The sequence below is a fragment of the Amphiprion ocellaris genome, chromosome 5 (assembly GCF_022539595.1).
Source record: "Amphiprion ocellaris isolate individual 3 ecotype Okinawa chromosome 5, ASM2253959v1, whole genome shotgun sequence".
NCBI lineage: Eukaryota > Metazoa > Chordata > Actinopteri > Pomacentridae > Amphiprion > Amphiprion ocellaris.
Window position 1 is genome coordinate 3,936,001 of NC_072770.1, and position 60,948 is coordinate 3,996,948.

At 40.0% G+C, this 60,948-nt stretch overlaps 2 protein-coding genes and 1 long non-coding RNA gene across 8 annotated transcripts; all 3 read left to right on the forward strand.

The window, feature by feature from the left end:
• Positions 1-2,279: 2,279 nt before the first annotated feature.
• Positions 2,280-3,755, forward strand: LOC111582697 (uncharacterized protein C14orf93 homolog). Its single transcript, XM_023291522.3, has 4 exons — positions 2,280-2,420; positions 2,820-2,916; positions 3,053-3,171; positions 3,310-3,755. Exons 3-4 carry the CDS (start codon positions 3,112-3,114, stop codon positions 3,496-3,498), a joined length of 249 nt encoding a protein of 82 aa, XP_023147290.1. The 5' UTR covers positions 2,280-2,420; positions 2,820-2,916; positions 3,053-3,111; the 3' UTR covers positions 3,499-3,755.
• An 18,130-nt stretch (positions 3,756-21,885) lies between these two features.
• LOC118471726 (uncharacterized) lies at positions 21,886-39,539 on the forward strand. Of its 6 annotated transcripts, XR_008601846.1 has the most exons (9): positions 21,886-22,176; positions 22,704-22,772; positions 22,869-23,084; positions 23,173-23,309; positions 23,955-23,986; positions 24,089-24,201; positions 24,287-24,398; positions 24,482-32,503; positions 34,015-39,539. It is a non-coding gene; the product is annotated as an uncharacterized LOC118471726 (long non-coding RNA). The 6 variants fall into 6 exon arrangements; XR_008601845.1 differs by having other exon boundaries at positions 23,955-24,201; XR_008601842.1 differs by having other exon boundaries at positions 23,173-23,986; positions 34,015-39,534.
• A 13,723-nt stretch (positions 39,540-53,262) lies between these two features.
• On the forward strand, positions 53,263-60,645 carry LOC111582701 (cytochrome c1, heme protein, mitochondrial). Its single transcript, XM_023291525.2, has 7 exons — positions 53,263-53,421; positions 55,537-55,727; positions 56,636-56,762; positions 56,966-57,123; positions 57,950-58,110; positions 59,597-59,697; positions 59,995-60,645. Exons 1-7 carry the CDS (start codon positions 53,341-53,343, stop codon positions 60,097-60,099), a joined length of 924 nt encoding a protein of 307 aa, XP_023147293.1. The 5' UTR covers positions 53,263-53,340; the 3' UTR covers positions 60,100-60,645.
• Positions 60,646-60,948: the final 303 nt, after the last annotated feature.

Consider the following 60,948-nt stretch of genomic DNA (forward strand, 5'->3'; position numbering starts at 1 on the left):
AAGACTGATATGTAAAAGTATTGACAGAAACTAATCTCACCACTCATTTTATTACTGCCACCTTCTGCATGTAAGAATTATCTTGATCCTAATTTAAATGTTTTGGGATCAAACAACACATTAATATTTGGGACAGACAAGGAGAGACACAATTATATGGATTTTATTAGAAAAAATACTTAACAAAACATGAATTTTAATGAAACTGAAAATTAAAAAATAATGTGAAGTGCACAACGCACATGAATCATCCTTTGAGTGTACATGCTGTTACTAAGGTGTCCTTTAAGTCAGCAAAGCTCTTCTAAGGTGGGTGCTTATAACATATTTTATAAGTAGTGAATCAATGCAACTTTTATATTTTTTGTTCTGTTACTGTTCTTGGTCAATCAAGGCAGGGTTCAGATGGTAATACAACTTCAATAAGGTCTCCGTTTATTGTCAACTCAACCTCTAATAAACTTCTTTTTGTTTTTGTTTTGTAGATGCTCCAGAAATGGAAGTCAAGAAACAAGGTAAGAGACCCTGAAATGACCAGGAGAGGACTGCAGTCAAACAACACCTTGGCAAGTTCATCGCACTGAAGAAAGTTCCAGCAAAGCAGGACTGCCTGATGTGTATTGACAAAGAGTCTTCCGTCCTAAGAGCACAGCGATGGACAGACGTGAAATATTTTGTCTACAGTGAAATTGTCAAAATCAAGAGAAAATCTGCATTCTGAATTAATAGACTACAAGAGAGGGAGGAAACTGAGACAAGGGGTTGGGAGATGAGAGAAGAGGGAGAGGAAGCAGGTGATTATTCCTGTGTTTTAAAGGGTTTGTTAATGTCTGTTCGTTTGTTCATTTGTTAGGAGCGCCTTTAGCCATGTCCTACAGCACAGCAAATCTTTTAAATAGTAGTTTGCATTGAGCAGGAACTGACACCTGCAGTTTGTTACCTTTCAGGAAGATGTCTCAGGATACACCTGGATGTTCTGTATTGTTCTTATAAACTGCTGCATTTTAAATAAGTGCAATATGTCAATATCTACTGCACTTTGCACAACTGAAGAATCTTGTAACTGGAGTATTTGGTTGCCAACACTGGGTATTAAACAATCCAGCGTTCACCATTTGGAGCTATTATCGTTCACTATGGATTGAGTCTGCCATGTTTGTGTTTAATACTGCCGAACAGGAATAACTTTCTGAAAAAGAAGAAGTTGACACTCAATTTATTACAAAAGTTGTGCTCAACCATAAAAGGTCTTAATCATATTACATCTTAATCAAACTGCATGACCAACCAATTTCCAGTTTCATTAATTGGCAACTCAACAACTGGTTTGGACCACTATTCTAATTCTGCTTTACATAGAAAAAAGTCACACAGAATTGATATGACTGAAAAAGAAATTGTGATATTTTCCTTCCGGAATGATGGCAAGCTCCGAATTCATTTGCTTCACTTGGTTTTTCACAGTAGCGGTGATATGGGTGCGCATGGAGTCGCAGAAACTCTGTTTTGTCTTCTTAACTTGGCGCAATTCATTCTCCTGCTTCCTCCACTTCCGAACCATAGATTGATTGATTTTGAATTCTCTCGTGGCTGCTCTGTTCCCATTTACAACCGCGTAACTGATAGCCTGTAGTTTGAATTGGGCCTCGTAAGCATGTCTCTTTGCTGATGCCATTTTCGGGGGTCCTTAGCCAAACAAGTGTTGTTTTGCAGCATACCGGTAGTACAGTATACCTACCTACCGGAGGCGTGGCGGAGATAAGCATAGGTACTGTACGTACCTTTGTGTAAGGTTCTGTAATTGGTTTATCACTGCCAGCGTATGTAGTGTACGTATTACGTCCCTATGTCGGTGGGAAATGGTCCGACAGTCAATCAAGCGGAGCGGGTTAGGTGGAACTCAGTGCACACATAAGGCGCACCGGGTTAAAAGACGCACCGTCGGTTTTTGAGGAAATTAAAGGCTGGAGCAGAAGCTGGAGCAGAAGCTGGAGCAGAAGCTGTAGGAGAAGCTGGAGGAGAAGCTGGAGCAGAAGCTGGAGGAGAAGCCGGAGCAGAAGCCGGAGCAGAAGCCGGAGGAGAAGCCGGAGGAGAAGCCGGAGCAGAAGCTGGAGGAGAAGCTGGAGCAGAAGCTGTAGGAGAAGCTGGAGGAGAAGCTGGAGCAGAAGCTGGAGGAGAAGCCGGAGCAGAAGCCGGAGCAGAAGCCGGAGGAGAAGCCGGAGGAGAAGCTGGAGCAGAAGCTGGAGGAGAAGCTGGAGGAGAAGCTGGACGAGAAGCTGGAGCAGAAGCTGGAGGAGAAGCTGGAGAAGCTGGAGCAGAAGCTGGAGGAGAGGATAGCCGCCATGGAAGCCAAATTAAACACTTTCTCCAGCGGCGAGGAAATTCAGCAGAAAAGAGGAGAGCACAGTCCTAAAATTGCGGTAAGAATATATTCCATTTGTAGGATATTTTTAGTGAGTTTTAGCACAATGCTCTGAATTGGTAACGTTAAGCAGTGATAGCATGTTGTCCTCCATCTTTCTTAACAAACGTGACTTTATTTTTGCCTTGTAGTAGTTTTAGGAACAAGGGTGAGACTGTTTATTCTTTTTTCTTTTTCGTTTCTTTTTTGTGAGAAAAAATGTTTACTGTAAGCATGTATAATAATTCTTTGTCAGCTGAATGCACACAATTAAATTGTTGTACTGTAGATTGTAAACCATTCATGCATCCATTCAAATTGTGTCTGCTAATTTAAAACTGTTTTAAATGACTTTACAGTTAACTCTGCAGTTATTCTGCTGTGAGTAGTAAATGAATGTTCTGATTTATTTTCACAGACTGGACTCGCCTCACAATGAGACAGTCAGGACATATTTAGTTAAAACTTTGGCTGAAGTCCAGATGTGGAGGATGTGGAGACAGACGTCCTTCTATGTAAGTATCCTGTTTAAAATTGTTCTAAATTTTTCGATTTCATCAACAGAAACAAAAGCTAACAATAGCTGAAAATAGCAGGAAATAATAATAATAATAATAAAGCTAATAACGGCTTCATTTAACTGTTTTCCAGCTGATTGTAAAAAGCATTTTGAAACTCTACGGAGGAACTACCGCTACAGTCAACCCAACATGGCGGATCAGGCGGAGGCCATGAAGTCTTCTGCCCCGAGTCACCAGAGAAGAAAGAGGGTAAGAGATATTAGTTTGATTCATTACATTGTGTGTTTTATACAAAATGTGGTTAGAATAGTATTGCTGGTCACTATGACATTATTTTTCTGTTAAATTATTAAATGTATTGATTTCCTGTACTGATTGTGTTCACAGCTGCTGGATGCCAGGAAGACAGTCCTTGCTCCAGATGAAGAGGACTTCTGGAAGAGCATCACAGCTGACATGATGTCAGATGAGGAGGACGGCAGCGTTGACGGGGTGCGTGGATGGATAGTACGGCCTCCATCCTTCCACAGCCAGGAGCTTGCCAACCTGTGTGCAGCCCTACAGGCTGGAGGCTGATGTAAAGTACACAGCTCTACATCACAGGTGTTTTCACAATGGACAGCCGTCTGATAGACTGAAGCCACTGAAGTACAACACGGCAGCAGCCAGAAAAACATTTTAAGCCAGAGCTGATGCTTGAGACCAGCCTGGAGTGAGAGATGAACTTGGTCAAAATTTTTTGTAAATTTTTTGTTTTTAAAGACAGTTTATTTTAATTTTGATTTCGGATTTCTGGAACTCTGTTCAATAAAGCTCTTGTTTTTCAACATGTCTCAACATGTCATATTTTTTCCCTTCCAATAAATTAATGTCATTGATTGTAGGATAGCCCATTGGATAACAATAACAAGTATGCAGGTAATTATACACTATATGGGTTAGGGTTAGGGTTTGACCAGTAGCAACAGATCTTTCAACCAATCATGACACAGTTTTTTCTGTTTTCATGTCTTGTTTCATCCAATCGGTGTCCTGACTCATGCGAGACAGGCAGGCTAGATGCTAATTATTTTTCACACCTCTGCCATGCCCCAGGTGTGAAGTCTCACTCCCCCCTTGCCCCACACACCCACCCCCCAACTCCACAAACATGATTCATTCAAGGTATTTCTCCTCACCCGCCAACTAGTAGTTCATAGCCTGAGAACAACCAATAACTGTGGGGAACTTGTAGGTTTTCAGTGATTCACAGGGTCGATAATCTGGCTTTTCGTGCAGCGAGTGATCATTCAATTCCTGTATGGTGGCAGTGTGATCAGGAATGAAAGTGCAACAATTGCCTCCAGTGATGCCGCATGTTCCTGCTAGAGATGCCAATACGAAATCTGCAGCAGCCCAATTTTGTAATGTCATCACCCTTACAGCAGTCATTTCTTATGACAGCACGGCCATACCAGATGCAGTGGAACCTGCAAGATCTTAGTTGAGTCAAGGGACTGTAGTAAATGGCATGTGTCACAAGGGGTTGTAGGTAGAAGTTCTTCTTTTGTGCTGTGGGAAATGAAGCCACAGATAGAGCAGTTTGTTGTTAAGGAGCTTTTTTGTTTGCAGCTCCCAAGTTGGCTAGCTGGAGGTACATGTTACTTGATGGTTGTGGTGTATTTCTCTCATTATGCACTGCAGTGTTGCGTTTGTGGTGTCTGTGACTCTCTCAGTTTTGAATGTATAATCCACTTTGCACTTTAGTTTTGTGTGGAATTTCTGCAGTTTCTGGAACTCCAGTATGCACATTGCCCCTGTGCTCTGTGTGTCCTGCATCTCCTTCTGGAACTCCGGTGCTTCTGTTGCTTCTCTGTTGATGAAGCACTATTGAAGGGTGGACTCAGTATTGTAGGTCTCCACAGGTGGTAAGGATGAGGACCCCTCTGATGATGAGCCCCCCTGCTGATCTCTGGTGGAGGTGGGAAAACTGTATTCTTGAAGTCCTTTGTGGTCAAGTGTGTCCTTTCACACCCGAGGCCGTGTTGATGGTGAGGATGATAATGTGTGGTTCGGACCAGCAGGAGTTCGGGGTGTCTTCTGGTGGAGCTCTCTGATGAGGTCCCAGTCTCTTAAGCTTGTTTTATGCTTGCCGCATCCGCGAGGTCCGTGCCGCTTCGTGCGGAAAAATTACAACATTTTCTCACCCACGCCCCCTCCAGCGGCCTTTCCGTGCAGAAAACTTCTGCTCCACGCACCTCCACATTTTTCTAACCAACGCAGACGGAGCCGTGCGGAAAAACATGGCAGAGGACCAGGACCTACTCATAGCTGAAGTCTAGAAATACATGCACTTATACGATTCATCACACAGAGATCACCATGACAACCGGGTTATGAACAATTCATGGTGTGAAATTAAAACTAACTGCTGAAATACTTTTATTCGGTAAAATGCCGTGCTGTAAGTGGTGTAAATGATGGCAAACTTCTTCTACTCTAGTTTAGTACCAGAGTAGACCAGGTAGACGTGTGTTTGCGATACACTGCCCCCTGCAGTTTGGGAGCAGAAGCCACACGGAGTATAAATGCACACACGTTCTCTTGCCCGGATTTCCATGCGGCGGATTTCCGCGCGGTTGGTTCGTACGGAAAGTATAACCCAGCCTTTAGCTGGTTATTGTGGTGCAGTCTGTCACTGGGAAAAGACTGGACGGCTTTTGCCTAATTGGAGTAGACCTTAGTGATACTGTCAGTGAGGCTGGCCGCAACAGAGTTTTATAACCAGTTTGTATGATATTGTCTTTTGACTTGTCTTATCCTTTCCAAAAAAGACAAATAAAAAACAAATCCATGACATACAAAATTCTTACAAAAAATAAGTCAAATGAAGAAGCTACATTGTCTAATATGTGGGGTCCACAATGCAGTCAACATTGCAGACCCACCAACTATGCACGTATATACATGGAGGGTGCCGAACCTATTCTCTTCTACATTAGTGTTCTCTTGTGTGAGGGCAACCTCAGTAGAAAAAACAAGGTCAGTCAATGCCTGATGTCTAAGGTTTGTCTAGATGGCAACAGTTTTACCTTCTGCTAGGCGGCAGGTTCTCATCAGCGCATGTAACCCAGTTACTTGGGTGGAGCTGGAGGGTGGCAGGGTGGCACTTTGGTGGCACACATTGCATACCCCGTCTATGACACTCCATTTTGTCTATAAGCTACATCAGAGTAGAAAATGAAATGTGGGTTAATATAGTCAGAATGAGCTTTAGATGCACATGAATGATATATCAAAGGGTTAGAAAGGATGTGAAGACTTTCTTCATCAGATCAAAGATCCCAGGGATTCCATTTGTACTGCACAACACAAAAGTGAGGGTGCAATTAAGATGCTCAACATTTATTAATATGCTCATTTCATATTCATAACATAATCTCTCTTCTCCTTCTCAAGTGACGCAACAGAAGTAGTACGCCATTGTCGAGTTGCTGTTTCAAAACAACAATAAAAAGCAATGCGAAAAGCGTGCTTATTAGTTATTCCTCCATGTTGTTGGGGAAAAGAAATGTCGCGGCAAATGGAGTTTGTTTTCTTCCGGTAAACAGGGATACATCACGTCCACTCCCTGTCCAATCAGAATCCTTTCCAATGCCCAAGCGTTAAAGCGGAATTAAGGAAGGGGATAAACGTGCGGTCCATGTAAACCTTAATTCGGAATTAATATTTCCATGTAAACACGAAGCACAAAACTCTAATTCCAAATGAGGTAATTCCAAATTAATAATTCTGAATAAAAAAAACTTCATGTAAACGTGGCCAATGTAGGTTGTGTCATCCATCACAGATCTGCATCATTTTGAAACAGAAGGCACAAGTAGGCAGGACCATTGAGCATGAAACAACCATTAACACTGGTCCTGATGAAAACTGGTCAATGCAGTGAGGAAGGGCTGTATTGATCTGACAACTCAGAAAGGAAGAATTTAAAATAGGAGCAGGGAAATGACAGAGGATTTGGCAAAATCTGAATGGTCTAACAGAGGGAGGAACGTCTCCAGTCGGCTGATGTGATGACATGGGATAGAATAAGTCTGAGGTAGCCTCCTTGATTAAACTTTTGCTTAGTTTAATTCACTCAGTCAGATTTAAACACAAATACATTCAAAACTAGAATGAAAACAGCTCCCTCCTACCTGAACTCTCTCATTCAGGTCTACTCTACCTCCAGCTCACTACACTTGGCCAACAAAAGGTGCCTGATGCAACCACCCCAACAGGGCCGGTCGATAGCTAGATCCTCCACTGTGGTTCCCCGGTGGTGGAACAAATTACCAAACTGCAAGTGATGCAGAAAATGGTTAACTATGTTTTCATACTTATACTTTATACCGATTAGCTGCAATCTCTTTTTTCTTTTGTCTAGAGCATAGATAGAAAATTGATTATTCCTGTGGTAGTTATCACAGAGAATAAATAACATCTTCAATGGCATTCATTTCACTGTGATGTGTGAGGTTTAGGTTGCTTTTGGACCGAGATGCAGAACACAGAGTATATTGTAAAAAATGATTTTGTTAACCAAATCAGTCTTTGAAGGGGAGGAGTAACAGCTGAGGAGTGGCTGGTTGAAGATGTTTAGCAGGTAGCAGCATGAAGAGGTCAACATGAAAGTGACAGTTTGTACATGTGAAATACTGAAACACAGGTGAGATGAATCAACAGTTGGCAACATGCACAGGAGGATCTGCACATGGTAGCAGAATGGATCAAAAGCACGAGAGCATTACCCTCTCCAGCATTCTCAGGTGAGGGCCCAAGAGTCAGACCAAAGTCACAGATGATACAGCACTGAAGAGCAGGTTTATAAAGCGCTTGATGAGGTCAGATAGGTTGCAGGTGTGTCTCATCAGCCAGCTGCATGGAGCTGAGCCGCCCTCAGCACCGAAAGGGAATGAGGTAGAACCAAAGAGGAAGGAAGGGAGTGGAGCAGAGGAAAAATAAAAACCAATTAACAGCCTAAACGACAACCAAACCATGATATAATTTGGCCAGAAACTACAGAGATACTGTTCATTATGGGACTATACCAGATCTAAATGCACTTCTTTGATTTTGAGTTTAAATGTATGACATTTCAAGTTTAACAGCTCTAATGTGCAGCTATCATGTTAGGAATATGCAGCTGCATTGATGTTTAACATTTTAATTCACACAATAAAGAGTCTTGCACTAGCATTCATATCTTGCATCGTTTGCAGCTGCAGCACTTTTGACTGCAATACATTTTTAGATTCTTTGTAGTTCTTTATTATAACAACTTGTTACTTGTGACTGAATGCGACCCTCGACTGGCCCATTTTGTGTGTCAAAAGAGTCACATGATGTTTTACGTGCCCCCTTTTGTGTGACTGAGCAGAGTGTGAAGAAGAAAGCCTGAGTTAACAAAGAAAGGTGACAGCCACCATTGTGATAGCCCTTTTCACTGACTTTGAATTTTAGGTTCTGTAGCTTGCTAATACAGACATAAACCTGGCTGTGGTAAATTCACTGACAACAGAAAAACAGGCTACCTGTTGCCAAACCTAAACAAACAAAAAAGAATACGTCAACAGAAGACAAACCGCACTCTTACTCTCACAGTCCTATTGCTGAAGTATGCCTTTTGCCACCTCCTCTAAATATGTGTTTTTTTTACTGTAGCATAACTGCTAATGTAGTTAAGTTTCACTCGTTAATTTAGGTGCACCATCCTCAGCTTGCCTGAGGAAATTATCAATTTAAACTAAGTCTCAAAGAGACTTTGATTAAAATGAAGTTGATCATTCTGATATCTGAAAGTCTAGAATTCTGATTAAATTGACCTCAGTTCCCAAACAAAGAAAACACGAGACCATGAATTGGTCTAAATGAAAACATTTATTAACTATTCTACTAAGACGATAGAGGTGAGCTTTTGACAGTGAAAAAAAAATTGTCCAGAGTTGCTGCACGTAATTTCTCAAAACAGAAAATATTGTGAAGCAATTCTCTCTTCTTCTTTTACTTTGAGCCACTTTTATCATGGCAAAGCTAATTAATTATTAAACTGATCTGACTGTGCACAGACAGTCTACATGCACCAGGTGCTTTGACAACTTCAAGGTGTAGCGTTGAGAGGCAATCCTCCCCTAGACAGCTTGTAAGAACTGACAGCACTGTTCTTTGTTGGTGCCATTATTTCCCAACCGGCCACAATTCTCTGGCAATTAGTGAGGAATAAAAGATTTTAAAAATCGCATAGAATGTCAAGTGGCCTTACAGAGATATTTGAAGTCAGAATTTATGCAAATCAAAGTGTAATTACTGTTACTGATTGAATATTCTCTGTAATAAATACCAATAGGATAATCAGTTTTCTAAACTCTGTCGTACCAGCTGCAGTACCAGCAGTGTAAACAGACTTGCCGCAAATCAGGACCAAACAGAAATGCATATTTATGTGATTTCTGCATCAACGACTAACTACATGTCAGGTTCCCATGGCAACATGATGCATACAGTGTGTGATGTATGTTTTTAGTAATGTACAGCTCAACAGGTTTACAGATAAAACATATTCACTTAACTGAGAATCTGTGTCACTTATAAAGAATTATCAGGAAACAATTTGGTTAAAGGGAGACACTTTTTCGAGCCGATTTAAATCTGAAACTCTGAACATAACCTTCTCTAGACCAAGTTGGCTCCACAGCATCGGTTATCCAGGAGATCTAGCCGGTTAAAAGTGAGCCACCTTCATTACAATGAAAACTTTAAGCTTAGCATACCTCACTAACCCACTAATCTTGCTTTGTAGCACAGCCCTCAGGCCAGTTCTAAACAGGACTGGAAGCCAGTGGACAGCGTAAAGGACAGGGGTGAAATTTGTTAAAAGATGGGCTGTGGCATTCTCCACGAGTTGCAGGTGGCTGATGGAAGACTGGGAGATGCCAATATGAAGTGCGTTGCAGTAGTCTAGTCTTGAACTGATAAAAGCATGAATAGCTTTGTCAAGGTCGGTACGATTAAGAAAAGGTTTGACTTTGGCTAAAAGACGTCGTTGAAAGAAACTTGCTTTATTGTGTCAATTTGTTAGTCAAATTTCAAGTCTCTGTAAAACATCACCCCAGGCTTTTTGAAATTCAAACTAGAAGTCATTGTACTGAGCAATAATATATCAGTTTCCCCAAACACAGTGCATTCATTCATAAAAGTTGGATGACAGCCACTGTTCAGTGTCCCGAATACAACTAGTTACACTTTTTAGTGCCTTGCTTTCTGTTGGTTGCACTGGTAGGTAAATCTGAATGCCATCCGCACAACAGTAGAAAGACAGATTATGCTCCGCTGTAATTGACCCAAGCAGCAGCATATAAAGGGAGAATAGAGTAGGGCCAAGAACGGAACCTTGCAGCACCCCGCAAGAGAGAGACAGGCGAGAGAAAGACAGGTCACCAAACATTTCTGAAAACTCTGATCAGTAAGATAGAAAAACATTGGTGTCCTCTAAGAAAGACTGTAACTATGTAAAAAAAAACTTTTTCTAAAACCTTGGACAAAACAAGCCAATTTGAAACTAAAAATAAATTTTGATAAAATTGAAGGAATCAAGCAGGTTTTTAAAATAGAGGCCAATTCACAGCATGTTTTAATGCAGTTGGAACAAGTCCAGAACTGAGAAGAGAGTTAATAAAAACCAGCAGACTAGGATCAACAATGTTAAAGTGTAATCTGCCCCTGGAGCCAGATAGTGGCAGGTTATTTCCCCTCTTTCCCTTCTCCCTCTATCCCTCTCTCAGGTGGCATGTGATTCAGGATGACAGGCAGGTACTGTCACTCCAATCAGGGTTTGATTGGTATGCAGCTGGGAACAAACAGCGATTGGCCATCTCCTCCTGCATTTAAGCAGACGCCCTGCTCTCAGTCAAAGTTGGACCGTTGAACTAGCCATGTCGGTAGTTGGCAACCTGTTCATGGTTTGGCTCTCTTACCTGGCTCAGTATTCATTCCCTTCTCTTGTGTTACAGTCTGGCCTCCCAGCTGCCAGCTCCAACCTGTATCTGCCTCCTTGAAACTGAGTGGAATTCTGGCCTCCCTCCGCTCCTTGGCTATACAACATGGTGGGACACCTTCTTCCATCGGAGCCTTCTACCGCAGCACCTGCTCATTCACCTGTCCAACCAAAGAAACCCCCTTGGCCTCGCCACTGGAGTCCCCAGTCCTCCTGCCGGACCTTCGAGTTTCCCCAGTGGGTCCCCAGCCTTCCCCTGAAGCCCCCATCCGACCTTCGGACCACCTGCCTCGCGCCATCTGTCCTGCTGCCACTACCCCCTGGCCAGTATATCCCTAGGGCCTTCCTCACAGATAAGTCCCACTTGAATGTTGAGCCAGTTCGTGTTCAGTTACTTTTAGTTTTGTTAATTCTAGCCAAGCCGAATTGCTTGGTTTATAGTTTAATACTACCTGTTATTCAGTATTTGTTTGCTTCCTGCCTGGGTGTTACCCTGCATGGGTTGCTTGTTTATTTTGTTAGTTTTTTGTACTAACCTTGGTAGTTCTAGTCCGCCACCCCACTAGTGGGAGCTCTAGTCAGTTAGATCCTGTTCTGATCAGTACTTCTGGTTGTAGTTAAGTCTCCCATGTTTGTAGTTCTGTTTTTGGAACAACTTGTAAATAAATATTGTTTTACTTTCCTTCGCTTGTGATCATGTCTCTTTACCCTAGTGATGGTGAAATCGAAGCTTCATGAAGCAGTGAACCACTTTGATACAATTGTATCAAGAATGACTCATTGCTTCGAAGCATTTGACACAGCCAGAAGAGTGACATCTGCTGGTCCTGTGTAAGAACTGCATCGAAGTGGAAAAAACTGAAAAAGCCTCAGGACTGGTTGTCTCATACTGCTTTGTACTTGCAATAAATATTTGGTGTGTGTGTGTGTGTGTGTGTGTGTGTGTGTGTGTGTGTGTGTGTGTGTGTGTGTGTGTGTGTGTGTGTGTGTGTGTGTGTGTGTGTGTGTGTGTGTGTGTGTGTGTGTGTGTGTGTGTGTGTGTGTGTGTGTGTGTGTGTGTGTGTGTGTGTGTGTCTTTTGCTACTGATTGTGTAATAAGAGGTAGAATCCACCAGCTTTTCAGTAGCCTTTGCAAGGTGTGGGACCTCAACTTGATATTCCATGACTTTACTATCAAAGTGTAGTGTTTGAAATCGTTGGTATCCCAAACAATAAAGCAGAGCATCAACAAGATACATGTTTCTGACTAATCCAAATTCTGGCATATTACCATTCACTGTTTGCAAGGAGGGCTGCACAGTGGCGTAGTGGTTAGCACTTTCGCCTTGCAGCGAGAAGATCCCTGGTTCACGTCCCGGCTTTCCCGGGATCTTTCTGCATGGAGTTTGCATGTTCTCCCTGTGCATGCGTGGGTTTTCTCCGGGTACTCCGGCTTCCTCCCACAGTCCAAAAATATGCTGAGGTTAATTGATCATTCTAAATTGCCCGTAGGTGTGAATGTGAGAGTGATTGTTTGTCTCTGTATGTAGCCCTGTGACAGACTGGCGACCTGTCTAGGGTGTCCCCTGCCTTCACCTGAGTCAGCTGGGATAGACTCCAGCCCCCCCCATGACCCTAGTGAGGATTAAGCGGTGTATAGATAATGGATGGATGGATGGATGTTTGCAAGGATCATTGACTTCTGAATTACATATTTATTGCCATTTATCACAAGCCATTTGACTGATAGAGCATGGTTTACTTTATCATGTCCTAGGAAGTCTCTCAGTTTTCCTTGTAAATACTGTAGATCTTTAACCTCAGACACGGGTCCCATCTCCCTTTCATTTAAAAAGATTGGATGTATTGAAGGGTCAACATTTTGGCAGCTTTCATATATTTGGTTCTGACTGACCAAAGACTTGCAAATATTTTTAAAATTGAGCTTTGAAGCCCATTGCTTAAAGAGGCAATGTTTAGATTCAAACCACATACACATATGTCTAACCATTGGGCCCAGTGATCTAATTCTGAGATGGCAAATGTATCAGCTAATGCTGTTTAGGTGTAATATTGTGTTCTGGGAAAAGTTCCCTCCAATGCTTCACATGATTTTCAATTAATGACTTCAATCTAGAAACAGTTGCAATGGTCAGATCAGGTGCAAACACTATGTGCACAGTCTCTATAAGCTCATGTATCAGAGGCTCATATGCAATGGTAATATCCTTAGAAGGACAAGAATTTGCCCAGATGATTGTTTTAATTTGCCATCACTTGACATCAATGTACTGAGTGAAATTGTGGATGGCCAACCTCTAACATCCAGAGAGGAATAAGGGAAACCCATAGCAGAATTCACAGAGTCCAGATCTATCAGTCCTGACTGAACAAGATGATGTAACACACCCTTGATTTCCAAAGGAGCTGTACCCTCCAGAATTACATGCATAATGTCTTGTGGAGTTTGCTGTATAATGTCAAAAGCAGGGAATTCAACTAATTTGCTCCTTCGTTTGATCCCATATGTTGTTCTCAGGCTGTTGTGAAGCATGTCTGTATCTGCCTTTTCTATTTCATTAGTAGTCTGATATGCCTCTTTAAAGTCCTTTTAGTAAATGCATCTTCATTGAAGTGTGACTGCATGTCCTCAAAAGAACACTCAGTGTCTGCATTTACTGTAGGCAAAACCAATACCCTCCTTGAACCCTGCCAGTTCATGCTGTGCCAGAGTGTCTCCACAGACAGACGATGGCACCATAAATAGTTTTCTGTCCATTACTAATTTGCATTTTAACACTATTGTACAATGCATCCATATCTTCTTTGGTTCTGTTCAACATTACATCAACACCACGTTGAGGTCTACAGATCTAGCCATGACAAGTAACCTAATAGCAGAAAGTTTAGACCTGTATTTTGGATTTATGTTCGCTAGGGTGTAATACACCATCAACAGCTTATTTTTTGATGCAAATGATCCTAGTGGATTACAGACCTCTACTTCATCTGTGGACAGAACAATCTGCAATGCATTTGGTATCTCTGAAAATAAGGGATGTCAGGCATATGGGCTCTGTAAGGCGTCTTGAGACAATTTGACTGTAACTGGTGCTATATAAATAAAACTGAATTGAATTGAATTTTAAAAAGGAGCCATCAACAATGTCCTGAAAAAAACCCTCCCTGCACCTCTGTGGACCCTTTTCAATCATACAGAATATTTTAGAATATTTTCGGGTGTGATAAAAATTGCTCTAGACTTTTGACCAATGGAATGTAATGAAATACTTTGTCTTTAATTAAAAAGTCTTTTGATGCTCCATATTTCCTCTTGCATATAGTTGGAGAAATTAGAGTTTCCTCTGCATCCAAAATGCTTAACTGCGTCTTCATAACACTGTTCTGTCGAAATGTTGTTGCAACACTCGTGAATGGGTCAACAAAACTGTTGAAGACATCCATTACTTCATTTTCAAGGAGTCCTGATGTGCCTCCCGAATGCTTCTTTAACACCTGCTCTATCTGGCTCCTGAGGTTGCTCACCAGTGAAGATTGGTACTGCTGCACACCAGCAACAATATCATTCGTGCCTTTCTGAAAATGACAAAAATAACACAACATGATATTTGTAACAAACAGTTTTGTGTACGATCTAAACATTAGCATTGGAGAGTGACTGGAGTGAACTGGATAACAAGACATTAACCATAACTGGACCATTACAAAACACCCTGCATAACTGTAAACAAGCAAATAAAAACTGTGGTCTGTTTTGAAAAAAACAACAAAAAAACTAATAAAACCCTCAAACATCTTCCCTGTGACAGGCGATGTTTGGCCCGTGCATTTATCACAAAGGCAGTGGCCTGTGTTGTCAGATCCTAAAGCAGGGGAAATTATATTAAGTATCCTGACATATTGTGATCTGACATTCATAGTTACATGTCAGGTACAATGTTGATCACAGAAAAAAATGTCCTTATAAATAGTCCTTTGCATGTTAAATCATCTTTGCTCACTATATCTAGTATGTTTTAGCTCTAATATAACATTTAGTCTCATCATTCATGAAGTGAGGTGTCAAATCACACATTACTGTACTGTAGTTGGTATTTAACAGCTATAATATACTAGTACCAATACATCAATTTCAGTAGATTGTAACCAGCAGTTACTTACTGGTTGTACTGTGGCAGCTCTGTCTTGTGTCTGTTTATTTGCTCTTCATCTGAGTCAGCTATACAGAGCTGTTGACTGGTGATGCTGGAATCCTGAGGATGTTGATCAGGTTGAACTTAGTTTCAGTTTTTATTGAAATGCATTTTTAGTGAAAGTTGTTAGCTTTAAACTTTGGCAAGCTACAAAGTCAGCAATGCTGTATTTCTCTCAACGTCAGAAAATAGATACAGGAAATACAGTGATGAGCCACAATGTTAAAGCCACCTGCGTTTGCAGTGTAGGTCCCTCCTGTGCCGCCAAACCAGTTCTGGCCTGTGGAGGCCTGGACTCCACAAGACCACCGGCGGTGGTACAACTTGCTCAAAGAGCATCAGGGAATACAGTTGCCATTAAGGAGTGTAAGTGATCTGCACCAATTCTTAGATAGGTGTTTTGTGTCAAAGTAGCATCCATGATTGCAGGATCCAGAGTTTCCCAACAGAACACTGCCCAGATGCTGTTTCCACTGGTTTGCCTTCTTCTCATACTGCATCCTGTTGCCAGGTAAATGATGACATGATGTAAAACAAATGTGTTTCAATTCTAACACTCACCTGTGAATTCTAGGTGCTTTAGGCAGTCTTCAGCTACAGCTCCCTACACAGTAGTCTTAAAGTCTTCAGCAGTTGCTGTTACAGTAGTTTCTCTGTGGTTTTGGACCACATGGACCAGTCTTCATCACATGCATCAGTGAGCCATGCCACCGGCTCAGAACTTGTCCATCTTTGCACCACTTTTGGTAGTAACTGATCATTGTCTAATGGGAATACCCAGCAAGCCCTGCTATTTTAGAGATTCTCTGACCTAGCCATCTACACATCACAGTTGATCACAACTCATTACAGCTTCTCAAAGTCAATCTGATCCTCACGCTGCCCATTTTTTCTGCTTCCAACATCTACTTCAAAAACTGGTAGTTCATTTGCTTCCTTGTATATGCCAGCCCTTGACAGGTCCTGTTGTAACAAAATAATCAGTGATATTCACCTCACCTGTCAGTGGCTTTGATGTTGTTGCTGATGTTGTATATAAATAGCTAAATGCCAAATGGACCATCTCCTATATGCACTTACACAATTTAGGTATCACTGTTTACCTCAACATAAAAAATGCAGAGATAGATGTCAATATTATTTTGATGATTGATTTGAACAAAAGCATTTTTGAAGTGAAAAGAGGACACTGAAGAAGTATCAATAAACTGCACTTAAAAATGAACTTTAGAGTTTAAAAAATGCTGATTGGATGTCCAGCAAGCTATCAGCTTTCTCTTTGTTTCCAGCATGGCTGTTCTGTCATGAAACTCCATAAATTCACAAGCTGTGATTGCTGGAAGATTTATGATACATAGAGCTACAAAGCCTCTAGGGGCTGCTGTTATCTTGTTATATGCATCCAGTGGATCCAGTCCAGTGTGTTGTGAAACCAATGTATTTTACATGGGTGTGAAAATTGGCTGAAGCAAAGCAGTCGTTTAGGCTCAGGTCACTGGGGAAATCCTGAAAATGTAGCTATACTCTACATTTATATCTCCTCTGTGGTGATGAGACTGGACACACACTGCTTACACATACACAAGCACACACAGGAACACAAAAACAGTGTCGTTTTGTGCTCCTTCTTTAGTGAGTCTTATTCTTATGCTTCTCTGAAATTACACTGATATCTTTACAATTGAGTTTACTACTTCTGTACAATGTTCACGTGTTTTTTGACTTGTAAAAATGCGATCAAAAATACCACAGTCACTAATAATTTGATTTCACATTTCCTCTTTGAACCTGCCTTACAAGGCAAAGCAAATTATTTGTATATCACGCCTCCACAAGGCAATTTTTAGTACTTCACAAGAAACACAAAAGGCCATAAAGGGAAAATAGGTGAAAATATAGAAGCACAAAATAAAACACAAATTTAAACAGCATAAATACATACATACATCACTTGGTGTATTGACCAGTCGTGCACGAATAACAAATATCACGTGATATCACAGCATGCTCTGGCACTGTAGTTGATCAGTGTGAATGCAGCCGTGAGAAACATTAATGGAAAAGTGAGCTATGTGTGAAAGGGACTTAATGAAAGAACGTCTTACTGAAACAGACTGATGAACTCAGCAATGTTCCATGTCCCATGTCTAAAAGGGGCTAAAGCAAGATGAGATGAGAGGTGTGCCTGCAGACTTCTTCCTGAAAGGAGGTGGAGTTCCAGCTGCAGACACTAAAACAGCCCGACTGGAGCAGGGCTAAAGCAAAGGGCTTCATTAACTGAACAATCTGTGTAGTGTCTGAGCTGAAGCTTGAAATACCCATTCTGGAGAAGTATGAGATGGGACCTTTAAAAAAAAACTCATCTATGTGCTAGCTGGTGACCTTAAATCTGTGCTATTTGTTTACTGATTCTTTTACACAGCTGTTGTGTCACAATGTGTGAGAGTGAGTCTTTGTTTTTGTGTGTGGACAGCATTTTACGTGCAGAATAGTGTGGTTTCTCTTAATTTATACAACAGCAGCTGTACTTTGTGGGATTGTTGTGTCTCAGAGTAGAAATACATGTTTCTTACGGTAAAAAAAACAAAAAAAAAACAACAACAATTCAGGTCTAATTATTGTTGCATTATGCTTCTTTAAGATAGTGTTCAAAGAATGACACACTTGGATTGTGTCAAAAAAATGATGGCACTGGTTGTATTTGATGTATTGATGTAGTCTTTACAAAGTGTGTGAAAATTGTTCATGTGGCACAGATTTTTTTGTGTTTTTCCAGCAGCAGCAGTAGTATGGTGTCAAAATCTACTATGACTACAACTAATGCTTTGTCTGTGTTCACAGTAATACAGGAACATTTCACTTTGTGTAACAGTGGAGCTCCGTGATGTATTTCTGGACAACAGTGGACTGACAGAGAAAAATAAATGCATCTATCTTATTAGTTTCATAGTTGTGTGTACTTTTGAATTCACAATTATTTAATAATTCTTCAAATAACATAACAAAAATGCATGCAAATTGATTGTTTTTGCATCTTTTCTACTTTGTTTTGTGTAAAACTGAAATTATGAGCTGTAATTATACATGTAGCTCTTTAAATAAAAAAATCTGTAAAGTAACAGCACTGCTCTGCAGAGCATATAATCAAAATGTTTGTCTTTTTTTGGTAATTTTTTTGTACTTTCTTAAATCACATACACATTTACATAAAATTACCATTATTATCTGTGATTACATAGGCAGGTTTTATAAAAGCTTATGTCAAAGGTTTATATGTTAACATTGTTTCTTGGAAAATCATATTAGTTTTATGTTTTCATGTACATTTGCATTCAAACTATGTAATTCTACATAATTTTCTAATAACCTGTATTACCTGTAAAATAATTACACAATGGTTTAAAAAAAAGTGCCTCATTATTTCAAAGTCATGCTTCACTGGTAAAGACTTGTTAAACCCTTTAAGTAGCCAATAGATGCCTTTAGTTGTTTTTGTTTTTTGTTTTCAGCTTGTGTTGAACAGTCTTTAAAGAAAACACGCTGGCAGTGTTGCTGTGTCAAGATGAACTGTTCACTTTTTATTTTTAACAGAATTTCCCCTCACCCCATTAGACTGTTCTGGGGATTAGCTTCCCCTGCAGGCTTAGCAGTCCTATATTTACTGTGGATGACATTTTGATCAACCAAAAAACAAAGGAAATAAAGCCAATCCTGAACAGAGACACCCTGTGCTGTCTCACTGACTGTAATTACACAATGTCTTGTGCAGTCATTACACTCCCAAGTAAAGTGTTTGAGTCCCAGAGCACCAAATGACAATAATCTTAATTAACCTTAAGATTGTGGAGGTTGTGTAGCAAGTAGCAAGGACAACTTAAATGAACAACACTGTTGACCACCTTCTCCATGTCCTCATCCATCAGATCATCACAGCCACACATCCCACTCCTTCTAGCTTCCTCCTACAAAGGCTACACATGGATCGTTTTCCTTCTGCTAAATGAGTCAGCTTACAAATTACAATAGTTTTTTCCATTTCCAGAGTGATTCTAAATCCACCACCTTTCTACCAACTGTTTCCAGTGACAACCACAGTTAATTAGTCTGTTTATCTGCATTTATTAATTCATTTATTCACTGTCTGTTGTTACATCATTGTTGTTTGTTGTGGTTTGTAGTATTAATAAATAAATGTTTGTGTATAATTATTGTTGAGTCTACCATGTATTTCTTTGTTTGGGGAACTGGAGGTCAATGAAATCAGAGTTTACAATTTTTGATTATGAGACTGATTAATAAAAGTAGATTTGATTAATTAATGATTAATGAAACTGAAATACTCTTGATAAAGATCTCTTAGGTAGCCTAGATTAAAGATTTTTGCTGCATATAATTATTTCTACATATGTGGCTGTTTCCACTACATACTAATATTACTACAAAACGGAATCTGAAAAAAAAACACATATATTGGTTATACTAATGAATCTATGAATCTGATGCTGTTTTTTTAAAGAACAATTGATAAATGACTTCTGCGTAAGAACCAACACAGCTCAGAAAGCCTTGATAAAATACCTTTTAACGAATTCCAAGAGATAAGTGAGTCTCTCTGCATGTAATAATACACATGATGTTGATCCTATTCTCTGAAGGCCAAATGCCTCCAGTCGAATGAAATCAAGCCTAAGTTTATCGGCTTGTTTTCAGTTTGGCTGTTTGAACACACCTTTGCTGCAAATAATGTAAAAACAGAACATATTCATGTGATGTATTTCCCTGAGCACGATACAGACTCCTCTAAAAAATAATTCAGGGGATCTGTTACCACCCCTTAAGCCAAAACATAAAAACTTAAACTTACTGATTTAGAGAAGTATTTTAAGTTGGAGATGTAATATCATGAGTTGTGAGCTAATAATGTTGTTAATTATGTCAACTTAATATTTTAAATAATTTCAACTCATATTTCTACATTAACTGATTTGAAACAAAATTCACATTGAAGTAACAATTAAATTGGTTTGATGACTTAATTTTTTTCACCTTGAGTTCAAAATTTCTCCTTCCAACTTAAAATGCCTGGACAAGTTTGGACGGTTAAAACTGGGCGTTGGCTGAAGGAATTCCACACAAAGGACATTTTGAGGTGAGTGTCATTTCTTTTACAATTTTATTCCACTAAAACAGTGTATTTTTGCAAATATCAGTTCTGATATGACCAACAGTGGAGCTGTATATGGATTTTAAGCTACATCTGCTTGTGCAGCTTATGAACTATGTGTTACAACTATGTGTAATGAATGCTATTCACAATTAGCAGTGAAAGTTGTCTATCCCACCCTTAAATTTAGAAGAGAAGTGGCTAAAAACAGTTAAGTTGCATTTGACAAATCTTCTCAGCGAGAAAGGGCTTTCCATTCAGGAAGTCCATGATTTAGTTTTTGTTTTGTGCAGCTGTTTGCTACACTGTTCAGTGTAATAACATTCAGTGACATAATTTTTAAAATCTTTTGTCATTCACATATATAGCCTTGAAGTTCTGTAGGCAAATTGCTGTTGGCAGCCTTTGGACTGTGGATAGTTCTGTGGGATAGATTAAACCAGTAAAGCAGAGTATTCCTTTTTTCTCTTTTTCACTCATGTCATCCAGTATCGCTTTTTTACTTTCTAAAACCTGTAGAATGAGATAGTAGGTATGCTTGTATAGTAAATGATTTTCAGTTCTGGGAATGAAGCTAGTTACTAAAGTTCAAGTTTTCCTGGTCATTAAAGGCTGCATCACAGTTTTTTTTAAGATGTCAAAATATGTAAAATGTTGTTAATGTGTTTCTGTTGATATCATCCAGACCTACGTTTATATACTTGTTGCTAAGATTGATGCAAAGATACAATGTGATTGTTGAGAGATTAGTAAAAAATGGGCTGGGGATGCAAAATTTGTAAATTTGAAACATCTTCAAGAACAGGGTTACTAAAACATTACAGGTTACACTATGGTCATGGTGTGCAATCTCTGCCATGTCAAGATTGTTTTTGTTCTTTCAAAAAGTTTTTGGTAACCTTAGGTCACATCTATCAAGAAATCACTCTAAAGACACTCAGGAAAATGTTAGATCTTCAGAAAGTCTCTCTTTCACATGCCACTGTTGCACTGCAAATGCAATCTCTACAGAAAGAGAGTTTTTTTGAACACCTTGGTCGACATTTGAAAAAGCATGAGACTGTTATCTGCGTTTTTAAGAAGTGCAATTTCAGCACTAATATTTATGGAACATCTGCCTCCCACAGAAGCCGAAAGCATACTCCTCACTCACTGCAAGACTTTAAAGAAGACCTACTAAAGAGGTATGGAAGTTCTTCAAATGTGGATGTTCAGGATGATGAACAAGGTATTACTGCAGATGCTCAAGATGAAAATGATATGAGACATCTGCCAAACCTCATTGAAAAACATTTGGCTTTGTTGTTTCTAAAACTGGAGAGCACGTTCAGTGTGTCTAACAGGTGTATTGATGGGGTTGTTGAAGAGTAACATTTTGTCTCTCATTCAGCTTCAGGTCCCATTGTCAAAGATGTTTGAGTCCTGTCTGAGGAAGAGCAATTGTGAGATTGATAAATCTGTAGTGTTAGGCATGGTTAAACAGCTTTGTGAAGTCAACCCCTTTACCTCTGCCCTTAGTAGTGGCGGTCCACTTTCCTCTGCTTACAAGAGAAGAGTTAGAATTGACACAAACAGCGACAGAATACATTCACTAGACAGCTGCAGTTACAAGGTGCAATGACAACCGCCCGTCGCAGCGCCCCTGAAGGGGCCCCCTCTGCCGTGAGTCAAACTCGCCCCTCCCTCACCTCCTTCTCTCTGTCAGACAGAGGGAGAGGGGGAGAGAGAGGTGCCGACAGCGTGTGCAGCTGCTCTTCAGTAAATAAAAACATGGAGGCGTAACTGCGGAGAGGACGATAGATAATGAAGAGAAGTTATCCTTCTGGAAGTGAAAAAAGAAAGGAAAAAAAAGGAGGAGGAAGAGAAAAGAAAACAAGAAAGCGGTGAGTTCAATATGTCTCTCAAATCTCAACCGAGTGCTTGCCTTGCCCTCGACTCGAAGCTAGCTTGCTAGCCAACTTACTTAGCCTATGATAAACATTGTGGCAGGAATGCATTTGTTTTGAATAGTACTTTTCTTAATGGAATAAAATGAGTGTTGATGACCAAACACTCCTACTCTAATCACTACCTAGTGTTACTTAATTGCAAGATAAGCTTTCAGTGTATGTTGGCTTCTGTAAAGAGTAGTGTGCATAGTTTGTATAGACTATTTGAAAGTTTTGCATTAATATTGGCAATAATAATAATTATGATTACAAGAAAGGCCCACCCATAATATTAATAATATAATAACAATAACACAACTTATTATTATTATTATTATTATTATTATTATTATTATTATTATTATTAATAATAATAATAATAATAATAATAATAATAATAATAATAAATCTAATTATTAATACAAGTTGTAGTTATAAATGATTTCAATAAATATAACCAACCAACAACCTTTACCCCTCAGGATCCCTAAGGAGATTTCTCACTTCAAAAGGTGTTGCGACACCTTCTTCAGATACGGATCATGCAAGTTGTAAGTAAATCGTTTTCACTAATCTGTTTTACCTGACAACAGTTATTGATTGCTAACTATTTCTTTATGCCTTTTTCTGTATATTTTTGTCTCAAGCTCAGCCTGCATCTATGCACAGTACCTGTACTGCTGCCTCCAGTACTTCTGGTACCACTGAACAAATCACTGCTACCTCCACCAGGACAACAGAACCAGACAAGAATGAATACTTCAGTGAGCTCTCAGCTTCAACTATATGTGCAATAAGCAATGTTCCATCAACTGATGTTATTGATCAAGAGGAGAGAACTGCACCCCAAGGGCACACTGCAGGTGTAATGTCTTTGGTAATTAATTTGTTTTTATTTTCCTACTGCCACTTGGGCTTTTTGTAACAATTATTATTTTCTCTTTCCTTTAGCTCGAGCAGAAATGCTAACATCAGACGATCCAGCTCAATGGCCTGGGGTCCGTTTCACGAAGCAGGTTTAGTGAAAACTCTGAGTTTGTTAACCCTGAAATGAGGGAAACTCAGAGTTTTCCGTTTCACAAAGCGAGGTAACTCAAACCAGAGACAGAGGGGTAACTCTAGCCTGTTTCACAAAGAGAGGTAACTTAAACTCTCGGTCAGTTACCATAGTAACAGACTCTATGACTCTAACCTGGTCAGGACCAGGTTTTTCTCAGTAAACCTCGAGTTTCTCTCTGTCTCCGCCCTCTTTCAGCCACACGCATTTCATTTCCTCATTCATTCAGTCAGCTGGCGAGTTTTGGTGAAGTCTAGTTCTGCCGTGTGTCAAAATGACGTCCTTTTATTAACGATCCAGTGGATGAAGGAGCAGCATTACTGTGCAGAGAATTAAATATTCGTCGGGAGATTGTTTTCAGACCGCGCATAGATGTTTTGCCATTTCCGGACAGTTATCTTTTAGAGCGGTACCGTTTCACATCACAGTCCATAATCTACATCCAACCTAATCTGTCCTTACATTTACAACATTACCAACCACAGTCATGCTTTCACATCCCAGCAGATGTTGTGTGTTGCGCTGCGGTTCTTTGCAAATGGGAGTTTTTAATACAACGTCGGAGATGCAGAGCACCTCAGTAAGACAACTGTATGCAGGACAGTCAGAAAAGTGTGTCTGGCCCTGAAATGACTTTTACCATCTTTGTGGTTTTCCCTGGACATAAACCTGTCAGAGCCATCAAGGAGGAGTTCCACAGGATTGCAGGTGAATGATGTAGAGATCTGTTAAATTCATTTTAAATCATATCCAGTTAATGACATTGTGCTGCAACCTCAGACTGGGATTAGTAATTTTAATTTCTTTTAGGATTTCCCAGTGTGATTGGCTGCATTGATGGCACACACATCCCCATCACAGCTCCCTCACATAATGAAGCTGATTATGTGAACAGGAAGTCCATTCACAGCATAAATGTGCAGGTAGGCTACAGGTAGATTGACTACAGTTTCAAAATGTTAAAGACTGCATCATAGTTCAACATCAGTCATTCTCTGCACTGTCGAGATCATATGTGATGCTGCATACATCATTTCTAATGTGTAGGCCAAGTGGCCTGGATCTGTTCATGACTGGAGGATTTATCATGAGTCTAACCTGAGCAACAGACTGCAGCGTGGTAGGCATCCTAAAGATTTTAACAATATAATTCACTTGTCTCCCTCCTTTAATATACTCTAATGTATCCACTATACATTACAGGAGAGTTTGATGGCCTTCTGCTGGGTGACAGGGGTTACCATGCCAACCCAGGCTGATGACCTCATACCCTGACCCTGAACCAGGCCCCCAACAGAACTTCAACCAGGTTCACTGCAGGATGAGAACCCAGGTGGAGATGACCATAGACCTGCTGAAAGCCTGTTTCCAGTGTCTACATCACCTCAGGGTGACTCCTGAGAGGCCTGTGATATTATTGTGGCATGTGTTGTTCTTCATAATATTACCACTATTAGAGGAGAGCAACACTCTGCCCTACAAACTGAAGACCCAGATGATGACCTCATCCACCTGCAGCTATCCAGGACAGCAGAGCAGTCAGAGACACCATATGCAATAATCACTTAAGAGTTTAAGTCACCATCATCACCACCACACCAAATAAAGACATGATACACATTTCATTTGGTCTTCTTTATTTCCTACAAATAAAAGAGCTAGTTTAGTTCATGTTCCAGTAGTTAACATAATTCACCTGTGACCTGCATCCACCTCTAACTTGTGCTCCAGTATTTCAATTTCCAGATCTGCCTTCTTAATCTGGTGGTCCAAGTACTGCATTTCTTTATCTGTTTTTTGTATTTTTCTCAGCAAGTGGATTTTGTATATTTGTTTTACTGGTAACTGGGAATACATAAAGGACATTAAATTATACAGTTGCACATGAATTCCATGGACTGAACCTCTGGTGTTTACTGAACATCCATCTCACTGTGTCAATCTGTGCAGTGGAAGTTGAGGAAGCATCCTGCTGCTGTCCAGCCATGTTCTGTTAAAAAGGATGAGAATGTGCAATACTTCAGTGTAGGCTAAATGTCACACTCTATATTCCACCAGAATGTTCAGAAATGTGAATGGGAAGAGAACTATCAGTAACATACCTCTGTATGCCTTTCTGGATCCCCCTCTGTAAAGGCAGCAGACACAGTTTCATCCTCTTCATCCTAGATGAGTGATATGTTTCAGTGGACTTAAACTACCATTTGGCTAAATCTCTGGAGTATTGCCTACTTACAGTTACAAGGTCTGTTGTGGTGTGAAGGGGCTCCACCAGGCAGATAGTACCATCAGAATCTGTTGGGCCAAAAGAAAAAAAGACCCAAAAGAGAAATGAATATTTGTATGAATATGCTTGAAAACATTCCATATATACATATACATGGGCTACACACACACACACACACATTACATTTTATAAAAGCACTTGTGTCTTGGGATGTGGTCTCAGAGGATGAGCTCCCTCCAGGGATTCCCTCAGCCACTGGCCTTCCCAAATTCTGGCTTAGGACCAGCTCCTCTGCCTCCGTTAGAGGTGGTGCTGCTGGGCCACCACCTGTTTTACGGGCATCTCCTTTCTTTCTGTTGGCTGAGTAGAAGTCTGTGTTAGTTTAAATAGGCTTAATTGTTTAACAGAACATGATATGGATGCAGACATTTAGGCTATGTGCGGGGTAAAACCACTGCACAGTCAAACAGCCACCTAATATTTAGGCTACTTTACAATGTAAAACATGATCAAAATGAGGTAGCTCCATGAGATTATGCCGACTTCTTACCCGTTTGAACAATGTTTTTATATTTCATCTTCAGCTGCTGCCACGTGCGCTTCACCCCCGCGGGATTGCACCTAAATGAATGAACTTAATAGTTTTCCCCTGTAATATTATTGTGATTTAAACTTACACATTGACCCAGGCAGCAATGTTCTCCCACACCGTCTCCCTCTCTTTTGCAGCTGCAGCGGTGCTGCACTTCTTTCTAAAAACGTGTTCAAACTCGCTATATAAGCGTATTAAGATTTCCAATTCAAACGGTGTAGTCCTCCGCTTCCCCGTTGCCATGGTGACTCGTCGAATCGGCGCTCCATTGATACTGGCTTTTCAGAGTTGTGGTGCACGCGCTTAACTCCGGGTGAAACTATTCTGAGTTGATTTAACCAACTCAAATCAGCCGTTGTGAAACCGAAAACTCTGAGTTTTCTATCTCAGAGTAGATCAACTCAGAGTTCAGGGTTGAACTCAGAGTTTGTTGAACCTGCTTCGTGAAACGGACCCCTGGTGTTCTCAGCAATGTTTACACTCAATGTTTACATTTTTTGAGTACATGCTAAAATAAAAACTACATGCATATAACAACTTCTTTGACCTGTGGCAATTCCTTATAATGGCAAAGTATAATTTATTACACCCCATATTTCCATCAGTACTTCAGAGGGCCCCCTGTTACTTTTTGCTTGGGGCCCCAGGGAACCCTTGCTACGGCACTGATCCTGCTCCAGCCTCTGCCCTTCTTCCTCCTTTTCTCTTTTTCCTTCTTTCTCCCATTGTTCTTCATCTGTTTGTTTTGACCTGTCTCTCTCTGGCTCCCTCTGTCTGTCACCTCTCCCTCATGTGTCTCTCTCTCTCCCTGTCTCTCTCCCTCCTGCTTCACCTGCTTCACCTGCCTGCACTCTGTCTTGCTGATTGCTACAATGAGTTTCAGCTGCAGCAATCAGTTCACACCATTCACCTGTTCTCCACCTCACCTCCACTATTTAAACCCTGCTCATTCATTCACTCCCTGCCGGATCATCGACCCACATACCCTCAAAGATTCACATCCTACTTCTATTCTGTTTCCCCCCACCAAGCCTGCCACCTCCGGACTGCTTTAGCCCCATGGACTCTGTTGCTTTCCCCCCTCTTGGTTTTCCCCTTCTTGGACTCTATTTTGCTCCCACCTGTTCATGGATTTTCCCCAGCCTGTCTTCCCCCTCGGTTCTCAGTTTCCCCATGTCGTGAGTACCCCTACCCAGCTTAGTTTTTGTAATTCAGTTCAGTTTTGTAAACTTCCATTTTTTGTATTTATAGAGTTAGAGTTTTAGTAGTTGGTTAAGTTCTGTTCCCCCCAGTTACGTTCCCCACTAATGTATTGGTTCAGTTGTTGTTTAAATAAATTTTTCAGTTATTCACCTGTCAGCCAGTTCTGTGTGTCTGTGCTTGGGTTCTCCTGCTTCCCCCACCCGTAACAGTCACTGGTGAATCAGTACTCCTGGATATAACTACACCATGAAAACAAAGAATATCTCAAACAAATCTGTGAAAAGATTGTGGAAAATCACAAATCAGGGGATGTATACAAGAAAATTTCCAAGTCACTCAATATTCCTTTGAGTATAGGAGTAACTGACTATGATTCAACATTCAAAAGCAATAACAGCAGGCAACTCCCAAGAAGGTTTTTTATAGGCACTGTATGTTTTTTATCTAAACTATTTCCATTATGTAGGATTCATGAATGTAAAAAGCATGTTATATAGAAGTCTGGCTCAAGGTTTGCCTGAGAGCGGAAATCAGTGAAAATCTATTGGTTTCGCTGCATGCAAAGTCAAGGAATTAATAAGAGATCCCAAAAGGACCAGGATCCTTGACTCTAAATGTATTTGAAATCAGCATGATACACAGCTGCCACTATACATGATGCATCCAAATGTATGGGAGAACATAACACCCATATGTGATGATCCATTGACCTATCAAACCTCCAGAAGGTACTTAACTGCATTGGACCATTTGTAGTGGGGCTGTTTCAAGTTTTAAAAAAGGTTTTAGGATGTCTTGCTGTTTTTCTCTCCACTTAGGGAAGAAAAGTTTGCTTTTTATGCAAGTTGCTGTAAAAAGTTGATTTAAAGTAGCCAGCTCTGCCTCTCCTTTTCTTAATAATTTGAGTATCGTGTTACAGACTGTAATAGAACAAGTGAGACAATTTTCTTGTAAAGGCAGGTAAGCCATAGTATAAAGATGGCAACTTGCAACATATGTGCAAAGACCTGCAATAATGCATTTGCATATGATGGGCACATGCAAACTCATAGTTGTATGCCTAATTTATCTTTCAAGTGTTGTTTTCCTGCATGGACTCGAGTTTATTCTAAGTCTTCAGCATTAAAATTTCACATTTATCACCACAAATATAGAAAGAATCGGACTAAAGTGGCGAGTGCGGGGGCTTTAACATGTCATATTGATTTATGTAGCACAAGGTGTGAGGATATCCGGGGTCTTCTCCTGCACCTGAAAAAACATATTATTGAAGGCAAGATGGTCAGATGTCCTTTCAGACATTGTAGCAAAACATTTACTGTTAAGTCCAGATTCACATCGCATGTGTCAAGAAAGCATAAAGACTGCTCTGAAGAAAGTTTGACTGACTCATTTTCAAATCCTAGCAGCACTAGTGATTGTTACAATGACTGTTGTGATATGCCACTTGAGAATCTCAGTCAGATCAGTTATGAAGAAACAGAGGTCTATCCAGAAAATGCAGACAAAGAACAATTTGTCAGAAATTTAGCCTTGTTTTGTCTTAAACTGCAAGCTAAATTGCCCCTTCCATCCTCTACTATTCAAACAATTATTGAACACTATCAGGAAATTCATGATATGAATCAGTCTCACCTAATTTGTTATTTATTTTTTAAAATGGGACAGTTCGTATTATTGTACATTTCCATGTAAATACGAGAGATTGTAGCCATATGGCTAATTGCCATCTCAAGTCCTATTGGCAGATCAAAGATAAAGAAATTACAATTAACATAAAACCATAACTGAACAAAGACCTGCAAAAAAGAAAAACAAGTGATAACATGTAGTGCACATAACAGACAAAAGCTGGGAGACCAAGGCAGCTACCAAGCAGTATTTGCAAACTTCAAGAAAAGTTGACATCGCTTGGACTTCCTGAAGCTGACATAAGTACTGTGATAGAGACCCTGAAAAGTGAGGATCTCTGCAGGACTTGCAATACTCACACACTCAAAATTGACCACAAGAGAATTAAAAAATAATAATAACTTCAATTATGTGGAGCCAGTGTCTATTTTGTCTTGGTCAAAATGAATCAGGCAAAGAATGTTTTGCACAATATGTCCCACTTAAAAATACCATTGAGTCTCTTTTGTCATCAGAGTCGGTGAGGGAGCAACTACAGCAAGTAAAAACTAGAGTCCAGCCTGACAATGTTGTTCAAGATTTGTGGGATGGGACAAATATTGCAAAGAATTTGCTGCTCAAGTGCACAGTGTCTTCATTAGGTATAATCCTTTATCAGGATTCTTTTGAAGTAGTAAACCCCCTACGGTCTGAGGGGAAAAAGCACAAGATTTTGGCAGCATATCTGACCATTGCAAATATTTTGCCCCACAACAGATCAAGCACTGATCAGATACAACTTCTGCTGCTTTGTCGAGAACAAGACTATAAGTACTTTGGACAGGATCTAGTATTTGACTTCCCAGTGAAAGACTTAAAGGATCTTGAGCTGAATGGAGTAACTTTGCCAGATGGTCAGACCTGCAAAGGAACCCTGTGTGCCATAGCAGGTGACAATTAAGTTCGCACAACATTGGTGGTTTCACAGAAAACTTTAGCAGGAGCTCACATTTTTGCAGATATTGTGAGACTGATCGGGAATCATTTCTGGCAGATCCCCTGGCCACACACCACATTTATATCAGAAACATGCTGAGACTCAGAGTCATAATGTGGAAGCAAGACTGTGTTGGCACTAAATTTAACTCCATCTTCAATGAGCTCTCATATTTTCATGTATGTCAGCCTGGACTACCTCCTTGTCTTGGTCATGACCTTTTCGAGGGCATTGTTTCAACTGATTTGGCCTTATATCTCAACCAACTTGTTTCAAAGAAGAAAGAGTTCACGTATGTTGAACTAAATCGATGCATAGACAAGTTTAAATATCTGGGTAATGATGTCAGAAACAAGCCTCGTGGGGCAGGAAAACTCTCTGGACATGCAGTGCAGAATTGGTGTTTTTTGAGAATGTTGCCAGTACTGATTGGTGATAAAATAAAAAGCCCTGGAGACAGTGAGGTATTGTCGTGGTTTCTCTTAGACATCGAGGATGTGCAGATGTTGAAGAAAACATCCGTTGACACTGAATTACTTAATATAATTTTATTATAAAGAAATCAGCATCTCATCTGGCGCCATGGTCTGCCTGATGGAGAATTCAAGAAGCCAATACGAATCTCACAGAACAATGGATCTGTAGTCACTCTTTTAGGTTTAGTGACGTATGAGGTCACAACATCTGGTTTCTATTAGAAGACCAAGGTACAAACAAGACCCCCCTTCGATCAGCCATAGGCTCTGTGGGTCCCATTCATCATTATCTGGACAGTGGACCCCTAAGTCAACATAGCATAGAGTTTCTTGAACAGAAAAACACATTCCATTGTAATGAGCTACAAATGTCTCACTGAGGTTCCAAATATGATAAGCAACTCATATCAGGTCAGATACTAGAGTATGGCAACTGATTTTACAGCTCAGAGAAATTGTGGAGCTTATTTGTAATTCCACCATTTCCAAAGGCCAAATAGTATATTTAAGAGTTCTGATAGATGAGTATTTGCATATCAGGATGAAGGCTTTTGGAGATCATCCGCTTAAGCCTAACTACCTAAATCATTATCCAGAAGTTACTGCTAACTTTGGGTCACTCATCTGTCTGTGGACATTAAGATTTGAAAGTGAGCATGCTTACTTCAAGCAGTGTCCAAGAAAGCTTCATAACTTTAAAAACCTCTGTGGAACCCTTGCCGAAAAACATCAACTTTTGCAGTCCTTTCTAAATGCTGGGAACCTGTTCCCAAATCTGTTGTGGTAGACAAAAGAACTGAATTTATTGTGAGTGACTACAATAATAAGATAAGACAGTCAGTTCCTCATCTTAACATTGATCCTCGAAATACCCTCATTTGTCATGATGTGACAGTAAAAGGAACCACATACAAGAGAAACATGTTTGTTGTGGTAGGCCATGATGATGATGGCCTCATTGTTGGAAAAATCAAAAAGGATTTATTCATGAGAACTCAGCTGTGTACTTTATCACTGAGGTGTATCAGGCTGTTCGTCAGCCTTCCATTAATGCCTGTCACATTAAACGAATGCAGGAAGCCTACTACTGTGTCAGTCAAGCAGAGCTGCTTGATTACTACCCATTGCCTGAATATTCAGTTTGTGGCATGTCTTTCCTCATGCTTCACCATTCTGTCCCCACATTATAGATTCATGTCATCCACTTGTGACAAAATAAAGGTAATTATACTGACGACATTGCCCAGCCTGTCTGAGGATACTCAACTACAGATTGTCAGTGTGCTTGAAAGCTCAGGTGTGGAATCTGTAGAATACCTCAAGTACGTGGAGCAGGATGACATCAGAGACCTGTTGCATGTTGTACAGCAAAGACAACTTCTGGAGGCAGTCAAAATGGGTAATTATCAATCTTGAGTTCATTTTCTGTCTAATTACAGCAACAGCAATTTGTCATAAACAAGACTTTTTACACTTAACTTGTTGATGAACTAAGCACAGAATTAAGTTGTGATTTGGACTGACCATAAATTGTAAGTCCTCCTAAAAGACCAAAGGCATTTCTGTTGATATAGGTTTAAATATCCAAACTAAAATAAATTGATTTGCTGTGCAAATTTGCAATACCTTGTGGTTATGATGCTGATGAGACACAGGAGCAGAAGCGGCAACATTTGGAGAACATCGACAGGCAGGAAGGTATTCGTGCTGGCGAAAGGGCAGAAGTGATAAACCTGATGAAAAGAACATTCTGTCTTCAGTGTCACCAAATCAATCATGCTCCAGAACATTTTACTGAAGATGTAAGAATCCAGTGGCCTTACCTTTGGTAGATACCCCTTGGGGTTACTTAGAGGTCTCAGTATCTTAAATGTCCGGATAGGGCCTAGATGCCCATGTCTGATACTGTTTCGAGACATTAACTCTGTATGTTGTCTGCATCAGTTGCAGGTGATGAAGTGGCAACTGGACATTGGAAGATCAGCACTGCAAGCCATGTCATCTGTGAAGACATCCAACCAAGCTTCATTAGTGGGCTTGCTGCAGTTTTTTCCACCTACTATGGGTTCAACTTGCAATACCAAGAAGAGGCTGCAAGGACACTGGAGTTTTTTCAAAGGTAAATCATCTGTTAGTCTTGAATGTTGTTTGTTTACTCTTGGGTGTGCCTCAGATCAGTTGCTGTTTATTTGCTCCTGTACCGACTTTATGATTGCTATTGCTGTGTCTTTTTAATAGGGAATTAAGACAGGTGCTAGCATGTCTGAGAGAAATAAAGAGACACAGGGATTAAGGGGTTAAGACTGACTCCTGACAGTGCTGGAAAAGTATACACATTACATGATAGATAGATAGATAGATAGATAGATAGATAGATAGATAGATAGAACTTTTATTAATTCCGCAGCAGGGACATTTTCAATATTATAGCAGGGAATACAAGAAATAGTGCAAGAAAAAGAAAAAGCAGATAAAGAAGAAGATATACAGAGCTTTATTATTTTGCTCTCGCATTTATCATTCTCTCAATGAAGTTAATTTAAATAGGAATTTAATATCAAAATAAAATGGGATACAGAGACAGAAAGACATGTAGAAATAGAATGAAAGACATAGAGGAGGGCTTCACTCTGTGCATGTGCTCTGAACCTCCGATAATGCATTATATCTGTACCTGTTTTTTCCTCTTCTTTGGGGTCTTTCTACTGACTTGAAGTATTGGCCTAAATTACTCAGAATATTTCTTAAATGATTAAATGACGATTAAATGCAGGAAGGAATTGTTCAACATTTGACCAAAGTTTCACGTTTTTTATCTCTTGATATAAAGACAGACAGATTTTGAAATCTATGAGGGTAGTTTAGTTGAAAACCTCCTTTAAGCCATATTAAGCACACTGGCGAGTTCACAACTGCAATAGATTTCCCTTTGGAAATTTCTACTTCTTTCTTTGTTCTCTTTGTTCAGCGCATTTGTATTGAACAATAGATATCATGGTCTTACTTCAAAAATATCAACATTGGCCTCTAACTACATTAATAACAGGGCATTTTGCCTAAAGAGAAGGCCATTGCAATGCTTTGATTTTCTTTAATTTCCATTTTGGTGTGGGCAATTAGGATATATTGGTATCTTTGAGTAATTATCATTATCAAAGTCTTTGAGTATTATCATTATCATTAGGTGTCATGATATAAGTTGTAGCATAATTCATTTTACTTTCAATATACTATCTGAAAATCATTGAAGGATAGCATTGTAATAAACATTCTTATTTTGAGGTTTGCACATCCGGATTCCAAAAATCTATCTGCTTAATGCTGATGAAATAGTAATCTAATGCTGTCCACATTATTCAAGGATGCAAATGCCTCTGAATGCCTCCAACCAAAGTAGAACTCAGATACTGTTATAATGGCAACAGTAGTCTGGCGTTTCCATGTTCCATTTCTGCTAATGATAATCTACTTTGTCAAAAGTATGTCATACACATTATTATCAATATTATGATCATTATTATGAAGGCACATCTGAGAATCTTCTTTGATGAATGTGATGAGGTTCCATAATAAGTTTAAATGATCTTTTCTTACGACAGCTAATATATTCTTTCTCCATTACTACATTAGGCGTTTCATTGGTATCAACCCTGAGAGGGGAACAAAGGCCAGGGAAGGTGATATCCAAGAGGACAGGGAAGTTGGTCGAGAAAAAAAAGCAGCTACTGTGAATCCCCATGTGGCCACCCTAGTAAAAGGACTCATGGACTTTGAATGGGAAAAGCCCACTGCAGCCGGACGTTCATGTTGACATTTCATGGTAACAAATGTCAGCATTCTGTTCAGTCAAATATCCTTCAGTCCAAGTGTGTCAGTTCTGAAGTTCCCGGTTTGTTCCTTAACTTGGTGTTTATTCCACACAATCACAAGTTGTGCCTGATTTTGAAGGTGATGTGCAATTCTTATACAGATTGTTGACAACCTGTTTAACATCTTCAGTTGTTCTTATGTTCTCATTCCAAGGCGTGGTTCCAATGTTCTGGTTTTCCATCCAGGCTTTAACTGACCTTGCCAGGTGGTAAGGGGCATTGTCTTGTTGGGAAATCCAGTCATTCGAGGAAGGAAGGAGTTTTCCAGTTGATGGAAGAAGACTGTTTTCAAGAGTAGCCATGTATATGATCTGGTTCATTCACCCTTCACACAAATGCCCTGTTCCATCCACACTGAAACAACTGCAGATCGTCACTGATCTGCCCCCATGTTTTACTGTAGGGGCAGACAGTCTGGTTTGTAGCTTTTCCAGGCTTCCTCCTAACCAGTAATTTGGCTGGAGTGGACATCAACTGAAAACTGGATTCATCCCTGAAGAGAACCTCAGCCCAATCATCAACAGTCCAATCCTTGTGATCCCAGCAAAGAGTAACCCGCTTTCCTCTGCCTTTCCTTGATGAAGGGCTTCTTCCGTGTCCTGTGTGACTTCAGACCAACTTCAAGAAGTCGCTTTCTAACTGTCCTTGCCGAACAAGTCCCATTTCTCAACAGTGTCCACTCATTTTTAAGGTCCCTGGAGGTCTGACCATGATTCCTGGCACAGGAACGGATGAGTGCAGTCATCTCATGGGGTAGAAAGACGTTTCCTGCCATGACCACCTCGCAATTTGGTAGAACCATGTTGGGCTTGTTTTTTCTAGGTGTAATGCACAGCTATCTTGGAGATCTTGAGTTTTTTCTCTACCCGTCTCTCACTCATGCCAATTTCCTGCAGTGCCAAGATAGCTGCATTTGTGGCTCCACATAATTCTTTTGTTTTAGAGTATGTGAGAGCTTACAACTTCTGAGTTGTGCTACGGCTTGAATGTAAGCAGGAAACCACTCTAGGCCTTTAAGTAAGTAAGTAAAGTTTACTTATATAACACCTTTCACAGATGAAATATCACAAAGTGCTTTCTAGTAAAAGAAAAAATAAATAAGACATAAAAATACAGTAAATAAGCCCCCACGATAGAGCCACATTGCTCATAAAATCACACACATAAAAACACAAATGTAAAATCACACACGTAAAAGCCCTCGCTTAACTAAAAGCCTGCTTGTACAAAAAAGTTTTCAGCTGCTTTTTAAAGGAATCAGCTGAGTCTAGGCATCTTAAGGAGACAGGCAGCACATTCCACAGTCTGGGTGCTACTGCCTGAAAGGATCGGTCACCTCTGGTCCTAAAATGCATGCGGGGAACAGACAATAATCTCTGACCTGATTACCTCAGTGCATGAGCCGGTGCGTGAGGAGGAAAAAGGTCAGAGATGTATGAAGGAGCTTGATTATGGAGAGCTCTAAAAGTAAGGACCAAAATTTTAAAATGAATTCTAAAATGAATGGGTAACCAGTGGAGGGATGCCAAGACTGGGGTGATGTGCGTTCTGTTGTGAGTGTGAGTTAAAAGCCGAGCAGCAGCATTCTGTACAGATTGAAGACGCCCAAGCTCCTTTTTATTTAAACAGGTAAAAAGGCTGTTGCAAAAATCCAACCTAGAACTTTAACTTGTCGGCCGGCTCTACAGCCCCTTCTCCTCGGCCTCTTTTTGGGATTACCGGGGCCCGGGTGGTGAACAGGAGCCGGTACTCAGGTGGGGAGGGAGGGCACTCGAGGAAAAGTTTGTCTTTGATAACTTTCCCAGCTATCTAAAAGACTTTCCATAGATGCTTTAATGTTCTAAAGTACGGCGATCATAAATCCAAACAGCAGAAACACGGTAGTTAAGCGACAGGGCTGATATGATGACAAATAACACAAACACAAACCATGAAAACTGACAAAAATGCTGAGCAGCAGCGGCCGAACCAAGCACAGGCGCCATCTTGTATATGAAAAGACTGAGCTAATGTGTGACTCTCCCAGCCATGTGCAGTGCTGCTTATGACATGAAATGGCCTCTTAAGTACCCTGGGAATACAATTAAGCTTAAGCATGTCAAAAAGGACATAAAGTATTATGCAATCAGCTGCATTTTTGTCATGTTCATTGTATCCTTCAGGTAATATACCTTTAGCGGTACCAGGCATTAAAATGAACAAAAAATTGAACAAAACAAGGGTGGTCTGATATTTTTTTCCATGACTGTATAATATGAATACATATAATGTGTAATTTAGAAATATTTTTTGTTTACCACCATTCAGTCACGTTATGTCTGTTAGCCTCACAGAAGCAGAGAGAAGCAGTTCTTCAGGTCTCCACTGATGGAACCAGAGAGAACAGCATCTCATGTGACCATTAGAAGGATCATGCTTCTCTGTAATGAAGTGTTACTGGATAAAAGACAGGCTTCTGAAATCAATCTACTATGATTTTATTTTGTCCCCCATGTTACTCATAAGTAACCATGGTGATAAGTCAGCCATTTCACAACAACAGCTGAACTGAAAGGTACTTTAACAACACTAGATGGTTTAAGTACTATATATGTCCATACAGAGCTTTACAGTACTGTAACAACATACTTGATCTCTTCAGTCCTCAACATGTCAACCAAACACGCACAATCAGTGCATACAGAGCTACATAGAACTGTAACAATATATTCAGCCTCCAACATCAATATGTGTCAACAAAACATGAGAACATGATATCTCAGATATCAGAACATGTGCATTAGAAATCAGAACATGTGCATTAGCACATTTAAGTGCAATCTATTTCAAAGAAACTCTTTTGGCACTGTCACGCCGAACAGCAGTGATACAGTTCTTCACTTAAAACTTCACAGCTGTCCAGCTTCGATCTTTGAGAGCATCTAGTGAAGCCTTGATACAGGCTGTACAGTCAGACTTCCCTGGTACTTCACCACAGTCTATGAAGGACTTCAGAGTTTTTTCCACTGCACGGACTTATGTGTCCAGCTCCTCTTCTTTGAGGTTTCTATGAAAGAAAAGAGGGGGAAAATACAATCAGGAGGAGAGACAAGTGATTCAACTGCAAATAAATGCCTTTGCCACTGATTTGTTGGGTCTCTGTCAATAACTTGAGATAGAATGTGGTCTGGACCTGCTCTACAGAGAAACTGCTTTGAGGTAACTTTGCTATAATTTGATGTTATAAAAAGAAAATGTGATTTCATCCCATTTAAAAAGTGAAATTTTGATATCAAGACAAAAACACAGCACCTGTGACCTATTGTCCTCCTTCTTCACTTGCACAGACTGGTGCAGTACCAGTTATGTATTTTACATTGTAGAATAAATGGAGAATTTAAACAGGAAGCGTAGTGCTGTCTGTAGTGACTGACAGAGACTGGAGCCTGTCCCTAGGATCTTCAAAATCCCTGATGTTACCTTCAACTGGTCCAACTCTGCCCTGTTTAAGTAAGAAGTACATAAAACGAAGAGTAATAGTTATGCATGCAGTGTTTGAAATACCTTTTTTACGGCCATCATCGACAGTCTCAACAGGTCCCAAGTCAGCATATCTCGAGGATCCTGTTAAAATAGGGAAATATGTTGATTACTGTTAATATCAACCCAAAAACTGTCAGCTACCTGGCAGCAAACCTTCACAGTCTGAAAGAAAGCCAGTACTAGTGTATTTCAATGCATTTAGTGTATGAAATACCTATTTGAAGGTCATCGTCAGACTCAGGTGGCTGTTTTTTTGTGCCTGAGGATACTGTTAAAGGAATAATTAATATATTAATTCAAGATAATAACTGGTAACACATAAACTGTCTGATTGAAAGCCATCTACAGTAAGACTTATAAATATTTAATCACCATTGTAACACTGCAGTTCATATGGGTCTGTCTGATTGGTTGTACTGAGAGAAAACATCTTCTAATTAATGAAAAGCACAACATATAGTGTGGGGAATAATACCTGCTTGATGGTCGTCACTGTCAAACTCAGATTGTCGTCTCTTCTTGGAGCCTGAGGATCCTGTGGACCCTGCAGAAATAAGGAATAATGAAAATAATGAACAAAAAAAAAACAACTAAATTTTCTATCTTGTCTTGGTCACACATTAATACAGTATTTCTACTTGTGGCTCTGAACTTAAAGCATCGCATGATTTTTAAATGTTGAGCTACTTTTAGCTTAGAGTGCTCTGCAGTGATGAGAGAGGTGCTAATCAGAACCTTCAGGTGTTTGTCACCTACTTTTTCTTTACTTAAACAGGGCGTGCGCTAACTAAGTGCCATTACTCAGTCTTTGGGTTACCTTTAGTGCCAAGTTCAACACTGCCAGGCCCATCAGAGTTTTCTGGTCCTTCTGTCAAAATAATCGGATCAAGTGCCTCAACATTTTATTACAGTGGACAGGACAGTACAAGCAAAAATGAGTTTTACTGTACATTCTGGCACCATTACTTTTTCTTTTCAGCTTCATTACTGAGACACTATCCTCCCCTCTGTCATCACTTCTTTCACTTTCTGTTCCCTTCTTTTCTTCATCTACAGAGGTTCTGGGCTTTGTCTTTCTTCTGTAAGTCCTCTTGGACTTACTCTGTTTCAGCAATGGAACTTTGATAGGACTAGGTAATTCTGAACTGCCTTCATCTGCAGAGTCTTTCGCAGGGATATACTCATCACCGCTGCTTTCAACGCAGCTGACAGATGCATCAGAACCATCAGATGTCCTGGAGATCCGTTTAAGGTATTCTTTGGTAAGCTTAAAAGGAGAAAAAAACATTACCTAGTTTAGAAAATCTTCATTTGCCCATAATACACAATTAAAACCTAAACAACCAACCCTGTGTTTTACAAGAGTAGAGTTAGCTTTGCACTGTCAAGAGCCAAGAAAAGCAAGACAGATACAGGGTCAGAGAAGTTAATTCCACTGAATATATTATTTTCAGGGGTACTCAATTTAAAGCAATGTTAACTTTGTTTTGCACTGTAAGAGTTAGATGCCCTGCTGATTTCAGAATGCAAACTTACAAGTACACTGTCGGCTCTTGTCAAGGGTGGTACATCTGGGTTATCACCGCTATCAGAGCTTGAAGTTTCAAGGACACATGTATCTGCCGAGTCTGAGCTTGACTCCTAGGAGGAAAAAGCAGCATGTCTCAAAAGAGGATCAATTTTAACTTCAATTAAAAAATTAAATACTGGTACATAGAGAAGTTTTGAAAAGACTGCCACATTGCATTTTATCAAACTCTGATAAGCTGTTATAAGTAATTACTAATCCAGATAACAACACTGTAAATTTGATGAATAATCAGTTCATGAAAATGATATTGCATCCATATCGGCATATGCAAGATGCAGTGGCAGACATTTTCTTTGACATTTTCTTGTTTTCATAACTCACTATTTGTATAGATGAGGAGATGCATTAAGCAGATTCACACAGAATGTGACCAGCATTTTCAACGCGTCAAACAGGACTTATTAAATGGCCATACATGGAGCGGAAAAACGAACACCTGGCCAAAAAGGCAGTACACAAAGCCCCTCATTGTTTAAAACATTGCAAGAGGAGGGATTAATGCAAACATTTTCTGAAAAACATGTTTTGACATCATTTGACCTTTGATCTTCAAAATCGAATCAGTTAATGTCCAAGTCTAAGTGGATGTTTAAATTCTTGAGGTGTGGCATAAATGTGAAGAAATTCCCTCAGGACTTTCTTGAGGTATGACATTCACAGTTTACCTTTAACTAATACATTTATTATATTTATATGAAAATATGTATTTACATTTACATATACATACTGCAAATAAAAAGAATTGACTGCTTTGACAGGATGCTATAGTGATTAAATTGATTCCCGAATTGATTTTAGGCAAAGTAATTCAATAACATTCAAGTTTAATCACTTGAAAATGCATAAATCTGTATGAAATATGAATTTTTTTGTCACACACACTTACACACACTCTCCGTTAATGGACCCCACGGGTGCAAATTTACACATTGCAGTACCGACCAATGACCACTGGCGACACTGTCTGGCACACACTTTGTGAGTAATCAGACTCCATGGGGTCCTTTGTTTTTTCAAGAAAATCACACTAGGCATCTCAGGAGGCCATTTTCTATTGATTGCAATGCTTGTGCCTGTGGGGCCCGGGTTTTGGGCCCCACGGGAAAAATTGGACCCCACGGCATGAGTGATTTGTCAGGTTGTGGACCCCATCCAGATATAAAAACAAACAAACAAACACACACGTTATTTGAAAGTTTGGGGGATTTTTTTTTTTTTTTAACCACTAATTTCTTTTTTCTTTGTTTTTTTCTTTTTCTCCTTTTTTTTTTTAACTGAACCAAAGCTCTTTGAAGTCAATTTATGGAATAAGTTACCGCTTTGAGAGTATCTAAATGTGAGTGATGAAAGCTCACCGGATAATAAAAATGAAAAAAAGACAGAGTTCTAAGAATTGACTGGGTAAGCAGACGTGATTCAGTGAAGGGAATGAACATGAAAAGAGCCTATGAGAGAAGTTAGAAAGCCAAAAATAGAAAATCCTACATAAGATGTAATGCATCACACCAGTGATGATGTAATGCTGCTTGATAATTTCAGTCTTTGATCCAAATCACAGGAATCATGCACAAAAACACGATGTAAATTCAACGGACATCACTGTGGATACAATGGCACTGATTTTTCTGGCCTCAGAGCAATACAGCATATTTGGTGCTTTTTACTCTTAACGTGCATTATATGTATTTTTAGGGTTATTTTGCAGTTCCTTTTATGCTGGGATACCAGGATTCAGAGGGAGACGTTCCTGTCTAGATGAAAAGTCACTCGGACATTTACAACATTTATCAATTTCTGCAGAAACAAACAAAAAGCAATAAACACACATATTTTTTGTCTTTGGGGGAATAAAATTCAGTGAACACCAAAAACAGTTTTAACAGCCATGTTTTCTTGTCACAAAAATCTAAACATATCTACTTAAAAACTGGTTCTGGGCCACTAACCAGGCACAACCAGCTGGTTTATGCAACTCTTGGGAGGCTGACGTCTCCATAGTCTTTTAAACTCAGCCTCCGTGCTACAGTATCTCGGAAACAGAGGCTTGTACAGCAGCTAAATCAACCACCTGCTCTTTTCAAGTCTGCTTATCTTCACACAACAGTACAAATGAATGCATCAGATGTCATGGACTTGGAGCACAGATACATTTGGCTGTCAAAGAGCCACTCAAAGTGATTTAAAAGTCTGACACAACCCAGTAATGCTCATAGAGGACACATGCATGGATCTCTGCGCAGCCGAACTGAATGAACAAATGTCTTTGAATATCTGCAGCAGACACTCACACGAAGACTGATGTACAGCCCATAATCTCCAAGACAGCTAACATGTCTATAATTACACAGCATGTGTCCTTGACAGCCAACAATATGAGACAACTATTTTAACTGGCAGCTCAGTGAAAGCTGATCTATTTCACATTTTAAAACCTCGATTTTCTTGAGGACTCCATTGTGTTATATGTGTTCTGCTACTGTCTGGTAAATATGGTGCCTATTAAAAGTATTTAACCTTCTTGGAAGTTTCCCCCTTTTATTGCTTTTCAACAGTGAATCATAGTCAATATAATTTGATTTTTTTAAAGAATTTACAAAAAAAAACACTCTTTCATGTCAAACTGATTCCTACAAAGTAATGCCAATTTATTTAAAACATAAATAGATGATTGCTCAACTCTTCTTACTAGTCAGCATTTGATAGATGCACCCTTGGCTGCAATTACAGCATTGATTCTATATGGATAGGTCTCAATAAGCATTTCACGTCTGGACACTGAAATTTTATACCATTCTTCTTTGCAAAACTATTCAAGCGCTCTCAGATTATATTGGGATCTTCACTGAACAGCCTTTTTCAAGCCCTGCCACAAATTCTGAATTGAACTGAGGTCTGGCCTTTGACTGGGTTGCTTAAGAACCAAGAATTGCTCAAGCTTTAGATGCATGCTTTTGATCAACAAAACTCCCAAGTCTCAGTTCTCCTGCAAACTGCATCTGGTTGTCCTCCAGATTCCCTTATATTTTGCTACATTTGTTTTACTCTCTAACTTTATAAGCTTTCAAGAGACTACTGCTGAGAAGCATCCCCACATTATGATGCTGCCAACACCATGCTTCACAGTTGGAACAATGTGATGATGTGTGGTGTTGGTCAAAACATAGGGTTTTGTCAGCTAAACCTGCTTAAAAAAAAAAAAAAAAAAAAGTAACATTTTGGACTCCTCAGACTAAGGAAACTTCTCGCACTTGACTTCATAGTTTCACATATACTTTTGTAGTGTAATATTTTTGGGGTACGATGTGCTTAAAGTAAAAGATGATATAAGTATGGCAAATGCTATTAGACTGAAGAACAGAGTTAAACATATGTATGAAATACATAATGATGAATATTGTAGTAATGACTGATGTTTTGATGGTATGGTGTGTGTCTGTGGAGGACACACACACACACAGCTGGAAGGTCACAAAGTATAATCTGTAACTTTGGTGTGAAAATACATGCTTTCTAGAAAGTGATATGTGGAGTACTCAAAACATCATTATGTAAATTTAAAGCAATATAACTTTTAAAAGAGGTGTGTCAGAAACATACCAATACATAAAGGTATAATGCACCAAATCTGTCTCAATATAATAGGGTAAAGTCTGAACATGTTTGGACCTGTTCTGGCCTGCTTTAACTGCGCTCCTAGGGATACTCAATGAATCAGAAACATTTTTGTGACTATCCCCTGACTTATACTTTTCACAGAGGTGCTTGAAGTGTTATTTTATCTTCATGGTGTATTTATATCCAGGAGTACTGATTCACCAGTGACCGGATCTTCCAGATACAACAGTCTTCATACTACAATTATTTGAGACTGTCACGCCCACAGCTGTGGGCACCAGTTAGTGGCAGTGCCCCCCCACGGCGACAGGTGTAGACAATCCGTAATCAGCGGGAGCAGCGCACGAGCAGGTGGGAATGATCCAATCAAGCCACATCTCCTGCAATAAAGACAGACGCCATTCACTACTTGTTGCCGGACCGTGAACAATCTCTAGTCAGGTCAGTCTAGCTCCCTAGCTCCTAGTAATCCTGTGTTTGCTTTCTTCCAGTCTGGACTCTCGCCTGCACAACCCTGCCCTCTCATCTCCCTCTGGAAACCCCTGCGTTCCCTGCTTCCTCCGATCCCCTCTGCCTCACTGGACGCCATGCCACCATTCTCTCCTGCCCTTCTGGACACCACACGCCAAGCCACTCCACCGCTCCCACCTACCCACCGAACCCCACACACGGAGCCACGCCACTGCTGCCACATGCCGAGACCACACCTGCAGATTCCCCCCCGACACGCCAACTCCCTCAGTCTGGAAAAACCCAGACTCCCCCCTCTTGAACTCCCTTAGTTAAGTTCCTATCCTTTGCTGAACCAGACTGTAGTTTATTCATTGCTTAGATTAGCTTCCTGTATCTACTCCTGTTCCTTCATATCTAGTATTGCTCGCTTAGTGTCGAGTCTTGTTCTAGCGTTACTCTTGTTTCTGCATTAGTTACTCTCAGGTTAGTATAGTGTTAATTTCCTTGCATTTTGATTCTGTTCAGTTTTTGAGCCTGCCTAGGTGTTACCTTCTGTGGGTTTGGTAGTTCTCTGAATTGTGTTCTGTGGAATTCCTGCCTGCCCACTAGAGGGCTCATTGTTCCTCAACTGCCTTAAGCAGACCATGCTTGATTTACTACTTCAGATTGTAGTCATTTGGTAGCCATTTGTAGTTCTGTTACTACGTCCGGTTTTGTACATAAAAGCATCTTTATGCACCACTCATTTCCTGCATCTGTGCCTCACTAGAAACCATAAGACATTGACTGCACTCTAGATCATCTCCATTTCACTGTGGCTACACTTGCATTGAATTAGGCGAGTCACTTTAAAGGGGTGAATACTTACTTGCAATAACTGAATTTACATTTTTAATTGTAATTTGTAGAAATCAGTTTTGACTTTCAAAGTCAATTCTTGGCCAAATAAATACCAAGTTACATTAAACACGATTCATATTGAAAGCAAAGGGGGATGAACACTTTATAAGCACTGTCATGTCCAGCTCCCTCTCACATTCTCATGTGTGTGATTATACAATGACTTTATTAATCCCTGAAGGGAAATTCAACTGTCTGGTCTCATCTGTTTACTTTTGAATTAAATAGTGTGATTGCTGATGGCAAGAAAGATTTTCTGAATCTTTCAGTCCTGCAGTGCAGGGATAGGAGTCGTCCACCGATGTTTTGTTGTTCACTGAGGCAGATGTGAGGTGGATGATCCATGTTTGCCAGAATGGCCTCCGTCTTTCTAAGTGCCCGTCTCTCCACCTCGTCCTCCAATGAGTTCAATCTGATTCCAACCACAGAGCCAGCTTTTTTTAATCAGTTTGTTCAGACGCCTTGCATCCTTGTTTTTTATACTATATCCCCTGTCCCAGTGTTTTTATACTCACCCTTTTCCTCATGTTCCTCACTTGTTTCTTGTTCCTCTATCCCAGCCTTTCTTTGTGATCTCTAGTGCTGCTTGTGTGCATTTCTGAGCCTGTGTTACGGTTCTTGAGGAGGCGCAGGGTATGAGAAACGACACGCACAAGTAAAAGGATTTTATTTACCATTCAAATCGGACAAAGCAATTCCAAACTACAAAACAGGACTACAAGTGGGAGTGATGTACTGTCACCTTGAATACTGTCAAAGGCAAAAAAGGAACCCCTACAGTAGGGGTCGGCAACCTATGGCTTGCCAGCCAGATGTGGCTCTTTTGATGACTGCATGTGGCTCGCAGATAAATCTTAGCTGACCTTTAACCAATAATGAATAATTTCACTGATAGTTTAAAGTAAAACGTTACAGAAATCAGTGTTTAAAATATAAAACATTCTCATGCATCTTAATCCATCATTTTCTACCACTCCTGTTCACGCTTGCAGGTGGCTGGAGTCAGTCTGTCCTTCAGGTACAGGAGGGTCCGATACCAAAACTCTAATTAGATAATACAGTAGCCTACACGGTTGTTGTGAGGTCAAGTAGTAAACTTACCTTTTAATCAAATAGTCAGCTACTTAATTTATGCAGTGCAAACCCTTTTGACGAAGATGGTGAAAAGAAAAAAATATGAGTACCATACATTTCAGCACGAATGGACAGAAGAATTCACCTTTGTATTAATGGTGAGAAGTATTTTATTTACTGGTTAGCTTCAGCATAACAATGCTATTAAAAAGAATACATTCAGAGACTTATTACTCTGCCAAGGAACACGGCGGAGTTATGGGACGATCGGCGTACGTTTGTGAATCTGTCCCTGTGCAACATTCCTCAAAACGGACTAACGGATTTGGATGAACTTTTCAGGGAAGGTCAGAAATGACGCAAGGACCACCTCATTAGATTTTGGCAGTGATGCAGTTTATAGTCTGGATCTACGGATTTGTTAAGGATTTCCCATTGCGAGATAGTGGCTGGCATGGCGTCACCGTAACTGTGACAAGTGAATACTGTGTCAGTTACCTGCTAGGGCTGCCACTAACGACGGATCGATGAAACACCTGAGCACGATATGTCATCAAAAGCAGAAGTGAGCGCGCAATGCAACAGCAATCACTGTCCGAGGGCCGCGCGTAACACGGACGGACATCCACGCTGCATCGCACCTATATATTATATATGCACGATACTGCATGGCCATCCACACTGTTATATTCTTGCCTTGTTTTTTTATGAATAAAGTAGAAAGTTTGGTGTTTGTTAGACCTACTAAAATGGAAATTTGTGGCTCAGAATATGAGAAAAAAAATATATCCTTTTGAGAAAACGACCTTTAAAGACACGTATTGTGACTGAAATATGCAGACACAAATAGACTAAGCATAGTAAACTAAACACCTGATGAATATTTTGGATGTTTTCTTTCTAAGTCTGAAAGATGGCATGTTATTGAGGCAAAATCTCAAAACAGACCAGTGTATTGTTTTTCTGCAGTGTTTCACTTTGAAAGGTAAGTTCTTGCACTGAAAGAGGGAGTAAATGAACATAACTGTGTTTGGGAACATGCAATATGCACAGTTTTGTCGTGTGCTTCTGTCACAGATGTATGGTTGGACGGACTAGATTTGAATTTTCAGTCTAATTGTAGCGGCACACTTAGAAGGCCTCCTGTCAAGCAAACATGACAGGTTATGGCAGTGACTGCTGCTGCTGCTGAATAGTTTATTACCTGCCTACCTACCTGTTCAACAGCGAGTATCCATCTGCTGTCACACACACAACTAGCTTCACTTCATTTTAACAAGTTGGGAGTTTGTAAATATGTCAGTGTTTCAAAATGTTTGCTTTTCCTTTGTTTAGACTTTATCTCCCTTTTTGTGTCCTGTTCTATATCAATTTATATTTGCCTTATATTTTGTTTTAAGATACTTTCTTAGGCTACTGACATCTATAAATACAGGACTCAGGTGATTAATATACACAAGACCACTGTTCTTTTGCATTTATTGCTGCATTACAAGACGTTAAAGAACATATTAAGTTTGTTACAGCTCTCAGGTAAATAATAGTTTTCAGAAATCTCCGTGGTTTTTCAAAGCACTATCACGAGTTCAACAACATCTTTATTTAGGAGATGGTTGTTCATGTATTTTCTATGTTTGTTTAAAAGTTGTTTTTTTTATTTGAGTTAGGTTTCATGAAATTATCTTGTAATACTGTCTGACCAACAGTATTGCACCTAAAATAAATGAAAGATCCAGAAATGCTGCGAATTCTCAATTTACGAAAGTTCTAAAAATTGTTATGTCTATTAGCTGTCAAATGCATCCAGTGTTTCTTGGATTTCAGTTTGGACCCACAATTTAAATAAATCTTTAAATTAAGATTGATTTTGTGTTTGTCCACTGAGGCTATTGGACTTATTTTGTGCTTCTCTGAAACTGCCATTTTTTATCTCCTTTCTTGTCAATAATTGAGTGAAGTAAAAAGGGAATGTTATTGTGTTATTAAATGGCCAACAGCTTGACATTTTAACCCACATGCAAGAAATTTATTTGAAATGAATAAATAACCATTTATAGTTTGAAAAACTTTTTTTTTACTGCACCAGCTAAATGCACAATCTTGAAAGTTGTTCCTTAAAGAACCTGTTTTTGCCTAAGATTTTGGGAGCACCATTTACAGTGCCTATGGGAACCATTTTTTGAGAGTTCTTTGAGGCACCTTTGGGAGTTCTTTAATGAGCTGTTTGCATGTGTGGTTCTTTGCAGTGATGCCAAAGAAGAGACATTTTTTTCCTGATTGTGCTAACTGCTTTGACACTACATCTTTGTTTTCTACAGACTGTGAGTGTTATATGCTAAATGCTGGGGGAAAACTAAAACGGCAATAAAAAATATGCACACAAATGTTTTCAAAAACAGATAAAATGCATTTTCTCTGTAATGTCTAGTTAGAATGGACTTCACTGAGTTAGGTGAAACATCCATTCCATCCATCCATCCATTATCTATACACCGCTTAATCCTCATTAGGGTCATGGGGGGGCTGGAGTCTATCCCAGCTGACTCAGGTGAAGGCAGGGGACACCCTAGACAGGTCACCAGTCTGTCGCAGGGCTACATACAGAGACAAACAATCACTCTCACATTCACACCTACGGGCAATTTAGAATGATCAATTAACCTCAGCATGTTTTTGGACTGTGGGAGGAAGCCGGAGTACCCGGAGAAAACCCACGCATGCACAGGGAGAACATGCAAACTCCATGCAGAAAGATCCCGGGAAAGCCGGGACGCGAACCAGGGATCTTCTAGCTGCAAGGCGAAAGTGCTAACCACTACACCACTGTGCAGCCCCTTTAGGTGAAACAATTCAATTCAATTTTATTGATATAACACCAATTACAGGTCAAATTGTCTCAAGACACTTAACAAAACCCATATGCCTGAACCCCCAGAGCAGCCCTAAGGAGACAATGGCAAGAAAACCTTGAGCAGAACCCGGCTCCTTATGTGGGGGGAACCATCTGCCTGCTGGCCGGCGGGTTGAGAGGGACAGAAGAGGTAGAGGGGTAGAGGTAGAGGGGGAGGGATGGAACAAGAGGGGAGTGGGGAACAAGGAACATATAACACACAATTGGATACATGCATGATAAGTTAGATGATACGTACAAAGTACAAGTTAACACTGAAACTGATTCATAAGTTCACCGTTATGAAGTAAAAATTCAAACAGTCTGTAGATGAGCATATCACGCATAGTAAGGGTGATGCAGAGTAGATTGGTGGAAATGAGCAGCTGGAAGCAGTGGGCTGGAGGAAGGTCAGCAGCAGCATCCCACAGTGGACATGATGGAGACTAAGACAGCTGGTGGGAGAACAACCACAGATCTGAAGCATCCAGCTCTGGGACCAGGGACACTTGGAGAAAGGACACAGGGAGAAACAGAGTGAGTGTAATGCAATAATGGTATATCTAGTAAATACAAAGGTAGATAGAGAAGGGCTCAGTGCATCCAGAGAGGTCCTCCAGCAGCCTAGGCCTATAGCAGCATAACTAGGGGCAAAACTAAGGGACGTCAAAAGTCAGTTATGCAAATGAAAACACCAGCTCACCCCGTCAGGGTCCCCCAGTCAGCCCTAACTATAAGCTTTGTCAAAAAGGAAGGTTTTAAGCCTGGTCTTAAAAATAGAGAGGGTGTCCGCCTCCCGAACCCAAACTGGGAGCTGGTTCCACACGAGAGGTGCCTGATAACTGAAGGCTCTGCCTCCCATTCTACTTTTAGAGATTCTAGGAACAACAAGTAAGCCTGCAGTCTGAGAGCGAAGAGTTCTGCTAGGATAATATGGTACTATCAGGTCTTTAAGATGTGATGGAGATTGGTTGTTAAGAGCTTTATATGTCAGAAGAAGGATTTTGAATTCTATTCTAGATTTAACAGGAAGCTAATGAAGAGAAACCAATATAGGAGAAATATGATCTCTCTTGCTAACTCCCGTCAGTACTCTGGCTGCAGCGTTTTGGATCAGCTGTAGATGTTTCAGAGAGCTTTTGGGACAACCTGATAATAAGGAATTACAGTAGTCAAGCCTAGAAGTAACAAATGCATGGACTAGTTTTTCTGCATCACTCTGAGACAGGATGTTCCTGATTTTCACAATATTTCTCAGGTGGAAAAAGGAAGTCCTACAGATCTGTTTCATGTGTGAGTTAAAGGACATGTCCTGGTCAAAGATAACACCGAGGTTCCTCACAGTAGTACTGGAGGCCAATGTAATGCCATCCAGAGTAACTATATGCTTTGAAAGCGAGTTTCTAAGATGTTTGGGGCCAAATACAATGACTTCAGTCTTGTCTGAATTTAGTAGTAGGAAATTATAGGTCATCCAGGTCTTTATGTCCTTAAGACAATCTTGCAGTCTAGCTAGCTGATTAGTTTCATTTGGCTTCATAGATAAATACAACTGAGTGTCATCAGCGTAACAATGGAAATTAATGCAGTGCTTCCTAATAATATTGCCTAAGGGAAGCATGTTTAATGTGAAGAGTATCGTTTCTAAGACAGAACCCTGAGGAACTCCATGATTAACCTTAGTATGCTCAGAAGAGTCATTGTTGACATGCACAAACTGGATCCTGTCTGATAAGTAGGATTTAAACCAGTCCAGTGCTGTCCCTTTAATGCCAATAAAATGTTCTAGTCAGTGTAGTAAAAGTTTGTGGTCGATAGTGTCAAATGCTGCACTAAGGTCCAACAAAACAAGTCTAGAGACCAATCCATTATCTGACGCTATGAGAAGGTCATTAGTAACTTTCACCAGAGCTGTTTCTGTGCTATGATGCAGTCTGAAGTCTGACTGAAACTCTTCAAACAAGTTATTCCTTTGTAAATGTTCACATAATTGATTTGCAACTCTTCTCTCCAGAATTTTAGAGAGAAATGGGAGGTTGTATATTGGTCTATAGTTAGCTAAAGCATCTAGATAAAGAGTAGGCTTTTTAAGCACAGGTTGGATTGCAGCAACCTCAAAAGTCTGTGGTACATAGCCTATTACTACAGGTTTGGTCTGTCAGGATGTGATTCATTTTTTTTAAACTGTTCTTCCACCTTCTGTAGGGCATAGGTATGTAATGATAGCAGTACTACCAAGTGTCTACTAGGTGGCAGTATAGCCTTAAGTGTGTTATGCTATGAGTTGTTGACAGACGAACAAGCAGGCATTGTATTAAGCTGAGACCACTATGTTGTCTGTTAAAATAAAATAGCTTGCAGCTCGTAGAAGCTAGCAGCACAAATGTTCATGCGTGACTTCTTGAATAACAGAAGGCAGAACATTACAAGGTACCTTTCAATCCCCATGTGTGTTTGTCATTCAATTATTTTTCAAAAGCTCCTATTCAAAACACAAATTATCTCATCACAGGGCACTTCACATAGTAGGTCAAGATCTTAAAAGCATTCTTACATATGAAATGACAGGTTTTGCTTTAAAACAATAGCCAGGTGGCACATTAAAGCAAAAAATTTCTTGCTGTAATCTTTCTGACTGCTCTGTCCATTAACCCTTCCTCTCAAACCTCCAGTGTAAATGAAGGGGACACTGAAGTTGGCTTCAGTCACCCCCAGTTTGACACACGAAGTGTGTATCTCTGAAATTCACAGTCTTTTTAGTATGAAGGATAATGTTAACGGCAATTATCACAACCGAGCACAGAAACAGTCAGGGAAACAAAAACAAACATGTGCTAATGGAAAAAGGGGAGGAAAAAAACTCCACTTGAATGCAGCATAAGTGCATTTCAGTTAATTACCTTTCACTGCTGGAAGTAAAATAGAAATACCAGACACTGACACACCTTTTAGGTTTTAGGGAGCACAAGATGTGACCTATAGTTCTGGGTAAACGTGACTGGCAGCTTCTTAAAGTTTTCTGATATTTAATATGTTCAATAATTGGAAATAAAATGAAAAAAGATTAACAAACTAAAAGTGTTTTCTCATAATTTGATGTTTTTTTTAATTTTGTAAATCTACTCTCAAGTGAATGATGTTTCGTAATGTATATGTTGGCAGTGCCCACTGGTCAAAGTCCGATAAAGTTTTGTCCTTCAAAAGCTATATGGGCTGATCAGTAGACTAAAACAAATAGTCTTAGACATGAAGAAAAACCTGTAAACAGCAAAAAGCAGAGGTTTCTATAAAGAGGCTTCTGTGTCTAGACTGTTAAAAAAGTAAATATTTCTGCTGAGCAATATTTCAGTCTGACATCAAATTTATAATCCATGTCAAACGTTATGTAGGTGTCATAAATCGGCCGCTGGGTGGAGACTTTTCCTCGCGGCATCTTCTGAAAGAAGCGCCAATCACGTTTGCTTTGTTACAAGCAAACTGGTAGAAAAAAATGTACGTAAATATCTGTGACAATATTAATATTTTAATATTTATTTCATAATATGTTACTAAACAACGTGAAAAAAAATGGTTGTGTAAATAAGTTGTGTAAGATTTTCGACAAGTTCTCCAGAATGAGTCCGGATGCGTAGAGCCGGAGTGAAGGCTGCCTTCAAAATAAGAGCCGAAAGCTTAACGCTGGAAAAATAGGTCCAAACAGTAACAGAAACTACAATGTATAAACTAAATATAGCTGAAAATTGATTTTAAACCTGAGAATTTTGTCACAATACAGTGTGATGACACATTTATACTAATTAAACACCCAAGCAGCCAATCTTTACTTCAGTGAAGTTATCCATCCAGCATTCTATTATCTATATACCACCCAATCCTCATTAGGGTCGCAGGGGCCCTGGAGTCTATCCCAGCTGACTTATGGTGACGGCAGGGGACATCCTGGACAGGTCACCAGTCTATCACAGGGCTACACATAGAGACAGACAATCACACTCACATTCACACCTATGGACAATTTAGAATCACCAATTAACCTCAGCATGTTTTTGGACTGTGGAAGGAAGCTGGAGAACCCGGAGAAAACCCACGCAGGGAGAACATGCAGACTCCATGCAGAAAGATCACAGGTCCAGGCCGGGATGCAAACCATGGATCTTGTAGCTGTGAGGCAACAATGCTAACCACCGAGTCAGTGCAGCCTTCAGTGAAGTCAAATTATCCTTATTTATATAGCACATTAAAACAGCAGGAGCTGACCCAAAGTGCTTTCCACTTGAGATATAAGATTAAACTTTTAAGGGACCAATTTACATGTTAAAGATCAAGACAACATAATGGAGAGAAACCCAAAGATTCCCTTTCAAAAAGCACTTGACAACAGTAGAGAAAGAGAACTCTCTTTCAGCAGATGAGTGACTGGAGACAGAAGATGAGAAAGGAGAATCAACAAAGAAAACCACACACACACTGGGCAGACTGATTAGGCCAGCAACTGGAGTCAGAAATACCTACAGAGAGGACAATTCACAGCAGAAAGAAGACACTAATAATTAGTTAATCTCATGCAAACAATAACATTAGCTATGAATGCATGTTATTCATTATTGCACTTTACTAGATTAGTTAAAAGTTGAAGTATTTTTTAATTGTAAGCTATTAAAAGAAGTAAATTAATTCCTGTATGATAAAAAAAAATGATAAAGGACGATTAAGCGTCTGTGGTTCGCAGCAGAACAAGCTCAGTCTACAGAGGCTTTGCTGTGTCCAAGCCCTGGTTGTTCAGAGCTGTTATAACAGCACAACGGGGGCCTACTTAATATTAGGCAGGTCGTTTTAATGTTGTGGCTGATCGGTGTGCAGTTAGTGTGATAGACTTGGTCTCACTGGTTTTATTTTGACACGTTTGGTGTCCCTTTGTGAATACAGTCTGAAGCGCTTCACGCAGATCGTTTTTATGCTGAAGGTCCGTACTGGAAAAGCTGTGTGTGTGTTTAAGTGTAACTTGACGGTCCTTCCTTCCAGCTGAGACAACCGAAGAGAAGATGGCGGCGCTACGAGTTGTGGTGCTATGTGGGAGTGGGAGAGCTCTCCTCAGCACTCCGAAAACTCTCAAGACTCCCAAGGTAGGTCGACAGAAGAGTGTAAGGTATATCACTTAGCACAGACCATGTTTATTACAGCAGTTTAACAGAAAGGCACCGATTTGAGGTGTCCTGGCGGCGAGCTAACGTTAGCTAGGCTGCTGACGGGGGTGAGACAAGGTCACTCGTGTTCCCACAAATTCTAGGATGTCACCAGCTGCTTTAGCTTCACTTCTAGCAATAGTTCCTCCTTTTTAACCCGGTATGAATCGACACAGCGTCGCTGTCTTGTAATATCAAAGCGGCAGACCGTTCACCCGTCGCTGTTTGTAGGGAGCTAGCCAGTGAGCTAACCCATGATGTGTCAAGCACCCGGCAAACGTACAGCCTGGTTTAAATTCAGTTTTTCGCCTAACTCACGATGCAAGAAGCAAATCTATATATTTGAAGCGTATAGTCCCGGTGTTCTTATTTTGAACTGTTTAGGTCACGTTACGTCCATTTTCTGTCAGAAACCGCAACTGCTAAAGTAAAGCTAACCCGCTTGCTAACGGGTTAGCATTTCAAGGACTGAAAGGACTTCCGTTGAAGAAAAGCTGTAAGGCGTTTGTTGCTGTACGTTTTATCTTTTGACTAATTATCATATTTGAGACTGATGATTTGGACTGTTCATACCTCCCTAGTGCATCTAGAGTGGCTGTACTGTGCTTGTTTAATTTCAAGTCCCAAACTGATCATGAAGAATTTTATAACCGGAGTGTAGTGTTGTTTCAGGCTGGAGACGGAGGTTGATGGCAGGTTATGCTTGTGTAGTCCGGCGCAGGGATGCTGTCATGTGATGCCTGGTTACTAAAACACTGCTGAAGGGCAGTTTCATAAGGACGATCAGATTGCACGTTTCAAGCAAGGACATTGCCATGCTACTATAGCTTGCCAACTGTGTCCCCACTGTAAAGCTGTGTCCCCAGGTAAACCCTCAGTTTGACAGACAACCATGGACGGGTCACTGCATTGTGCACTTTAGAATCTTGTCTTGTTGTCCTGGACATGTTCTCAGTTCTTCATAATTAGTAATGTCAAGTTAGCAAGGTCTTATACAGAAAGTGGATTTCCAACTATTATGATAATCTGTTTATCCATTTTGGGCTGTACAGTGGTGTAGTGGTTTACACTTTCGCCTTGCAGCAAGAAGGTCCCTGGTTCACGTCCCGGCTTTCCCGGGATCTTTCTGCATGGAGTTTGCATGTTCTCCCTGTGTATGCGTGGGTTCTCTCCGGGTACTCCGGCTTCCTCCCACAGTCCAAAAACATGCTGAGGTTAATTGATTACTCTAAATTGCCCATAGGTGTGAATGTGAGAGTGCTTGTTTGTCTTTGTATGTAGCCCTGTGACAGACTGGCGACCTGTCTAGGGTGTCCCCTGCCTTCGCCCGAGTCAGCTGGGATAGGCTCCAGCCCCCCCCCCGCGACCCTAGTGAGGATTAAGCGGTGTATAGATAATGGATGGATGTTTATCCATTTTTTTCAAGAATGTGTCACACAAGTTCCAGTCTTGAGGGGGTCACTGCTAGTCTTTGTCTGTCTTTGTCTCATGTAATAGATATCACAAAATCTTTGAGTTCTACACCAAACAAGAATGCTGCAGATGTCACAGTATATCCCCCAAATTTGACACTTTTTGACACTGTATAGATGACGCAATAAATATGAAACAGTATATTACATTTTTATGTATCAGGCTCAGGCATTTTGTACATATTAACACAGATTTTAGAACAGAATGAATGCCTATAAGTTTTTAAGTGTACATGATTTGTGCTGCAGTTTGGTTTTTTTCAATTATTAGTTTGGTCAAGGAAATTTCAGATAATAGTACAAACGTCCAAGCAGATGTGTTCTTTTTGTTGTTGGATCTTAAATTTACTGTCATTCTTGAAAGCAGCAAACACTCGCACTTTAGTTGGTAGAAACAATGACTTCAGGGTATTCTTCCTTGAAAAATTGCTTGAAAGCTAAATTTGTGTCTGTTGGCTAATTTCTTCTAGTCTCAGTATAAAATATTGAATAGAGTCATCTACTGGCAGTGTGTAATGTTCTTTTTTTTGTTGTTTTTGTTTTTTACTACCTGTTATATTGTTGTGCTAATGTTTGTTCATAGGCCAACATGTCCTTCGCCAGCCTGCCACGGAACAAGAAGGTTGTCTTGACAACATTAGGTGTGGTCACAGCTGGTGGGGCGGGGCTCGCTCTCATGCTGCACCAGTCTGTTAAAGCCTCTGACTTGGAGCTCCACCCTCCTCACTACCCATGGAGCCATGCTGGACCTCTGTCCTCTCTGGACCATGCTAGGTGTGTTGGATGAAACACATAGACACACACTGTGTAATTATCAAACGTACTCAGTGTGAGGAAAGTGTAAAACTGTTGCTAAAAGTCTTGCAAGCTCAGCAAATTTGAAAACGATAAAAGGCCTCTTTCATCCATGATCAGTGCAGAGACTTTGTATATGTAAAAGTTGATGCCTTTACACTTTTCAGATTTAAAACTTAGTAGAAATGTGTTTTTGTGCACTGCTGTCAACTCTTTAATCTGTGTATCCATTTGAATGTAGGAAATGTGTTAGTTTGACAAGCTATTTGCGCAAAGGTAACTTTTTTTTATTTTGACTACTTGTAGCTTTACATAACATCTGTGTTTACAAGAAACCACACATGGCATCTTTAACTTAGTAGTTTGTAGCTTGTTTTCTTAGTGTTTGACAGGCATTTGCATTTTTGTTGTCACAATTAAGGTTTCATTAATGATTTTAGCTGACAGTTACTTTTCTTCATTAATTGGTTAAACATTTGTTTGAGGAAATTAAAAAAAAACTCCCCTTCCCAAAAAATACAGGCTTTTGAGCATCAAAATGATGCTTGTCTTCCCTTACCAACTGTCTAAAAGCTAATAACATTTAATATACTCAATCATAAGACAAGGAAAAGCTGCACATATTTAATAATAAAGAGGGAGGAGCTAAGGGTTTTTGCTGGAAAAAAGACTGAAAGGTTAGATACAATATCAAGACAGTTGCATGTAATTTTTTATTTTAACCAGCAAGTCACTTAATCCACAAATTATTTCAGCTGCTTGAACTTTTGATTTACATGCTTTTGTGGGGTTTTTTTGCGGCCTTCAGCCTCCCACTTTGCAGAAGAGGACCACATTTCTCAATCTAAGTGTCTCTTCATGTTGTCCTTCTCTCTCTGCCCCTGCAGTATTCGTCGTGGCTACCAGGTGTATAAGCAGGTGTGTTCAGCCTGCCACAGTATGGAGTACCTGGCTTTCAGAAACCTGGTGGGTGTGTCGCACACAGAGGATGAGGTTAAGGCCATTGCTGAGGAGGTAAGGCTGTGCGGTGGAGAGTTTCAAATCGATGACATAACCTTGTCTTAGTGTGTTACATCATACATATTCTTAATTACCGGTGTGATTGTTTCTCATTTTTAAAAGTTAACACCAAGTTCCACCAATAGATGGAGACACCTGTCTGTTGCATTTCTAGGTTTTTGACCATATTTAAAGTTTGTCTTGTGTGCTGTGTTCAGGTTGAGGTTGTGGATGGCCCTGATGAGAGTGGTGAGATGTTCACTCGGCCAGGAAAGTTGTCAGATTACTTCCCTAAGCCCTACCCCAACCCTGAGGCTGCTCGTGTCGCCAACAATGGAGCCCTGCCTCCAGACCTTAGCTACATTGTCAATGCCAGGTAATGCCTAAAAATTAGAAAATACTACAAAGTTTAATCCTCTTAACCCTAAATCCCACCGGTGAGTTTGAAGGGCATGATATTGTTTTGAAAATTGCTGCATTTATGATAGCAAGATGTTGTAAAATCAGAAAGAATCTGCTCGTTTTCCACTGTCCAGCTGTTCTTGAACAGAAAGTTGCCAGGTTTCATCAAAAAAACCTATCAAATCTAAACTAAAACATAAGGTATTTCATTGTAATCACTTTGTCCTACATGTTTCATTTACAAATTTGCCATAAATAAACAGTTTGCAGTAACCAGATAAAAGCCCAGCTCGCCTCGGTTTAACTGTAGTCACTCAGCTGTCACCAGCAGTAGCATAACAAAAAAGAATTCTGACTGAACTGGGTTTAAGTGAAAGTTGTGTTTAAACAGAGGAGACAGGAGCCATGTATGGAAATAATACATAGTAAAATATGTGTAGTATGTGGAATTACCTGTTTTGCAGTACTGTTAACACCTAATACCATGTTTAACTTTTTTTTTTTTTTTAAACAAAATATATAAATTCAGCTGATATAACTGTCAAAGAATGGAATTTTGGAAAATTGAACAATCAAAGAAATTCAGCTTTTTTTTCTTTTTTTGGCATTTAAACTTAACATTGAAGTGCAATACTTAGTAATGCAATGAAAAATCAGCCAACTTAATTATAAAATGGGACATGAGGGGGAACAAAAAGCACCTTGATAGTGCTTTGTGTTCATCGGGTTAGTCTGAAAGCAGTGAAGTAACCTGCAAATTTTGTGTTGACTGTGTTGATGTGTCTCGTTATCCTTCTCAGACATGGCGGTGAAGACTACGTGTTCAGCCTGCTGACTGGTTACTGCGAGCCTCCTGCAGGAGTGGCAGTGAGGGAAGGTCTCTATTACAACCCCTACTTCCCTGGTCAGGCTATCGGCATGGCCCCACCCATCTACAACGAGATTCTGGAGTATGATGATGGTAAGTTAACTGTGAGTTTGTGTGCAATATGCTGTTGTGCTGCAGAAGTGGATCAACAACTGAACCAGAATTTGTACAGGGAACACCTAAATCCTAGATTATTCCCAAATCGAGTTTTCCTTTTTGAGCTTGAAATTTTAGTTTGTTCAACGACAAAATATACAACAATCTCTCTCTTATTAGAATGAATTTTCACATAAATACATAAACACTTTTAGAAATACACAGTTGACAAACCCAGACTTAGCACCACTAGTATTTCTCTGCATCATGAATATTTCTCCACACCTCCCTTTCTTTCTGCTGCCTCACTGTGGCAACTTCCTAACAAATACCCACATTATTACTTAGCCTACTTAGAATCAATTTGCAATATCAATGAAGGCAATAAGCGATTTAAAGTACCCACCAGCATTTTCAAAGGTTCAGTTCTCATTTTGATAGAAATGATAATCGTAAAGGAGAAGTAGCAAATGTGTCGTATCACACAGCAAAGACCATGTCCATCTCAACCACTGTGGTTCATTGTTTTAAGCATTTGATATAGTCAGAATGACTACACTGGCCAACCCTTGGAAGCATTAAGTGTAATCAAGTTTCCTCTTTAAACGAGTTATATTATAAGAACAGACCACTTTAAACAGAGTCTACTAAGCCTGCTGCAATAAGGCCACATAAGTGATAACATCAGTGCTAGAAGTGGATTTTTATGCATTTTTGTAAAATGCTTTGATTCATTGTAACAAACATTTTTCTTCAAAGTGACTATGTAATTGCAGCATATAGACGTTTTGCTACAACAATCAACTCAGTGCAGTGTAAAAGTTTCCAAAGATTCCAGGCTTCGATGGTTTGTGAATACTCGAAATGATCACAAAACGAACAGGTCCTTTGTATATTGTGCAAAGTTTTGATGGCAGGCCACAGCCTAACCCTGCTATGCAACACCTACCAAAGTGCTCTGTTGCTTAGTAGGAAGACCTTTTAATATGTAAAATATTTTTATCGTAGTAGCTGCTAAATACACTCATAAAGCCGTAAATTTGTGTTCCTGCTGCCTTAAAATTTCCATAGAATATTTGTTTAGGTACATGATAAGGGTAGAATTTGTGCTTATTCCACTTTGATTGATGGTGCATATATGCATGTGTGTCTTGATCTTTCCTGATCTAAAAATCATTTTAGAAAAACAGACAGACAGACCCAACTAACTACCCACCCAACTAACTTACATCCTCTTTCATCCCCATTCTGATGCTCGGATTGAACTTCAGCAAGTTGCCTCGACCACGTTTACATGTCTAACTGCATACATAGATATTGTCTATCTATAGAGAGATACACTAAGTTGTTCTTGCATTGAAAAATCACACAATATATGATTTAAGATTTACAATATCTTCCACACATGCTGTATCCAGAAGAAAGCCTTAAGGGTTGCCCTGGAAAAAATTACAGTGCTGATGGTTTTTGTTTGGTGCCATAGGAACACCTGCCACCATGAGTCAGGTTGCTAAGGACGTGTGTACCTTCCTGAGATGGGCTGCCGAGCCAGAGCATGACCAACGCAAACGCATGGGACTGAAGGTATGTAACGCACCGCCTGCAGGGTGTTGTCGAAATTGTTTTACTTGGTGAAACACAACATTACTGTACTTTTGGGGAGTTTGTTCTTTATCCAAAACATGAAATTTTCTAATTTCAGAAATGAGCATATTGATACACCCACACAAGAAATTTAGATTAAAAACATACAGCAAAGGTTTCCATTTCACAGACTAAACAAGGAATGCTCTGGCTATCTGACATGCCAATAATTACCCCTTTCTTTGATGTTTTCATTAATCTTATGGTCTTTTTATTTCCATTCTCCTTGTCTTAAAGCTGCTGATGGGCTCAGCCATCCTCGTCCCTCTGCTCTACTACATGAAGAGACACAGGTGGTCTGTGCTGAAGAGCAGGAAGATTGCCTACAGGCCTCCCAAGTAAACAGAAACAAACACACCCCAAGATGGGCCTAAAACTGAGATGGCTGCGTTCAATGACCCCACAATGCTCACCTCAAGAAGATCTTAGACCCATAATAATGGACAAACACACTTGCCTTTCTAAGAGGGGGTAGACAACTATGAGTACATATATTGTGTTTATTCCTACAGAAAATATCTTTTATAAGTTGGTGGCATGGCGGATCCAGTTGTGTGACAGATTTTCCTGTATCTGAAATATTGTGGCGCAAGCTTGTGTCAGATTTGTGGCGTTCTTGAACACACCCTTCACAAATTTTGTTTGATCTGCAGCGATCACAACTGGTAGCAGTTCACGTCTTGACATCTCGTATCAGACTGTCACAATTGACTAATGAGTTGATTGACAGTCCATCTTTGTAAGATACTCGATAACCACATAAGCACTTGGAAATACTTGCTCTACAAAGTTTTCTGGGTGTATGGAACTCCTTCCTTCACTGTCCTCCCTGCAAAACAACTGCTAAACCTCTGTTTTACTGTACAAAATAAATTATCTTCAAGGAAACTTTTCTGTGTGTCCTTTTTTTTGTCTCCTGCAGCGGTAGATGTGACACACTAATGACCATTTTAATGCTATCCGTGTCATTGTATTTTTTGCCTTGTGGAATCTGCATCTACACATTGTCATGTAAATATTTAATAAACTGGTAAATGAACAAATTTTGTTGTGAGGTTATAATTTGTTGACCTCCAGATAAAAATGCCCCCAATCATTTGATCTGTTTGTTGAATTTCACAAAACTATGAAGAAGAAAGGAAATCCAGGCTTCATCCATGTTACCCATAACATTGAGTAAAGTCAATGAGA

What these genes read in the sequence shown, in the direction of transcription:
- LOC111582697 (XM_023291522.3), top strand. Translation starts at nt 3,112, where the DNA reads ATGGCGGATCAGGCGGAGGCCATGAAGTCTTCTGCCCCGAGTCACCAG. An exon ending in GTCACCAGAGAAGAAAGAGG is followed by an intron (nt 3,172 to 3,309) that starts GTAAGAGATATT and finishes TTGTGTTCACAG; the next exon opens with CTGCTGGATGCCAGGAAGAC.
- LOC111582701 (XM_023291525.2), top strand. Translation starts at nt 53,341, where the DNA reads ATGGCGGCGCTACGAGTTGTGGTGCTATGTGGGAGTGGGAGAGCTCTC. An exon ending in AAACTCTCAAGACTCCCAAG is followed by an intron (nt 53,422 to 55,536) that starts GTAGGTCGACAG and finishes GTTTGTTCATAG; the next exon opens with GCCAACATGTCCTTCGCCAG. An exon ending in TCCTCTCTGGACCATGCTAG is followed by an intron (nt 55,728 to 56,635) that starts GTGTGTTGGATG and finishes CTGCCCCTGCAG; the next exon opens with TATTCGTCGTGGCTACCAGG.